At 48.1% G+C, this 71,368-nt stretch overlaps 2 protein-coding genes across 2 annotated transcripts in view; both read right to left on the bottom strand.

The window, feature by feature from the left end:
* TNFSF14 (TNF superfamily member 14) overlaps positions 1–1,256 on the bottom strand; it is a 7,169-nt gene extending 5,913 nt beyond the window's left edge. Inside the window, exon 1 of the mRNA XM_074935584.1 lies at positions 973–1,256. Coding sequence (XP_074791685.1) covers positions 973–1,191 — 219 coding nt within the window. The 5' untranslated portion in view covers positions 1,192–1,256. The remainder of the gene's footprint in view (positions 1–972) is intronic.
* Positions 1,257–14,220: 12,964 nt separating this feature from the next.
* LOC141975431 (venom factor-like) lies at positions 14,221–67,004 on the bottom strand. The gene is made up of 40 exons (XM_074935797.1): positions 66,934–67,004; positions 64,399–64,591; positions 61,990–62,146; positions 60,012–60,082; positions 58,665–58,759; positions 57,327–57,409; positions 57,074–57,164; positions 56,292–56,394; positions 55,391–55,511; positions 54,976–55,091; positions 53,925–54,071; positions 52,692–52,904; positions 50,814–51,008; positions 50,221–50,382; positions 48,985–49,114; positions 48,004–48,075; positions 46,276–46,476; positions 45,788–45,899; positions 45,412–45,497; positions 45,089–45,228; positions 41,744–41,956; positions 40,404–40,464; positions 37,288–37,374; positions 36,454–36,657; positions 34,024–34,099; positions 33,130–33,289; positions 31,228–31,323; positions 30,061–30,211; positions 28,947–29,110; positions 27,397–27,555; positions 26,211–26,361; positions 23,867–23,918; positions 21,835–21,922; positions 21,238–21,327; positions 20,806–20,911; positions 19,390–19,479; positions 19,014–19,100; positions 17,324–17,407; positions 17,105–17,240; positions 14,221–14,499 (listed from the first exon to the last, which is right to left on the bottom strand). The coding sequence occupies exons 1-40, from the start codon at positions 67,002–67,004 to the stop codon at positions 14,358–14,360; spliced, it is 4,956 nt and encodes a 1,651-aa protein (XP_074791898.1). The 3' UTR covers positions 14,221–14,357.
* Between the last annotated feature and the right edge of the window lie 4,364 nt (positions 67,005–71,368).

The raw sequence follows: 71,368 nt of genomic DNA, 5'->3' as shown, positions 1-71,368 counted from the left end.
GAGTGCCACCCCAACTTCACACACACACACACACACACACAGAGTTCCAACCCCATTTATACACACAAATCCACACACACACACACAGACTCAGAACCACACGGTGCCCTGTCAAAGCACACAGACACACCCGGACTCACCCGAGCAAAGCCACACTGCCCATTCCCAGCACACACACAAACACAGAATGTTCTACACAAGCAGGTGTGCACATGCCAGTCCTGATTCAACACACACGCCAGGTTAACACAAACATACTGTCCCATACTACTGCACACAGCCCCGTCACAGCACACAGACACACAAACCAATGTCAACACATGCACGACTCTCTGCTAACACAAACCTGCGCTGTCCCTACTAGCAGACATGCGTCCATCCAAAATCACAGTCCCAACACAGCACGCGCGCACACACACACAGCCCTGTCCCAGCAAACACACAACTCCATCCTAACATACACTGTCCCATTCTGCTGCACACACAGTTCAATCCAAACTCTCTTACACACGGCCCCATTTTAACACACAGATGCAGCCCAGACTCCACACGAGTACACAAACACACACCCAGATCCCTGTCCCAGCAAATGCCTAGCTTTATCCTAACACACTCACAAACACACACACTCACACCAGTGCATTTGCAAATGACAGTGCACACATGCGTACACACACACAGAGCCTTCCCAACACACTTGCACAGTCAGCTCATTTTCACATTCCAGCACACACACACACACACATAGAGCCCGATCCCAGCACACAGCACTGCCCAGACACTGTGTCACTACACCCCCACCTCCAAGTCCACACCAGCTCATTTCCCTGTTACTGTGTACACACATACACACGCAGAGCCCCCTGCCAATGCACACTGCCCCATCCCCTCGTGCATTCCCCCCCCCGCCCCATCACTGCCCATGCATGATGCAAGACTCTCGTCTCCCGCTCCGCTTTCTTGGTCACTCACCCCAACCTGGGACGTCGTCTTCTCCAGCTCTTTCTGGAAGCGGATCAGGAAATAGCCTTCCGTGGCCACCCCGGCCAGGGCTAGGATGACCAGAGAGGCCAGGAAGCCCTGGCTGTGCCAGCACACCCGCCGCTTCCTCCTTATGGGCGGGACAAAGGGGACCCCGTGCTGCTGGCCGTCCACCACGAAGACAGAAGGATACACCACCCCATCGCCCATGATCGCTCTCGGTGGAGCAGGGGAAGGTCCACAGCAGAGCTCGGGAGATGCTTATGGACTTGACGGCAGAGCCAGAAGCAGACTTGACGCCGTCCCTAGCAAGAAGAGGACTGATCATCCCCTCTGTGGCCTGGCTTATGTATCCGAGCCTGTGACGCCCACAGCCCCGTAGAGGAAACCACACAATTACTCAACTGGCCTCTGAGTCCTTACACTTTTCTCTCGCTTGGCTGGGTGGGGCTACCCTGCCAGAAGCCACGCCCCCTTCCCCACCCCACCCACCCCCGGCTTTGCCTCCCTGCGGGAGCACGTCTTTCTGCTAGAGGCAGCCACAGGCTCTCTGTGCTTTCCAATGTGTGGTAGGAAAAAGGGACCTCCATGGGGACTTCCCAGCCCCGACTAACTCCCTCCTTCAAGAGCTTCACTAGAGATCACCCAGACTCATAATTAATCAGCTCCCTCAGTTATCAGTGGGGATCAAACCCAAGCCCCCCAGCCTGCCACACACCACCCCAGCCCACTTGACGTATAGCAGCAAGGCCTGTTGTTCTAGGTTAACCCCCAGTCCTGGAGGAGGATCCCGTTTTGCTACGTGCTGTACAGACACAGAACAAGTCTGTCCCCTGCTTCACAACCCCAAACTCCTACCACTGAACCCACCGCTTGCCGTCTGAATCTCACTTAGTTACAATCTGGCTTTTCAAGCTCTTTTTTCCCTCCGAGAGAAATGCTTCTCCGGCCTCCAAAAGAACAGGAGGACCTGGGGCACCTTAGAAACTAGCAAATTTATTTTGAGCATCAGCTTTCGTGAGCTGCAGCTAGCTCACGAAAGCTGATGCTCCAATAAATGTGTTAGTCTCCAAGGTGCCGCAAGTCCTCCTGTTCTTTTTGCGGATACGGACTAACCCGGCCGCGCCTCTGGCCTCGCGCAGCTTCAACTGGTTGGGCTGAATAAAATGGGGTTCGTTGTATCAATACCAGGCACCTCTCAGGGGTCTGCCCTCCAGCGATCTCAGCATTTGCTTTGCAAAATGGCCATGAAACTAAAATAAAGCAACAATTCTCCACTTCGCCCCTTCCCCTGCGCTTGCTACCTGCCTGTTTGACTGATGCCTGCGGTTACACAGTGAGCTTGTAAGAGAGCAGGGAGTGGAACCCAGGAAACCCGGCTCCGAGACGACCCCTCTAATGCATTCCCCCTGCCGGAGCTAAGAGTAAGGGGGTGTCTATGCTGCAGTTAGACACTCGTGGCTGGCCCAGGGCAGCTGACTCAGGCTCAGGGGCTGTTTCTGACCGGAAAAGGACCCTGGCGGCTCCGGGCGGCACTGTTGAAATCCCATCAGCAGCGCAGCGGGGGCCCAGGGCTAATGCAGGCTCCCTGCCTGCCCTGGCTCCGTGCGGCTCTCGGAAGCAGCTGCCAGGTCCCTATGGTCTCTATGTGCATGGGCGGCCGGGGAGGCTCCAAGCGCTGCCCCCATCCTGAGTGCCGGCTCCGCAGCTCCCATTGGCTGGGAACCACGACCAATGGCAGCTGTGGGGGCGGCTCCTGTGGGTGCGAGGACAGCGCGTGGAGCTTCCCTTGCTGCCCATGCGCCCAGAGGCCGCAGGGACCTGGCAGCGGCTTCCTGGGAGTCGCAGTAAGCGCTGCCGGGACCCCGCACCCCAACCCCATGCCCACACCCCCTCCTGCATCCCAAACCCCTCATCCCTGGCCCCACCCCAGAGCCCACACCCCCAGCCCGAGCCCTCACCCCCTGCCCCAGCCTGGAGACCTCTCCTGCACCCTGAACCCCTCATTTCTGGCTCCACCTGAAGCCTGCAACCCCAGCCCAGAGCCCATGCCCCTCCCTCCCGCACCCCAACCACTGCCCCAGCCTGCAGCCCTCTCCTGCACCCCAAAGCCCTTATCCTCAGCCTCACCCCAGAGCCCACACACCCAGCCGGAGCCCTCATCCCCCTCCTGCACCCCAGCTCAGTGAAAGTGAATGAGGGTGGGGGAGAGCGAGCGACAGAGGGAGGGGGGATGGAACAAGCAGGGCGGGGAGCCCTGGAGAAGGGGCAGGGCAGGGGCAAGGCCTCGGGGAGTGGGCAGGGCAGGGGGCGGGGCAGGGGTGTTCGGTTTTGTGCAGTTAGAAAGTTGGCAACCCTAGTTTAATTGCGGTGCAGATGTTCGGGCTTGGGCGGGAACCCGAGCTCCGGGTCCCTCCCCACTCGCCGGATCCCAGGGTTTTTCTCCAGCCTGATCCTGAACATCTACACCACAGCTAAACAGCCCCTTAGTCCGAGTCCCTTACCCCGAGCTGGCTGACCTGGGCCAGCCGTGGGTTTTCAATTGCAGTGTAGACATACCCTAAGAGTCTGGACTTCCAATGCCCCAGCTCTAACGCACAAGACCCCTCCCCTCCAAGAGCCAGGAATAGAAGCCAGGCGTCCTGACTCCGAGCATTTCCTGCCCTAGTGCACTAGACCCCTTCAAGAGCTGGGACCAGAACACAGGAATCCTGGCTCCCTGCTCTAACCCGCTAGACCCACTCCCCTTCCAGAGTGAGGAAGAGAACCCAGGAGTCCTGACTCTCAGTATCTTGCTCTGACTCACTAGAGCACAGACTTTTAAATCCTTTAATTAATTGGCCAGGTCACTTTGGATGAAGAAGTCGCCGGGTAACTCTCCATGGGAACCAAGGCCTTGGGCTCTTGCAGAACTACACAGATAACGAACGCTTCAGGGATGTGGGAAAGGAGGTGAAGAAGAAGAAAGTCCAAGTTATCTTCCTGGAGATCCTTCTGGTTCCGAAGAGAGACAGGACAAGGCTGAAAATACTGGAGGTGACCCATCGGCTCCACGACCGGCGGGAAGCTGAATGTTTTGTGGAACACTGGGCCACACTTTAGCGGGAGAAGTGGCTCTCTGAATGGGATGCCCTGCACCTCACAGGCAGGGGGCTAATCTCCATGGCTGGAGACTAGCTGGCAGAGGTGCCCACTTTCCAGTTTGCCAGGGGATGCTTGACCCCCGGCTATGCCCCCATTCCACCCCTTCCCCCAAGGCCCCACCCCCGCCACACCTCTTCCTGCCCCTGCTCCTTCCCCTTCCTCCCCAGAGCCTCCTGCACACCGGCGGGCGGGAGATGCCGGGGTCGGGGGGGAAGCTCATCGGGGGACTGCCAGTGGGTGCTCAGCACCCACCATTTTTCCCCATGGGTGCTCCAGCCCCGGAGCACCCACGGAGTCAGCGGCTCTGCTAGCTGGAGCAGCCAGGAGGGCATTAGACTAACAACACGAGGGGAGGGTGCTTAGGAGGCAAAAGTGGGACAAATTCCGTGAGCAAAGGGAGCAGATATGACGAAGAACGTGGGAATATTTTTCAGTTGCTGATGTGCTCATGCTAGAGGCGTGGGTAATCAACAAGAGGAATTGGAAACACCCATGGAGGAGATGACGTTTGATATAACGGCATCACTGAAACTCGGCGGCGGGACAATTTGCATGACTGGAATGTTAAAATCTCTGGTTCAGGAAGGATGGAGTGGGTAAAACAGGAGTGTGGGGGAGTTGGCACTCAGCATTAATTAATTGCTTGTTTTTGAGTTATTGATAACTCAGACTCACAGGATCTTGAGTGTGTATGGATCCATGTGCTCACTAACAAAGCACTGGACGGGGTGCTGGTGCGGGGCTTTTACAGCTCACCGGATCAAACCGGAGAACAGGATGAGTTATTCCTTAAACTTCAGCCTGCAATGTGTGGAAATAAAAAGTGTGTTCTCATGGGAGACGTACGCTGGAGGTCTCAGACAGCCAGGAGGAAAACATCATTAGAAATTCTAAAAGTTATAGAGGATCGTTTTCTAACACGAAAAGTATTGCCCCGATACGAGGCAACTATTTTGGACCTCATTATGTCATATAAAAGATGAATTAATCACTGGACTGGAAGACAGTGGTGCGGGACCAGTGATCATGCCCTGATCACATTCAATATGGACAAACAGAGGACAGTCCTGACCAGTAATACAGATACCTGTAGAGCCCTGTGCCGATACAAAAATTGTATCTGCATCCAATCTGTGACCTGCAAAAACGGTCTGTGGGTAGACGCACCTGCGGATATAAAGCGGATAGCTGCGCATTTGCGGGGTTTTGCACACTTGGTCCTTCAACAGGGCTGGTTTCGCAAAACTGAGGAAAATTATGAACAAAATTGATCAGGAGGGAAAAAGTTAGGCAGAAAAATGGGAATGAAAATTGGGAGTTCTTTAAGAAGAGTTTATTAGGTGGCCAAAAGCAGCAGAAAGAGGGAAGAGATACTTACATTACAGGGCTGAGAACTCCAGAGTCCACATGTAACTTTGGAGTCATTACAGATTCCCCACAAATGCGTTGATGGAACATGCGACTCCAGCTTATAGGCAAGATTGTTGAGAGACCCCGAGCTAATCCCAGGGAAATGCAACCAAATAGCAAGGGCAGCTGAACTGTTCAGGGAAAGGATCAAAACAATGACAGCCACTAGCAGAGAATAAATACGCAGGCTCAAGCCAGAGGAACCCAGGAGGCAGGAGAAAGAGAGAGAGACATGGACCGAGAATGTGAGGTATCACGGTCCAACATATGTACTGTGGAAAGCAACATGAAAGGCAGAAAGAAAACGCCCTGCCGATGGCGTAAGGACCAAACAGCACCACTGTATGTCCCAGCGCTGCATCGGTCCCAGGAATTTAAATAGCAGCAGTACGTGTAGCAACTGAGGGTGCAGAGATGATCAGCGAAGAGGAGAAGATCTGCCGTGTGACTCGAGCAGCGCCGAAGACTCAGTGTCTTCACCCTGCAGAAGGAGGCTGCCACCTATTCTACCGGGGTAGCTGCAAAGATGAGCCGTTCGGGTCCAGCAGGATTGCGGGGCCAGCTGCAATGTAAGCCCAGCAGTCCCAATAAGCAGCCCGGGCTGGTCTTTTACAATGAAACCATTCTGAGGCCAGTGGGCAAACGCAGGCTCAGACATCAATGAAAGGAGAGACGTTATCACAGGAGTACCGCCACCTACTGGGTGCTGCAATCATGGATTGGGGAAGCACACGGGATCCCTGTTGGGAGGGCAGGATTCCCTGATGTTAAGACCAGAAGGGACCATTTTGATCATCTAGTCTCACCTCCTGCATAGGACAGGCCAGGAGATTTCACCCAGTGGTGCCTGCCTCCAGCCCACATCCTGTGAAAGAAAGCAGGGTGAGAACAGCTAACACGTACCAGATGTTCTTAGAAATCTACTCCAGGCAGGAATTGAACTCCTAGCCCACGGAAGGGGGCTCAGATGACTGCTTGCTTCCTTATGGCACCAAATGACACGGCTGCTGGAAACTCAGTCTCCAGGGCAGCTGTTGGTTACTTTCATAAGCCTGGCTGGTTGAATCTGGATAGCGTGACCCTCTGTAACAACCGGTTGGTGGTTGCGCTGGAGTCATCTCTGTATGGTATCTCATCGCCTCCTCTTGCACGCCCACAGTCACTTCCTCACCAGCCCCACTATTGCTAGAACCAAGGGGCCTGTTATCTCATCAGGATCTGTGGTTCTGGTGGAAGCTGTTTATCCACTTTCTCACCAGCAGGTGCCTTCTCCTTCCCCACCATGTCAAGAGCTCTGAAGCTTCTGGTTGTACCTGACTCATACCATGGCCTGTGTTGGGTGGGCTATGACCAGAGTGAGTAGGACAGGAATTCCCCAGGCAGGGGTGTGAAGGCTGTAGATTTTTAACCAGGGCCAAAAAGAAAAACCCAAGGGCTCTTCTTCAAACTTTTGATGACTTCAGCGGGAGCTTGTGTAATAATTTGATCATCACCAGGAACTGAACTCAGGCTTCCCAGAGCAAAGAGCATAAGATGCTACAGCGTGAGAGAAGCAGTTAAGCCCACCTGCCTTCAGTTATAGCACTCAGACGGTTACGTTCAAGGCACACACACAGAGAAGTTAGATAAAAACCTAAAATATTCTTGTTGGAAGGTTGCAACATAAAACCACTTTATGTTTTAGAATCCAGAACCCTAAGGCACAAGAACCAAAAGACAGAGAGACAAAGCAGGTTGCTCCTTAAGATAGAAAGACACAACTCAACCCAGTAGGCTGGCTTTCTGCAGACTGACTGCTGAAAGACCCAGATCATATGCTTCCCTACAGAGCCTCTGGACTTCCAAGGAGGACCAGGAAACCCCTCACAAATGTAAAGTGATAGCTTGTCATTTTAACACCGTTTTCACTCCACCACACACGTCCCAGGTGAACCGCTCACTAGAGGAGATTGCATAACATGTGCCGAACAATGGGTTAGATTCACCTGCCACAGATTGACCTCAAGTCTGTAACAAGATGCCTCCACACAGGATCATCCTGTGACCCCCTTCATTCATTCAGCGACAGTCCGTGTAACTGGGCTGGTTCAACCCTCCCATCTCCCAGGCCTCCGTGAAGGAGGCTATCCCGACATGCACTGCAGCACGTGGGACAATAGCTGCTGTGCTCTGCACCAGCAGCTAAGGCATTATGGGAAAGCTGCCCTTATTTCACACCCCAGATGCACACTGGTAACAAAACAGCGATCTCCCACAAAGCCACTGAGGTTTCTCAGTGCTCGCCCGTGACACTTGTTTATCCCCTGATGTGATGGAGGGTTTTGTTTTACTGTGCTTCACCACACTGACCGGATACAACCCCCCACCCCACTTCTCCCCCCCTCGCCAGCGCTAGCTCGATGCCCTTCCTGCCCACATACAGCAGAGAGCCTGCGCCGAGCGGCTGTCAATACCCAACTGCAGCTGGGCAGGCAGGGCAGAGAACGCCACACGATGGGAAGAGAGTGAGTTGAGCAGGAAGCTTATGAGAGCACCTAGCCACATCGGGGAAGAGAGGGGCGCTTATCCTGACATGTGGAAACCATCTGAGCCAGAGGCTCAGCTCTGCCCCCTCACTGAGCTACAGCTGGGTGTGGTCTCACCCCCGCTTGGGGGGAATGCTGCTGGCAGCGACTCTGGCAGGCCTGGGGGTTTTACTCTGCTCTAGATCAGGGTGTGCAGGTGACTCCATTAACAGGAGGTAAGGCTTCCCCCCACCCCAGTGGGCTGTGAGCTCCCAGCCCCAAAGATCACGCCCCGGTCCGCATCCCCCAGTTTTGCACGCTCTCAGCACCTGGTTTTACTGGAGGAAGAGATACTCAAGAGCCAGTGTGTTCAAACTGGGGCATCTACAGGACGGCACCTTTAGGCTCTGAAAACATGTGGCCTGATTATCAGAGGTGCCAGGGCATCCGCAGTTCCTGCACGAATCACTGGGAGAGCTCAGACTTCGAAAAGCGGCCGCCGCATTTCCAGAGCTTCAATGTGGATTCAGAAGCATAACCTCAGGGACCCTGCTTTGGGAGTGCTGGCCCGGGGGCAGATTTCCACAGGTATTTAGGCATCTAAAGATAAAGGTATCAAGTGGGATTTTCAAAAGCGCCCAAGCACATGAGCCGCAGGCCTGGGCACTTCTGAAAATCCCATTAGGAGCCCAAATAACTTGGAAACTCAGAGTGGTTTAAGCTTTTGAGACAAAGTTCTCCGACTTATTCACCAGAGGACAATGCTGCCTTGTGCCTAAGTAGTTCCTTGGGAGACATGTTAACTAGGGCCCTGATTCGGCAGAGTGTTTAGTCATGTACTGAAGTCCATCCCCATTCAGTCAAGCACATGTATAACTTTAAGCACATGCTTAAGTCCCATTAGGATGTGTTGAAGAGACAGGGACCCTCTTTTTGTTCCGTGTTTGTTCAGAACCTAGCACAATGGAGGCCTAATCTATGAGTGGGTGGGCCCTAGACACTACCGCATTATGAATAATCGATAAGAATATTAAGTGCTTTGCTGACAGTAGAGAGGGACTGCTTACTCAGGGCCCAGAAGAGGAGTGGTTGTTAGCTATGCAGAAAGCTTTCTGAATTTCAAACTCTCTGGCCCACCTGGATTCTCTGTTCATGCCACATTGTTTAGAAAGGAACCAAGATATACACTGTGTAACAGAATCATAGAATCCTAGGACTGGAAGAGACCTCGAGAGGTCTTCTAGTCCAGTCCCCTGCACTCATGGCAGGACTCAGTATTATCTAGACCATCCCTGACAGGTGTTTGTCTAACCTGATCTTAAAAATCTCCAACAATGGAGATTCCACAACCTCCCGAGGCAATTTATTCCAGTGCTTAACCACCCTGACTGGAAGTTTTTCCTAATGTCCAAGCTCAGCTGCCCTTGCTGCAATTTAAGCCCATTTCTTCTTGTCCTCTCCTCAGAGGTTAATAACAATTTTCTCCCTCCTCCTTGTAACAACCTTATATGTACTTGAAAACTTATGTCCCCTCTCAGTCTTCTCTTCTCCAGACTAAACAAACCCAATATTTCCAGTCTTCCCTCATAAGTCATGTTTTCTAGACCTTTAATCATTTTTGTTGCTCTTCTCTGGACTTCCTCCAATTTCATAGAATCATGGAATGACAGAAGATTAGGGTTGGAAGAGACCTCAGGAGGGTCTAGTCCAACCCCCTGCTCAAAGGGGGACCAACCCCAACTAAATCATCCCAGCCAGGGCTTTGTAAAGCTGGACCTTAAAAACCTCTACGGATAGAGATTCTCCTGCGCCCCCCCCCTCACCCCCCGCACCAGGTAACACAGTCCAGTGCTTCACCACCCTCCAAGTGAAACAGTTTTTCCTAATATCCACATTTGTCCACATCTGTCCTGAAACATGGTGCCCAGAACTGGGCCCAATACTCCAGTTGAGGTCTAATCAGTGCGAAGTAGAGCAGAAGAATTACTTCTTGTGTCTTGCTTACAACACTCCTGCTAATACATTGCAGAATGGTGCTTGCTTTTTTTGCAAGACTGTTACACTGTTGACTCATATTTAGCTTGTTAAATGCTAAGCGGTACTATACTGTTCAGACACTAGGTGGAGCCATATGTAATGTACTTTAGTTAAGGTCAGAACATTTCCTGGCGGTGTATTAAAGGATTTTATAGGGCACACATCTGGTGTATCTCTCTGGGAAGGACAACAGTCTGTCCTGCAACCTACCGTATACAACCACGACATGACATGGTGTCAGGGATTGGTCCTGCTTTGAGCAGGGGGTTGGACTCGATGACCTCCTGAGGTCCCTTCCAACCCTGATCTTCTATGATAAGAAGTAAAGGTAACCGAACTGGTGCCACAGGAGAGCAGAAATGGAAGGGAAACAGCAATGAAGGTTGCAAACAGAAGGAACAAAGCACCAAAGGTTTCAAGTTCTTCAGTGCCCCCAAGAACTTCAGCTTTGATAGACCTTTGGAATGGACAGACTGGAAGCAACATTTTGCAAGATTTCACATTGCTACAAAATTTCATGAGGAAAGTGAAGATATCCAGTTATCTTTCATTGATGCTATGGGGAAGCAGGCAGACCATATCTTTAAATCTTTTACCTTTACTGAAGACAGTCACAAGATGACTATGAAAGGGTTTTGGGTATGTTTGATGCATTATTTATACCTCAAAGAAATGTGTTTTATGAAAGAACATGGTTTCACTAGAGAATTCAGGAACTAAGAGAGGATGCTGAAGCTTTTATAAGAGCTTCACATGCATCGGTTGAAAACTGATTTTGGAATGGCAAAACCTGAAAACATCAAAGACAGGCTGGTTATTGGGTTAACAGAAAAGAACCTTTCACAGCATCTACCATTAAAGACAGACAAATCTACCCTCAGCTATACAGATAGCAAAGCAGTCTGAACTAGTCAAACAGCAGAATAAAAGGCAGGAGCAAACTGAAACACCTGAAACTAGCTTAGATGCTGTAAACACACAACACCACAAAAAGCCCTGAGGCTAACTACAAAGCATTTCAGAGAAAATGAACAAGATGTGAAAAATTTCATAGCTCAAGACGTGTGTAGCTAGACGTGTCATAGCTAACAGTAACATATGTAATAAATGCACAAAATATGGACATTTTGCAGATGTTTGCTGTACTAGGGCAGTCAGGGAGCTGACTACGTTTATAGACAATCAAGAGCCATTGTTTCTGGGATCTATCATGTGTGATGAAACAGGGCCAGCCTGGACAGTGAAACTGAATATTCATGGAAAGCTATTGATTTTAAAATAGATTCAGGAGCAGATGTGACCGTCGTCTCAGAAGGGCCTTTCAATCATCTTCAACCACTCCCAGAGCTGAAATCACCTAACACACCCCTGAAGGTGTATTTAGAATGGCATGGACCAGATCCCCACAAAAACAACTTACAAAGACAAAACGCTGATATTCAGAGTGCATGTGCTCAAAAGATCAAAACCCAACAACCTTCTCAGCTGCAGCACTATAGCCATGATGGGCCGAGTGAGAAAGGTGCAAGAACTCGACAGAGAATTTGGTGATATTGAGATTTTGAAAGGAGCTTCTGTTCAAATAACCTCAAGAGACACTGCTGAACCATCTCGTGTCCAAACATCTCCACCACACAGACCCTGGAAGAGACCAGCTGCAGATTTATGCAAATTCAGAGGACATCAGTACCTGGTCTTCGTTGGCTATTTTCCCAGACATATCAAAGTAATGTACTCGAAAGACATAACACATGGCAGTGTTATCGAGAAACTGAAGAGCCCTTTTGCTCATTTTGGTATTCTAGGACCACTAGTGATGGACAATAGATCACAATTCACCACAGTAGTATTGAAATCATTCCAAATGAAATAGGATTTTGATCATATTACCAGCAGCCCACATTATCCACAAGCAAATGGAGAGGCTGAGAGAGCTGTACAGACAGCCGAGAAAATCTTACAGCAGGGAAAATCCATTCCTTGTTCTTCTGAGCTGTAGATCAGCTACCAGATATAGTCCAATACAATTCCTGAGGGGACGACAACTCAGAACTACAGTTCTGGCTCTGGAAAATAATCAGTCTTCAAAGTGGCCCGACATGAAGAGTAGCCAAATCAGATAAAAAGGCAACAAGAGCTTACAAACACCTTTATAACAGATGCCACTAAGTTAGAGACCTGCCGGGTCTACAACCCGGTGAGTGTCTTTTTGTGTCAAACTGGCTGGAGAAAAAAGGATAGAGAACTCCAGCTACCATGAAGAAAAAGAAGTCATCACCCAGATCATATGTGGTCGAGACCAGTAGTGCAGAAGTGCAACAGAAACCTTTGACATCTAAAGAAAAATCAACAGAGCCAACTCTATAGAGGGTGGATGCAGATCAAGAAGACGACACCTCACAGATTCCAAACCAACCAGAGACAGTGGGACAGCCAGATGACCAAGTTGTGACATGTTTGGGTCATGTAATTAGAAGACCAGTGTGATTCAGAGACACTCAAGGGACTGAGCCATACTGAACTTTAAAGATAGCGTGAACGGATGGGCAGCGGGTGAAGCTTCCCCTTAGGGAGGCTAGCCCACTGCCCTACTTCTTTCAACCAAGGCCACGCCCCTGCTTGCTGCTCTCTGCCGCCCCCATGGTTCCAGGTGGGGTGGGGAGGGGTGCTAAGAGACCAGCCCCTCCCCCCGATAGCCTGTGCCTGCCAGCCCTGATGTCATGGCGGGGGGAGATTTTTCCGGGGGCCCCATATTTGCCACTGCCGCCCCCCCCCCCGGCAGTGCAAGGTTTGGGGAGGCTTAGCCTCCCACAGCCTCCATTACGAGCCACCCATGCGTGATCCTGTAAATGGTAGGAATGTAAAACCAAGGGGGAGAAGTAATCGAATGTTAAACGGGATTATACTGTTCAGCCACTATGTGGCGCCATGCGCAACATACATTACTTAAGCTCCTAACAGCTGTTCCTGGCAGTGCATTAAAGGACGGTATAAGTGAACACATCTGGAGTCCCGCTCTGAGAAAGAAGCTCTTCCGTCAGTCCATATCTGGCACAGAAGCCTGACCTATTAGTAACAGTCCTACAACCTACCGTGTACAAGGTGTAGGTGACAAATGGCACACATCAAATTCCTCACTACTTTACTCTGGACTTTTACTCTACCCTCGAACCTGATTCACAGAGTTTTAGGTCAACGGGGACCATTAGATCATCTAGTCTCACCTCCTGCATAACACCGGCTGGAGAATTTCACCCACTTACCCCTGTATTGAGCCCAAGAACCTGTGCTGGACTAAAGTATATCCAGTCTTGATTTGAAGACATGAAGAGGCGGCCAATCCACCGCTTCCCTTGGGAGTTTGTTCTAGTGGTTAATCGTCCTCACTGTTAAAAACTGGTTCCTTATTTCTAATTTGAATTTATCTGGCTTTAACTTCCAGCCTTTGGTTCTTGTTATACCTTTTGCTGCTAGGTTTTTCCACCCAACCTAACCCCTCTCATTCATTAGAGAGTGGTCACTGTTCGCCTCCGATCAGCCCATGGTGCCAGCGCCCCCGCCAAATATCTGCAAAGCTGCCTCATTCTCCCCCTTCAAATCCCTCCTCAAAAAAAACTCGACAACTGTTAGGCTGCTAGTGTGCAGAGACCACCACCCACAATGCTGAGCAATACTTGTTTCCTTGCACTCCCCCATCTGTCGATATCCGTCTGTTCTCTCTTGTCTTATGCTTTGAGTGTAAGGCCCCCAGGGGGCGGGGAGAGTGGTTTTGCTCTGTTAAATTACAGCACCTGGCAAAATGGGGTCCTGGTCTCTGATGAGGCCCCCTGGGCAATACAGTAATCATCACCAGCTTCTTTTCCCAACCCCAAGGTTGGGTAGGGCCAAGCTATGGTAATACAAATAAAATAAAGTAAAATAAAATAAAATAAAATATAAGAAGATTAACGAGACTTTTAGTACTTGGCGTTTCCTCCCCATGAAGGTATTTATACATTAACTTAATCTAATGCACCCATGGCCCTCATAATTAGCCACATGAGCTGTATTGTAGCATTAGATTATGTGATATTTGTAAAAATCCACACAAGATCGGTGTAAGAAGTCAGGCATTTTATATCTATAGAATAATTGGTAAGGGGGCAGGAGAGGAAGCACAAGCAGGGTAGGGGATATTACAGCATAGGAATGTCAGAATGAAGATGTCTCAGCCTTGCGTGACGCTGCAGCTGAGCTCAAATCCTCCCATCTGGACTCTCGCCGTGAGTGCTGGTGCCGCGTTTAAGTCGGGCAGCCGGCCATGGTCATGGCTTGGGAGAACTCGTCGAAGTCCTGGCACAGGATCTGGAAATCCTCCTCCTGGCAGTCTTCCTCATTTGGCCACTTCTCGATCCAGGTGTCCTTGCTAATGATGTAGGTGATGCTGGAATGGAGAAGAAGGTTTGTACCTTTGATCTCGGGATTTACTGAGTAATCTACCTGCGTGGCCTCAAGGCTGGCCAGGCTTTGCCCTGTTGGCATAGCTCACACCCACAATGGAGCAGGCTGGGCCACATCCAGAGGTTGATGAGTCTGTTACAGCCTTGGCTGACGGAGATGGGTCTTTTAGTTCAGGCAGTAGAGGCTCCTGCTTTAAGTTCCAGAGGTCCCAGATTCAACCCATGCCATCGTCAGCTCATCCAGGATCCTGATGCAGCATTGGCTGGAGTCTGAGGACCACATCTGACTTGCGTAAGAATTGAGCTGACTGCATCCACGTTTATCTTTAATATGGAGGTGGAGTCTAGCCAGAGACTACAATTCCCAGCATGCAAAGCTCTGCATTCAGCCACACATACATTAGGATGGAAGTCTCTGAAGAGGCAACACCCTCCTTGTTAAAGAGGAAGGTGCCATTTTGGAACTCCCTGGTTATGGGCTTGGAGGACCCTGGGCTACCCTGGGGTAACAACTCAATAAGGAAGCTCAGTTGAAGATATTGGATAAACTAGACAAAGAGCAACTGTTTCAGGTCACACATACTAAAGAGGCCCTCTCCTCTGGTCACTTTCTATCATCAGGGGGTGTCCCTGGCTATTATCCCATCACGTCAGATCCTAACAAGTCCCCCCAAAAATCTGACCCAACATTGCTAATAGGCAGGACCCTACCAAATTCACAACCGTGAAAAATGAGTCACGGACCGTGAAATCTGGTCTTCATCATGAAATCTGGCTCGTGCGTGTGTATGGGGCGGGTCGCAGTATTGCCACCCTTAGTTCTGCACCGCCTTCAGAGCTGGGGTCTCGGCCAGCAGCTGTCACTCTCCGGCCACCCAGATCTGAAGGCAGGGCAGAAGTAAGGGTAGCAATACAGTGACCCCCTCCCACACAATAGTCTTGCAACCCCCTTTTGGGTCGGGATCCCCAGTTTGAGAAACACTGACTTAAGGGCTTTACATGTTGATATTTTTAAATACATATTCATGATTTGTGACAACACTGTGAAATTTAAGATTTAAATATCTGTAATTGTGAAATTCAAAAATGTCTAAAATGCTATGACTGTGAAATTGACCAAAATGGATCGTGAATTTGGTAGGGCCCTATTAATAGGGCTGGTTGAAAATTTTCCATGGAAACAATTTTATCAGTGGAAAACTGGGGATTTGACTAAATGCAATATTTTGTGAAGTGTCAGCTTTCAGGAGAAAAATATACATTTTCCATTCAAAAAACAAATGCTTGAAAACTGAAATATTTCAATTCAGCAGTCCTGCCATGGTGCCTCATGGGAGATGTAGTTGGGTTTACTCATGTTTCATTCTTCTCTATGGGCCAAAATCCCCAACCAGACTACATATCTCATGGTGCATTGCACCGGGAGACTCCTATGATGGAATGTCCTCCCCTCACCAAGAGGTAAGAAAGTATTGCATCATGGGATATTTAGTCTGAAAAAGGAGCCCAGCCTTTAGAGCATGAGGCATCCAAACTACAAATTCCACGAGGCACCACGGCGGCATTTCCAAACCAAAATATTTTGGTTTTTCACCAAAAAGTAGAAATTTTCCATGGAAAAAAGCCTATTTTCCAGCCAGCTCTAATTGTAAGGCTCAGATTTTGTCAGGGATATTTTTAGTAAAAAACTCACAGACAGGTCATGGGTAAAAAACAAAAATTCATGGAAGCCCGTGACCTGTCTGTGAGTTTTACTAAAAATATCCCTGACAAAATGGGGAGGAAGGAAAATCCAGCACCCACAGCTGCTAGGGATGCTGGGATCCTGTCGCCTCCTGCTACAGCTGGGCAACTTCGGGAACCCCACCATCCACGCTCTCAGCGGCTGGGAGCTCGGGGTTCCCCTGTTGCGCGGTGGCTAGGAGCTGCTGGGGACCCACCTCCAGCAGCGGCTGAGAGCTGCGGGGCTACCAGCTGACAGCTCCAGCCCTGGGCCAGAAAAGTCACGGAGGTCTCTGGAATTCACAGATTCCCTGACCTCTGTGACACAATCAGGGTCTTAGCCAGAGATCATAAAGAGGCCTCTTGAGAATTTACTGCCTTGGGGTTTGTTTGGGTCTCTCTATAGCTACAGAAATCTGGATAACAACAATACTTTGTCTCATGGGAGCAACTAGGAGCCCGAGTCACATATCAGAGCCCCCTTGTGCTAGATGCTGTAAAAACTCGGACCAAAAACACAGGCCGTGCACCAGTCTAAGTCTCTTTGACATGTTTTTATCGACAATACATATTTTGCAATGTAGAAACACTTAAATATTAATTTTCTATCATGGCACAGAGATGATAATTGCACAGTAAATTAATATTTCCCCACCCTTTCCAGCAGGTAATTCACCCCAATTCAGCCCCAAAGGACTATGGACGGATAAACCCCACAACTACTTGGACACGCTGACAGCACTGCAGCTGGGCTTAGTGCTAGTGAAATACAGGGGTGGCCGCTAGCACTAGCTAAGGCGAAACTGCACCTGCAATCTCCAGCCCTACAGCGCAGACCCGAAGAAGCTCGGAGGGTAGGTTCCTTACTTCGTTTTCAGGTCCCACAAGTCACTGCTGAGTCCCCAGATCAAGTAGTCCTTGTTAGGCTCCAGCCTCAGAGACTCCCTGCACTTCACGTGGCTGACAAACGGGCGGGTTTCTCCGAGCGGATTTTCATCAGTCCCTGAGGAAGAGAAGAAAGACGGTCAGTCAGATGTTCCTGGTGGGGGAGCCTGTTTATCAGTGTCCAGAAGGAGGAGCTCTTACCTGTTTTAATGACTCGCAAAATGTTCATCATGTAGGTGTCATAACTGTTTGATTCTTCAGTTCCAACAAGCCTGGTTTTATACACTGAGGGGGAAGAAAGTGACACTGGTTAAAGACTGTAGCAGTTTTCTGTAGGGAAACTGGTGTGTGATCAACCCACGGAGAGGCAGAGAGAATTAATCAAACAGCGTAGAAGATCTTGATCCATTCCATTTGTTCTAAGATTCCCCCAGGGCTTGGATTAGGAGTTTCACATCATTCTTTTGATCTGGTGCTGATAATAGTGACATAAGTGGTAGCCAGACAGTTTAGTCAAGGGACAATTTGACAGCTTGTCATAAGAACGTCCATACCGGGTCAGCCCCAAGGTCCATCTAGCCCAGTATCCTGTCTTCTGACAGTGGCCAATGCCAGGTGCCCCAGAGGGAATGAACAGAACAGGTAATCATCAAGTGATCCATGTCGTGTTGCCCATTCCCAGCTTCTGGCAAACAGAGGTTAGGGACACCATTCCTGCCCATCCTGCCTAATAGCCATCGATGGATCTATCCTCCATGAACTTATCTAGTTCTTTTTTGAACCCTGTTATAACCTTGGCCTTCACAACATCCTCTGGCAAGGAGTTCCACAGATTGAGTGTGCGTTGTGTGAAAAAATACTTCCTTTTGTTTGTTTTAAACCTGCTACCTATTAATTTCTTTTGGTGACCCCTAGTTCTTGTGTTATGAGAAGCAGTATATAACATTTCCTTATTTATTCTCCACCCCAGTCATGATTTTATAGACCTCTGTCATATCCCCTCTTAGTCATCTCTTTTCCAAGCTGAAAAGTCCCAGTCTTATTAATCTCTCCTCATATGGAAGCCGTTCCAGAGGCCTAATAGTTTGTGTTGCCCTTTTCTGACCTTTTTCCAATTCCAATACATCTTTTTTGAGATGGGGCAACCACATCTGCACGCAGTATTCAAGACGTGGGCATACCATGGATTTATACAGTTAAATATCTGTAATCGTGATATGGCAACAGGATATTTTCTGTCTTATTATCTATCCCTTTCTTAATGATTCCCAACATTCTGTTAGCTTCTTTGACCGCCACTGCACATTGAGTGGATGTTTTCAGAGAACTCTCCACAATGACTCCAAGATTCCTTTCTTGAGTGGGAACAGCTAAATTAGACCCCATCATTTTATATGTATAGTTGGGATTATGTTTTCCAATGTGCATTACTTTGCATCTATAACTTCAAGAGCTGCACCTAAACTGGGGTTCACAGAGTGAGTGGCCAGAGAGGCCAATGGAGACTCCAGATTGATACTGTAAACCTTCTATTTGGGTCAAAATGGAGAATTGCAGGCCCTGGGACAAAGCAAGAGCATCAGATCTCAATCTGAATATTTCTGTGCAAGAGGTTGGATTTGAATTCTTAGACCCTCTGGTTTTGGCTCTGGGTTGGGTTCCAAATCAGAAGAGGTCCATTTTCCAGATCTTGTTGGTAAAGCAGGTGAGATCTCATGAAAACAGCTGATTTTGTGAGATTTCTGCCATTTTGGGGACCCAAAATCTCACGAGTCTCTTGTACAGGTAAATCCAAAACCTACCCTTATTTCAACCTCAGATCCAGCTCTAAGTCTGGACCATGTCTCTACTCCCACGTGTAAGACTCTGCAGATCCAAAGAGCAGTTTTACCATAATCAACTCCAGATTCACATGACATCTCAATTCGTCTGTTCAGGGTGATGGGACCCCTCATCTTGTGCTGCAGGAAGCAGTTTTCTGGGGGGAGGAGAAAGAAGGGAGTCACCAGGGAAGACATTCAAGTAGACCGGGGTGAAATTTTTCAACCACAATTCATTCGGCACAAAAGGCAGAATCAGCGACACTGAAACATTTTGCGAATTCATGTCAAATTCACCAGATTGTTTGGTTTTGAACTCCGCCTCCCCAAATTCTGAAATATCTAAACATTAAAGGCACTATAGGAGAGCTAGGGTGTGTTATTAAATACTCCAAGAACTTGTATCCTAGCCTGCCCTGATGTAAGCAGAAACAGGACCCTCCTTACCCTCCGCGCACCGACAAACGTCCCCATGACAGATCTTATTGAGAAATCCGCTCTCTTTAGGCAGCCGGTAGAACATGGTGCATCGGTCCACTACAGAGCAAGCAGAGAATCACAGGTTAGTAGATTTTAAGGAGTCAAGGCACAATTGGGATCTCACCTGACCCCCTGCCTCACACAGACTGTAAAATTTCACCCGCCGTACCCGCATCAAGCCCATAACTTGTGACTGAGCCAGGCTCTGTTGTTTAGAAAGACATCCAGAGATGGGAAGCAGGGGCGCCGGAACTGGAGAGGTCAGGAGGGCTGTGGCCCCATCACTTTTTACCGGCCATAAGGGCGAACAACAGGGAGGAGGGGAGGAAAGAAGGGAGTGGGGGACAGGGTGTTTGGGGGAAGAGGTGGTGCGGGAGCAGGGCTCAGGGAGAAGGGGTGCTGTCAGGGCGGGGGCTTGGCAATGCGAGGGCAGGGCGTCGGGGGAATGGCGGCCTGAGGGTGGGGGGCTCAGGGAGAAGATGCAGCGTGGGGGCGGGGCCTCGGGGGAAAGGGGCGGCGTAGGGGGGCAGGGCCACAGTTCAGGCACCGGTGGTCAGCCCACTTTTGGGAAGCTTCCACCACTCCTTAGGGGACAACCCTGAAGCCCTTACTCAAGCCAAAGTCTCACTGAGGTCATTGCCAGAGTATTGACTGAGCAGTGAGAGAGATTTTAATGTTTTGAGTCTCTTGGGGAGACCTAGGCGGTGCTGTGCCCTAGAAGAGACCAACTGGCCATTTAATCTAGAGATTATCCTGAATCAAATCCTTGTATCTTCATTTCATAGATTGAGAGATTTTAAAGCCAGACTAAATGCTAAACTACTTATGCTAACCAATCTGTTCCACTTTGCCTTTAACTGTGACGCTCGGAGTCCCTTTCCCAGACCTGAAGAAGAGCTCTGTGTGTCTCAAAAGCTTGTCTCTCTCACCAGCAGAAGTTGGTCCAATAAAATACATTACCTCCCCCACCATGTCTTTTTGATTTCATGACAACATCGAGAGATTTCCCGTGGTAGCACGTTCCAATGATTTATTGCTCTCAACTTCTGAGCAGCCCAAGCTTTGTGGAAGTTTGGATCTGGATATGAATTTCCTGACTCACCTTTCTACCAGATACTACACAGGAAGGCATGAAATGCACCTTACTGGGCCACATGGCTTGTCCGTTCTTTCCTCCTCCCGACTGGTGATCAGCTCATGCTTTGAAGCATGAAGAATGAGAACTCTTGTCACTACTGGTGCTTTTCTTATTCATGCACCTGATCAATTTCTGTATTCCCATAAGATGTTTGCTGCCATGATAACAGAAAACTCTGAGTGTCTGGGGAAAGGGACATATTGGGCGTGACCCCAGTGATGAGAAAAGATACAGCTCACTGTTACCTAAAGAGTAATACTCATAGACTTTGACAGACCCCGGCTGAATGAGACCAACTTCGAAAAATTGATGAGCTTTAAACTGCAGGCATTCCTCCTCCATATGTGAAACCTGGGTGGGGAAAGAACAGAAAAGGAATGCTTAGGTCTTTGGAAAGGAAGAAATGGCAGAGGAGACAAAAAGGCATGAAAGAGAGAAAGGTTGAAGGAGAAAGGGTGATACATGGGGGATCAGATTCAGCTGTTGGTGTTAGCTGGTACATCTCCCATTAAAGACCACAGGACCTGTGCACAATTTATCCTGCGGGCGATTCTGCCATCAGTTATACCTGGGCGTCTCTGGGGACACCTGGGAGTGCAATTTGGCTAAAGCAGGAGCCTGCAGCAGTAGTTCCTGAATTTAACACAAGATCAGAGAACGCCCTTGTAAAGTCTTACCTTGTCCAGATAGATGATGAGGGTGCTTCTGTCCGAAGGAGAGTGGTCAATTTCATACTTGGAAATGTATCTGTCAACCCCTCTGGAAAGCTAAACACAATGAAGGAAAAGCAAGAAGCATCACGGTAAGGCAGGGACGCAAAATCCGGAAGCCGCACCAAAATGAGTCAAGCCCCACTTCTAAACCATATAATATGGATGAGATCATATGTCCCTCTAGTGGCAGGCCTGCATAATGCCCGACCCTACTTCGAGCTGAAAGGGTTATTGCTTTAGGTCAAGTGCAAGAGGGTCGGGCTAAAGGTCCCAGGTACAGTCCTCACTGACGATCATGATTTCTATATGCAGGGGGGCCTATTTCACATACAACACAATACTGCCTGATGGTAACGAGTTTCCATTGCTGACCAGAGGAGACCTGCTGTCCTACAACTGAAAGGCTCCATGGCCCGATGCCTTGAGCCATCCAGCTGCTAACCTCCTCGTGTAGCTTCCACGTCTCAGACGGTGGGAAGAACCTCCCCCAGCTGGAGCTTTAAGCTCTGCTTAGCCTGGGCCTTCCTGTTCTACTGAATAGCTCGGATGATGCCAACGTACTCTGGTCAGATCATCCAAATCTGGCGAGAAGCCCGTGAGCATGGAGACATCGAGGATCGACATTGTGGCATCAACCACTCCGAGGTACCTAGCGGGGAAAAGCAAATGCCCTTGCACCAAAATTTAACACTGAGAAACCCATTTTGAAATTGACTTGCCAGTTCTTAATATTTCTTCCGCTGTCCTCTAGGAAAATCTATAGCCTGTGAGCACCCATCCCCATATACACCCATCTATCTCTCTCTCTCCCCCCACATACACCCCTCTATCTCTCCCCACAGTATCCATACATTTCTGAAGCTCCCACCAACACAGTATGGTATTAAGCGGTAAAGCCCATCTGTCTGAGGCATCTAGGGCCAGATTTACGACGAGTAAAACTAACCTAAAGAGTTTTACCAAAGCAGATCAGCAGGTTAGGTGCCTAACTCCCACTGAAAGTCAATGAGAGTGAGACACTTAACTCCCCATGAGGCACCTATCTGCATTATTTGGCCACTTAAATACTTCTGTAGATCTGGGTCTTTTCCTTGCTTAGATGCTCCAGTTGCAATTAGGGACAGGGAAAAATTAAAAACCTCAAAACCGAATATTCTTTGCAATTTGATTCAAATTTTCAAAATTAAAAAAAAAACAACCCAAGTCGATTTGCATGGGAAAGAAAACAAAGCAACATGTAGTATTTTTACACTCCAATGCAGGCCTGCCTTCCCTATTTGAGTGGGAAATGAGTCCGTTTCAAACATGTCGTGGCTGCAAATCCACAGGCTCTGGAAAAAAATGTTCTACTTTGCTTGTGGAACTGGCCATTTGGACAGAAATTCAACAAGAAACGAAAGATCTCATTTGTTGAAATGCCTGGAATAGAGTGTGAACTAGTTGCTTGGAAGTTTCTAGCCAGAACGGTTGCATGACAATGCTGGGAATTAGCTATAAAGTCTATTTATCTGCCTCTCGCTCTCTAGGTATTATTGATCTTATTAATTATTGTAGAGCCTAGGACCCCAGTCATTGTGCTGGGCACTGTAAAAACATAGACCCAAAAGATGTTCCCTGCCCCAAAGATCTTACAGTTCAAGGACAGGGCCAGATATAACAGGTAGAGATCGACTGATGGGAAAGCCCAAGAAAACAATGAGACAATATTGGCCAGCATGATGGGCCCTGGCCTCAGCTCACCCGCTGCCTAACTGTTGTCAAATTTTTTGTGTGGGCATCAGAGCAAAGGAGAGTTTAAAGACAAGATGAGAGGGACAGTGAGGTACCTTTTTGGATACTTACATGAGGTATTTATATGGCTCTCATCACAGCAGGGCCTAGCCCCTTCTCTATTCCTGACCGGGAATTTAAAGCATGACAACCAGAGACTTTCCTTGAGGAAGCCATTGCAGGATTTATACAAGACCAGTGCATGCTGGGCCAGGATCCTTCCATGTAGACCAGCAACAAACCCAGCTGTGCTGCTGTGTGGTCTAGTGCATAGAGCACTGGACTGGAACTCAGGAGACCTAGCTTCTATTCCCAGCTCTGCCCCAAACCTCCTGAGTGAGGTTAGGCAAGTCACAGCATTGCTCTGTGCCTCAGTTTCCCCACCTGTAAAATCAGGGTAATGATACTGTTTTCCTTTATAAAGCACTTTGAGATCTCCTAATGACAAGGGCTAGATAACAGCTGGGGCTCATAATAGTTATTCAGTAATACTGATCCTTATTCTATGGAAGTGTGTCCTGTGTAACAATATTCATAGATTCTAAGGCCAGAAGGAACGATTGTCATTGTCTGTTCTGACCTCCTATAACACGGGCCACAGAACTGCCCCAGAATAATTCCTGTTTGAGCTAGCACGCATCTTCCAGAATACCACCCCCCAGTTTTGATTTAAAAATTGCCTGTGATGGAGAATCTGCCACACTCTTTGGTAAAGCGTTCCAATGGTTAGTTATCCTGGCTATTAAAAATTTACACCTTATTTGTAAATTTGAATTTGTCTAGCTTCAACTTCAACATTATCATTAAAGGTCAGTGTTCTCACCTGGTGCAGATTCTGATGAAGACTGAACGCAGGGCTCCTTCCGGCTTCTTAGCTACAAATGTTTCAAAAGAGGAAAAAATATTTTTTGGTGTAAGTTTCATTTTTGTTTTGTAAAAAGCCCCCAAACTTGGAAACTCAGCACTTTAATCGAATAGATCCTAGAATTGGGGTGAAAAAAATCCCAAAGGAACCAGCCACTCTGAAGGATACCTGACACACAAGCTAAAAAGCAGCATTGCCAACTCTTGTGGTAAGTCTTACGATTTTTGATGGGTTTCTTTAAGCCCCAGCTCCTGGAAACAAAAGATGGCATGAGAATCTCAGCTTTCACTTAGCATATAAATCCGTTTCTAGACCTTGAGGTTGTGGAGAAAAGCTTAAAATGTGAAGTGGGAGCAACTGAAAGACTCAGAAACCAGAAGGCAAAGAAAACAAACCCCAAATGTATTATTTTAAAAATCTCACGATTTTAAGCGGATGTCATTGTTTTTTGGGGACACGACTATGAATGCGTGAGTTTGGCAGTTGTGAAAAGCCACTCCCACAGAAATGTGCTTGTGTGTTATCAGAGGAGAGAGGCCTGAATCAGAAGCTCGGATCTGAACTCCCGCGTAGTTTGGAAAGTTCAGAACTTGATCCAAAACTCCTGGCTGGCCCTGATCTCTCCCAGAGGCCAAGACAAAATCCTGGCTCTGGCATAGGCTACATCTACACTACGCACTAGGAGTGTGATTCCCTGGCTCATGTATGTGTACTCATGCTCGCTCTCATCAAGGGTATAAATAGTGGTGGGGCTGCAATCAGTACTCAGCGCGGCTAGCCGTGCCTCGGTCGCTTACCCATGGCCCCGCAGCGACATCACTATTTATACTCATGCTAGCGTGCGTATGTGAGCACCCCTAACCTGTAGTGGGCACATAGCCCAGGGGGTCTCAAACTGGGGGTCGGGACCCCTCGGGGCGGGGGGGGGGTCATAATTTTATTACATGGGGAGTCGCAAGCTGCCAGCCTCCACCCCAAACCCTGCTTTGCATCCAGCTTTTATAATGGTGTTAAATATATAAAAACATGTTTTTACTTTATAAGAGGGGGGGTCGCACTCAAAGGCTTGCTATGGGAAAGGGGTCGGCCGGTACAAAAGTTTCAGAACCGCTGACATAGCCTAAGTGTGTGTGCTCATGTCTCCCCCTAGGGGCTCAAATCAAGAACAGCAGCCCAGTCATTAGCTAAAGAGTCAGCCAAGTTATTAGCTAAAGAAGCAACAGGTCACATTTTCAGTGCCGATGGCTGTAAGGCCGAGCCCACTGACAAGTGTGATGACTCGACCTCCAAGGCAACATGAGCGCTCCCAAACTTTTGACCCTTATCTCTATAGCAAGCCGAACCGAGCCCTAGATCTGAGCACCCAACCCCTGGGAGAAGTGTGGACTCAGTTCTAAACTTCTTGGTTCAGACTCATCTCCCGTTTAGAGGGAGCAAATCCCAGAGTCCCATGCCCGACTTTTCATCCATATGGTATTGTGGGATGACGAAATGTTCTAACCCTGCTGGTCAGAGGCGGCATGATGCCAGCACGCTGTCCCGCAGCTGGACTGACCCTGTGTCGGAACACGTAGTGCCGAGCGATAACAGTAATATTAGCAAAAGAAAAAAGATGTAATCATAATAACTAGTGCTATGGTATTTTCCATTTTCATTTTACAGTGTCATTATCCCCATTTTACAGCTGGGGAGACTGAGATACAGGAAGGCGAAGTAAGCTGTCCAAGGTCACCCAGCAGGCCAGTGGCAAAAAGGGAACAGAACCTGGATGTCCTGAGTACCGGGCCAGTGCTCTGTCCACTAGGAAACATTGCTGCATTTGCTACCCTACCCGCCTTGACCTCACTATTACTTTATGCCCCACCCAACTCTGCACTGGTCTGGGGGTTAACACAGCTCCTGGTTTTGATCCAAACTCCATGGGAAAGTAACTGAAATGCTCTGTTCCCCCTGTGTAAAGGGAATAAGACTCCTCCCTTTGGCTGGTTAGATTGGAAGCTCTTTGGGGCAGGGACTGTCTCTTACCATTTGTATGTACAACGCCTGGCACAATATGTCCTTGATCTTGGTTGAAGCCTTTAGGTCCTGCTCTAATACTAATATTTCTCTTCTGCTCCTTTCACTCTGTGCATCCTGTTCTCCTGGTCTTAAGTTAGGCCACAATTCGGGAAACATTTATGCACATCTTTGATTTTACGCTCATTTGACTTCAATGGGACTTCTCGTGTGTAAAGTTAACTACTTGTGTAGGTGTTTGGGTAGCGACAGCAAACTTAATTTAACCAGTCAGAAGGTAACTTACCATTCTGGGCTTCCCTGACAGACACCCTCAAGTCAAAGTTTTTACACTGAGATGTATCCTCCGGTATCTTTGCATTGTAAACAGTTACCACGGTCAAGGTTCCTTGCCCAGTGCCTCTCGCTCTCACAACAAAGTCTTTATTCAGCCTAGTCTGTAAAGAATCCGCAGTCAGATTGGGTGACTCTTAAATTTCTTAATTTTAAATAGGCCAGTGCTGATGAAACTTGCCAGACTGATAGCTTGCAAGATTTCTGATGTTCTCTATGCCAAACAGGTGCAGGGTGAGCTTCATACACACCTACTGTCCCCTTAATGGGGTTACATTTGTTCTTATAAAGCAGTATATAAATGCTAAGTCTTATTACAGAAGGGAGTTCACTCTCATTCACTCCTTCAGCCATTAGTTTCTCTGCTGAGCCTGTCAACAAGAGCGATGGGGATTCGCCATCAATGAGTGGAGACCTCCCAACTCATCTCATGCAGGACAGTAAACAACCATCTGATGGTAATGCCTAGAGCTGGGCAAGTAACTATGGAGCTGGGTGAATAACTGATCTTTCGGTTTGCTGGCAGGTCCAAAAAAATTGGCAAAAAACCATTAGGTTCAACCCGAACCAAATCTGAAAATTACAAAAATTGTTGGCAAATAAATAAATAAATAAATAAATAAATCCATTTTGGGTGGAAAGAAGCCTTTGTTAAGGGGTAGATTCACAGAAAGGCAGCAGGAAAAGGTAGTGCTCTGCTTGCGACTTTTAGCTCAGTGGTCAGGGACTCACCTGGGATATCAAAGACCCTTGTTCAATTCCCCTCTGCCTGTGGAGAAGGGTTTTGCACTGGGGTCTCCCATATTGCACACGGGTGTCCTAGCCACTGGGCTATAGGACATTCTCATAAGGGCTTTCTCAAGCTCTCCAATTCGAGCTGTTCCACTTTTCAGAAATAATTACTCTCACTGGAGCAAATGTAAATGGAGCGGGGGGGGGGGGGGGCGGAGCACCGACTGGGAAAAAGAAAAAGGTCAGTGTCTGTGGTGCCTAAGGACCCTGAGATTGGGCACCCTGGGGATCCAGGAAGCACCCTGGGGATCCAGAGCACAGACGCTTGGATTTCCCTCACAGCCGTCCTAGCGCATGGCCAGGAAGGAGCCTTCAGTAGGATCTGTGGCAGCAGGAAAAAACAGTACCTCCACCGTTCTGAGCACCATAGCAGTCTCATACTCAATCCTGTACATGAGGGGATTAGCACGGCCAGGCAGAAGAACAGAAACATCCAAATTCAGCTCCTGGTGTAGTGGGATGTCTATCTGGTACTGCGCAAGAGCCTGGAACACCATGATGATAGCCTGGAAGACCAGGAAAAAGACAAGAGGGTTACACCTTATTGTCCTATTGTCATGAACCAAGGGCCTGCATCCCTTTGGCTCCCAAATTACCCCAGTGGTCCGTGAATGAGATCAGAACCCAACCCTAACTGTTTAATGAACAGGAACTGAAAATACAACAACAGTTAACTCTCAGTGTTAGATGTTACACAGGATAGCAGGAGATATATTTTTGTGTGGTGATTAACATATAGTCATTAACACAGACATGAGCCAGCCCAATAGCAGAGGCTCATGGGGAAATGGTTATCCACCTGCTATAAGCCACTATAGGCCTTATGTTTAGGTTAGACATTAGGAAAACTTTTTAACTGTAAGGATAGTTAAGTACTGGAACAAATTACCTAGGGAGGTTGTGGAAACTCTGTCATTGGTGTTTCTTAAGAACAGGTGAGACAAACACCTGTCATGGATGATCTAGGTAATACTCTGTCCTACCTCAGTGCAGGGGACTGGACTAGATCAGTGGTTCTCAACCAGGGGTATACGCTACCCTGGGGGTACACAGCAGTCTTTCAGGGATTACATCAACCCATCTGGATATTTGCCTAGTTTTACCACAGGCGACATAAAAAGCACTAGCGAAGTCAGGACAAACTAAAATTTCATACAATGACCTATTTACACAGCTCTATATATGATACACAGGAATGTAAGTACAATATTTATATTCCAATCGATTTATTTCATAATTATATGGTAAAAATGAGAAAGTCAGCAATTTTTCAGTGATAATGTCTGTGACATTTGTATTTTTATGTCTGATTTTGTAGGCAAGTAGTTTTAAAGTGAGGTGTAACTTGGGGTTACACAAGACAAATCAGACTCCTGAAAGGGGTACAGTAGTCTGGAAAGGTTGAGAGTCACTGGACTAGATGACCTAGCAAGGGCCCATTCTGCCCTATATTTTTTATAATTCTAGCATAACAAATGAGTGGCAATTTAATACACATAAAAAGTTACACGTGAAGTATGTGTAACAGCGAGGATCGTTAACCGTTGGGACAATTTTTACGAAGAGTCATGATGGATTCTCCACCATGGGCAATTTTTAAAATCAAGATTGAATGTTCTTCTATAAACTCTGCTCGAGTTCAAAAAGGAATTACACCGGGGAAGCTCTATGGCCTGTGTTATACATGAGGTCAGAACGGATGCTCACAGCAGTCCCTTCTGACCTTGGAAACTATGAATTTATATTAGGTTATCATGTCGACCTCCTGGACTAACACACGATTGTTCCCTATGGTGGAGTCTCCCTCTCAGTAGATCAAGTGATGGGGTTTCCATTCCTTCTATTGGGAGACCTTCCCACAAAACATATGGTTATGTCTGCCAAAGATTATACTCACTTGGGTAGATCCATACCCCCCTTCATAGAATTTCTGCTCTGTCAGCCACCTGACTATGGGTCTGACCAATTCGTACTTCTTCATGTGCAGCAAGGCCAGCAAAGCGTACGAGGTGGCCTCAATGCTGAAGGTGTGGGTGTTCGTGTCTTCCCAGCGATTTCCCTCTAAACGCCATAAAAGAACGAGAACTAGAATAATCTTCACCAGGACACAGAACGGCACATTCTGAGCAGCTCCAAATGGAAAATACCACCTCTTGAACCATACCCATGTGAAGACTGGTCAGTGTGACTCAAATCCATAGCTACATTGATATTCCCACAGAAAATATCTAAGTGCTACAGAAAGGACGACTGGTCTTGCAGTTAAGACGCTGGCTTAGGACTCGGATCCGGGCTCAGTTCCCAGCTCAGTTCCCTAAAACAAGCTATTTTGGACAAGTTGCATAGGGCACATGTATACTGCGATAAAAGACCCATGGCACAGCTGCAGCTGGCCCGGGTCAGCTAACTTGAGCTCATGGGGATCAGGCTGCGGGACAATAAAATTGCAGTATACATTTGAGCTTGGGCTGAAGCCCCCACTCTGGGAAGTCCCAGCAGGGTCTCAGAGCCCAAGCCTGAGTGACCATGCTGCAGTTTTATAGCTCCATGGCCCCAGCCTTGCAAGCCCAAATCAGCTGACCCAGGCCAGCTGCGGGTCTTCTACAGCAGTGTAGACATTCTCTCTGGGTCTTAGTTTCCCCATCAGTCTGCCTTGTCTACATAAACTATGATTTTCAAAGGAGCCTGAAAGAAGTAAGCAACCCACTCTCATTGGGCCTAATGAATTTGATTAGATGCCTTTGAACTAGACTGTAAGCAGTGTGGGATAGGGGCTGTCTCTTGCCATGTGCCTAGCAAAAGGGGGCCCTGATCTGGGTAGGGTGTCACTGTAGTACAGAGTAGAATAATATCAGGCCAACTAACCAATACTCACTGTTAAACAAAACCACACCAAACTCTCAGCTGTTGTAGATCTCGCTAGCCCTTTGATCACTTTCCCCCTCTCTCCTGTGAGCTCCCTCCCAACTTGGCCACATCTTTCTGGTACTGAGAACCCGCCAATAATCTACCTGTTGAAGTGCTCATAAGCACTTTCTCGCTGTCCAGTTCCCCCATCAGGGCTAAGGCATAGGACGTGAGAGCCACCGTGTAAGGTCTTCTCAGAGATGGATACCTTCTGGCCAAGTATTCCCCAGCTTTGTTAATGCTGTTCTTCAGACTCTGGGCGGTCAAAAAAACAAAACAAAACAAACACATCAAGAAACCAAGCCCACAGATCAGGCTGAAATTCTATTAACTTTTATATTTAAAAAAACAATTCATGGAATTGTATTGGGTGTGAATTTCATTCTCCCCGCACACAACCTTCACAACACCCTCTGGCAAGGAGTTCCAGAGGTTAACAGTGCGTTGCGTGAAAACGTACTTTCTTGTGTTTGTTTTAAACCTGCTGCCTATTAATTTCATTTGGTGGCCCCTTGTTCTTGTAGTATGAGAAGGAGTCAATAACACTTCCTTAGTTACTTTCTCTACACCACTCATGATTTTATAGCCCTCTATCATCTCCCCCCTTAGTCGCCTCTTTTCCAAGCTGAAAAGTCCCAGTCTTATTAATCTCTCCTTATACGGAAGCCGTTCTATACCCCTAAACATCTTTGTTGCCCTTTTCTGAACCTTTTCCAATTCCAATATATCTTTTTTGAGATGGGGCGACCACACCGGCATGCAGTATTCAAGGTGTGGGCGTACCATGGATTTATATTGAGGCAATATGATATTTTCTGTCTTCTGTTAGCTTCTTTGACTGCCACTGCACATTGAGTGGATGATTTCAGAGAACTCTCCACAATGACTCCAAGATCTCTTTCTTGAGTGGTAACAGCTAATTTAGACCCCAATGGCTAATTTAGACCCCAGTTGTCTCTTCATGCCTCTTTCCCCCATCAGTAAAAGGGGGATAATAATATGTCCTTGCTCTGTCCTGTTTATTTAGATTGTAAAAATCTTTGGAGCAGGGATTTGCCTTTATTACAATATAAATCTAAGTTCCTGGAGGATTGTGCTGAGCTCTCTGGAGGATGTGGAATCTGGCCCCAGAGCAAAGTTTGACGTGTGAACTCAAATCTGGCAACTCCATTCATTACTTTAGGCCAAATTCTTTCCATCAGGTGTTCACGCACCACATCTGGAAAGGAAAATAATGCGAATAAGTGAAGATACATGATAGACGTACTCACCGAGACCTGAGTGTTACAAATGTCTTTGGACTCCAGCAGTGCGACAAGAACAAAAGCCGTCAGAGATGCCTCAGGCTCAGCATCCTGGTACCCTCCCTAAGGGGGAAACAAAGAACAAACCTCAAGGACAGAATTCATGATGTTATCTATCTACCTCTCTACTCTACTGAATCGACTGATGAGATTTATCTCTGCATTTTTAACACCCTCATCGCTACCGTACCTGGGCACCAGTTACAGCAGTGTCACAGTGCACTGGCACCAACCAGAAATGGCCTATCTACCTATCCCCCCATAAACACTACCCATCCATCCCCGTACACATCCTCTGTTTATTTGTCTATCTGCTTCCTACATCCTCCACGGCCCAGCTTGCAGGGATGCAGACAGCCACATGATGTCGGCCGCTCTCTCCATGGCAGTGGCAAATGTTAGTACTCCTGGGGGAATTCTGTGCCACTGCAGATGCACAGAATTAATGTATCCCGCAGAATTTTTCTTTTCCGGCGGGAAATACATTTCCGCCCCAGAAGCGCTGCAGTTCTGCCTTTTGCTCACCAAAGGTCGCTAGGGCACCAGAACAGCCAGCAGCAGGAGTGCCGTTGGTTGTTCGGGTGCTGCAGCAGCCTCTGGCGGGCAAAAGGCAGAACTGCAGCGCTTCTGGGGCAGAATGTATTTTCTGTGGGGAGAAAAATTCTTTGTGTGCCCAATGGCGCAGAATTCCTCCAGGAGTAGAAGTTAATCACCGCACCCTGCCTGTGGAGCCAGGTTAGGACAGAGTGGGGCATACAGGGCTGCTGGGGGGTCCACAGGCTGGGGTTCAGAATGGCTAGTGGGAGACAGACTGGGGCACGGGATCAGGAGCTAGTGGGCTGACAGTGTTGAGCCTGGGGATAGGGGAAGGGAGCTGCAGGGACACATGGGGATGGGGGAGGAGGCTGCAGAGACCCATGGGGATGGGAGGTGTGGGGACAGGGGCAGATGTGCCTGACTGAATGGGAGAGGGCTTGGGGTCAGCCAGGGTCTGCATGGGGGAGGCTCCCCAACTCTTTAGCAATCCTGCCCCCCCAAAAAACCTGTTCCATACTTCTCCTACCCATACCCAACAACCCTCCAGCCAGGTTCACTCTAGGCTCCTTCCCTCTCCCCCAGCTCCTCCATTACCTCTGACTTCCCCAAGCCTTTGCACCGCTTCTGACAGGTGCAGGGAATATAGTTCTGTATTGTCCTTTAAATTAATTACTCAAAGTTCTGTATTAATATGCCTAGAAAGGAATCTATTTGTCAAAAAAAATTGCCAGAATCTTTATTTGGTCTATATTGCTGACAGATATTTTGAAATAAATTACCAAAATAATTTAAACTGGCATGATTATATTGTGTTATTCTGACAAATAAAATATGCAGAATTTTAAAATATTGTGTGCAGAATTTTTAATTTTTTGGCACAGAATTCACCCAAAAGTATGTTATGTCCCTATTTAAGCAGGCTCAGAAATGCCAGAGGTAGCTACAAATATAACCCATGATTACTCAGGGGGATGCTCTGTCCCTCTCTAGTAGTGGCTGGGCCACAGATAGGTGTTGATAAGTCTGCTACAGCCTTGGCTGACAGAGCTGGGGCTTCCACTAGAAACAGAGCGTGTGCCCCACTGTGTCAGAGCAATTACACAGACACTGGTCCAAACCAAATATTTACTCAGCTTTTACTGACTTCTGCTTCAGATAAAATTTTCATTGACTTCAACGGAGGTTTTGCCTGGGTAAGGACCCAGTGAGAAAGAGTAAAGACTTTGGGATCTGGCTTAGTGAGGCAAACTGTTGATTTCGGAAGTGTCAAGCTGCTAGGCTGAATAGAATGGGGACAGTCTGGGGTACTGTGGGAACTAAGGTTAAACTTACCATCATACTTTTAGACATCACTGGAGCATTTTCATGGAAGATGCCATCGGGTTTCTGCTTTTCTAGGATCAGCCATTTCACAGCCCCGCAGATAACTTGAGAGTCTATGGCCACTAGCTTGCTAGCCAGGGAAAAGACCTTTGCTACATACGCTGTCAGCCTGAGGGGTTAACATGCAGAATCAATCAGGTCAGAAGATCACTCCTGCCTTCCTGAAATTCTCCTCCACACAGATGTTTGAGCCAAAGTGTTACCATCTGTGCTGATGGATGAGTTAAACGTGTATGAAAACTTCATCAATAATTGGTGTCAGGACAGATTTTGTTTGGATCATTCTAGTAAATCAGTTGCAGTAACTTGATTACCGCGCCCACAAATAAGCGAGCGAGTGAGATGTGAATGTTTAGAAATCCTTGGGTGTACGGCACAGAACTTCCTGCAGTAACTGGGCTTTCACTGGCATTCCACCATCCAAGTCTTACTTTGCTTAGCGTGAAATGTGATGGGATCATGACTAGGAGAGCTGTGATTATAGAATTTGTGTGCGCTGTGGACACCTTCCCACTGGGAACTGGACTAAAACCCACCAAATTCATTTCACACAAGCCATCAGGTTCTAATGAACACGTGTCAGACCTTTACTGATCTAGGCCACACTAGTGTCAGCAACCATTCAAGGAACTGCGTTCCATTACCAATCTCTGATGCCATCAAGTCCCCTCTGTTTTTAATCCCCTGGTGTACCTTTCTGAAGATCCAGTTCTACACATTAACTTTGCCCTTTCAGTATAGCCAGGGGAATAGATTGCTCTGGCTCATGTCTTCCAGAGGAATGGTATACAAAGGAGAAACTCTACACGACTCAGCAGAGCTCTATAGAAAAGCTGCCTTTACCATGTGCTTGAGGGTGAACTTAAATAGGCTGCATAGGAGTGGTTCGGTTTCTTATATGCCAGTTGCTGTGTGTAACCTGAAAAGGAGAAAGAAAGATCTTTGAAATGTGTTGTGCGCCTCTCCCGCCTTACCCCTCCCATCTGTCATCCCTCTCCCCTTTCTCCTTCTCTCGCTCCTCTTTGCAAAACACGATCTCTACCCTCAGCTACCTGCTTGCCATCCATTCTGTGTTTGTTAGCAGCAGCCAGTGGGACTGGGAATCCATCCCATTGAAGCAACTAAACTGAGCACTCCAGAGACCAGGATCCAAGTCACTTTCATGCTGGCTCAGGCTAATGCACTCATCACATCTAAACTCTGGTCCTAGTGCACACAGAGCCGTGAGCCGAGCATGGCACAGATATCAGATAGGAGGAATCTCCATGACACATTCATGTCTTGGCTGCTTTATAGAGACTGCCGCAAGATGTCCTGGGTCAGATGAGCGAGGATTTTGGCAGAAGGGGATTAAGAATTGTTGGGGCCCTGGACACAAAGAACCTTTGGGCCTGCCACACCCTGTGGGCCCAGGGGTGCCAGAACTGGGGGTGGTGGTGAACTAGGGAGGCCATGCCCCCCCCAACTTTTAAAAGTGCGAGGGCCATGCCCGCCCAGGTTTTAACATAGGCGGAGTAGCCTCGGTCAGGTGTGGAGCAGTGGTGGCATGGGCGTAGTTTGGGAGAACAGGGGAGGCGTTGCCCCCTCGAACTGCAAGCCTCGGGCCAGAGGCGACAGGAGGAGTGGTGCCATGGGAGGTGGGTGAGCCACCGGCTCGGGGAGGCTAGCCTCTGGCCCACCTCTTCTACCTGAGGCCCCGCCCCTGGAGGGGGTGGGAGGCTAGACTGGAGCCCCTGCCCCTGATCCCACCGGCAGTGGTGTGCCCCAGGTGGTGGGGACATGGGCCAGCAGCTGTTCTCGGGCACCTTGGCCCTCTCCCCAGGGCAGGTGGGGGATCCGGGGCTTCCCACAGCAGCTCGGGCTCCCTGGGCAGCTCTTACCATTGCCTGGCTCTGGCTTCTGGCCTGGCCAGGAGGCGGGGCCCCAAGGGGAAGAGGAGGAGCAGGGGGCAGCGACACAGTTCTGGTGCCGGTGCCCCCCACACTTCTAACCAGGTTCTGGCACTCCTTCTGGGGCCCCCAGATTGGATTTTGGTAACACCGACGTGTCCTGCTAGGAACTGACCTGAGATCATCAGTTTAACACACAAAGACCCCCAAACGTCAGTCCCAAAGTAAGTTTTTTGCTGTTATCAAGATGGAACAGATTTTAACCATCAACTATGTACATCTGTCCCACTAGGAAGTGGGCTGAGACTCACCAGTCCAGAAAATAACAATTTAATTGTTGAGGTGAGACAGATCTGAGCCGGAAGCATATGGGAAAATGGTTCTACTATAATCCTGGGGAAATTCTGTGCCACTGCGCACGGGCAGAATTCATGTCCCTTGCAGAATTTTTTTTGCCTGCAGAAAATACATTCAGCCAGAGAGGTGCTGCAGTTAAGCCTTTCACCCACCAAGGGCTGCAGTGGCACCAGAACAGAGGGTAGCTGCTGCCAGGTGGAGGGAAGAGAGGCTGTGTTACTCACAGTGCTCTGCCCATGGGGCCAGGTCAGGAGGCACGGGATATGGGGGGACGGACAGCATGGGGCACATGGGGCTGCTGGGGATGTGTGTCAAAGACGGGTTCAGCAGGGACACATGGGAACTGGGGGTACAGGGACACATGGGGATGGGGCAGATGTGCCTGACTGAATGAGAGAGGCTAGGGGTCAGCCAGGGTCTGCATGGGGTAGGCTCCCTAACAATCTCTCCCCCCCGCCCAAAAAAACCCACATACCATACTTCTCCTACCCACACCTAACAACCCTCCAAGTTCACACCCAGGCTCCTTCCCAGCCATTACTTCCCTCTCCTGCAGCTCCAACTCACCCCCGGCTCCCCCAAGCCTTTGCACTGCTTCTGAGGGGTGTGGGAAATACATTTCTGTATTGTAGTTTAAATGAATTACTTAGAGTTCTGAAGGAATATGCCTAGTAAGGAATCTATTTGTCAAAAAATATTTCCTGAATCTTTTTTGTTGTCTGTACTGTTACAGACAAACTTGCTGACAGGTATTTTGAAATAAACTACCAAAATAATTGAAACTGGTGTGATTATATTGTGTTATTTTGACAAATAAAATATGTAGAATTTTGCAGAATTCTAAAATATTGTGTGCAGAATTTTTAATTTTTGGCACAGAATTCCCCCAGGAGTATTCTATAGGGTTGACACCACTCACTTTAGCGATCCTAGCCCCCACCCAATAGCCATATGCAGGAATAACCAACCCCTAGTAATGAACAGGAGTCTGGAGAAGGACCTGCTGTCACCCAGGAAAGCCTCTTACCTCTCTTGATCAGGTTGATGGCTTCAGCCCGGCGATCCACACCCATCTTCTCCCACTGGTGGGTGCTGTCCAAGAAGTGGGTGGAAATGACCGTTGGGGTCAAACGGATCATGTTCTGTTCCCCACAGCCAGAAGGCACCACGATAAGATGCCCCAGCTTGGCCCCGTCAATGGAGTTTTCTACAATCTGAGCCACGGGGTTTCCTGGCCAAGAGAAGAACCTGGTGTGAATTCAAGCATGGGAGTGGCGGCTTGTAGGAATGGGGAGAAAGTGATCCCTCAATGGGTTCTGTAGACTTACACTCTGAACCTGAAATGTGCCTCAATGCCTCCTGAAGTCTGGGGCACCCACTGCCCTGTAGGACTGGGTCCTAAGACTGGATCAGTTGATCCAAACCCCAGCTGGGACCTTGCAGGTTGGAAGAGAAGTCAGTGATGTGGAGTCTGGGTATATTTTCAGTGCAGCTTGTTTCATTTACACTATGCACACCAGTCCTGGAGCAGAGGGAGTTGCAAACAGCATGCAGGTCAGACCCCTCTCTCCGGGATCTTGGTCTCTAACACTAAGTCTCAGTTCCCAGGGAACAACTCTAATAACAGAGATGAAAGCAAACACTCCTGCTGCTTTCCACAGCTCCCGCAAAGAAAATTCACAAAAAGAACACCACCACCGTATTTCTTCCTCGATTAAAAACTCACTCATGAGGAAAAAAAACTTGTAAGACTGTGTAACATTCGGTCCATTTGTTGACCTCTGGCCTAACAGTCTTACGAACTTCTGAGTTTCACTCAGTCCGATTTCTAAGCACTACACAATCACAGGCTCTTACTTACCATTGATGCTGACTTTGGTTTCTGGTTCAGTATTTGGAACGATATCATTTATATCTGGAGCTTTCACCTTCGTTACCTGTTCCCCACCTGTGAAAAGGAGAAAAGAACCCGCCATGAAAATAATGAGCGTCCCATGGGCTTTGCTGCTGCTATTTCTCCTGGGTCACAGGCTCCCTGCCTTCATACAGAGCCTGAAATGACGCCCTGTGGAGGGAGATGGAGGAAGGTACCAAGATGAGAGCGGGGTGGTGACATTGCAGTCCAAACTGATTGTCCCAGGATTCATACTGCTGACTTCCTAAGAAGCCAAACCAGCTGTGTGATCACAGGCATGAATTCGGCTGATTTAAAGTGATGGTAAAGACTTTAATATTAGTGGCTTGATTCTCCACTACTTTTCACCTTATTATTAATTATGATTATTTGTACCGCAGTAGTGCCCAGAGGCACCAGTCCGGGGTTGGGCCTCTGTTCTTCCTCCGTTGCCTCCAGTGATGGAGAATCATCTCTAGTTTTGGACTCAAACATTTTCTAAAATGTTCTCCTCTTCTACCCTTGAGAGCTACTTCTTGCATCAGCCAATAGAAAAATCTGTGTCACACTTTATATTCAAAAGTTTATATACATAGTTTATAAAAGGATTGACAACTTCTTAATATATGTTTTAATAAATGGCTAATCAATAGTTAGAGATTGTTAGAGTCCAGCAGATCGACAGGTTGCTTATAACCGTCTACATCACCTTCTATTGATATCTGCAACACATACTGCTTATGTCTGCACCCTGCTTATAACATATAATAGTATTTTAAACCCTTTATTAACTGCTTACAAATGTACTCAACATTGTGTGACCAAAATCTGCTTTGATTTGTGTCTGACTCCTTTGAGAGGAACATTAGTCCACTGGTTAAGACATTATCCTTGGACTGAGAACCTGGACTCATTCCTTACTCTGGTGCAGACTCCTTGTATGCCTTTGGGCTAGTAGTTAATAGTTTGGTGCCTCAGTTTCCCCAGCTGTAAAATGGGGATAAAAATATTTCCCTATCTCAGAAGTGCATTGTGAGGATAAGTACATTAAAGATCATGAGGTGCTCAGTGTGACACGGCTCCCCATATTCTGCACAGAAATATGGTTATGATACGAATATGGCACAACTACGTTTTAGGCAATATCAGTCACGTGAGGTATCACTGGAAAGGTTATGATCCACTGAAAGCGTTTATCCAATGTGTATGCATGTATCATTTCTGTATCTGAGGTTAGGAATATTGACTAGGTAACAGTTACAACTGTGTGTGTATTCGGGGGAACGTCCACCAGACAGCAGCCAATCAGCCTCAGTGGGCCATTGGGAAGAACAATAAGACTTGGAAGATACTAATCTCCCGCCTTCCTGAGAAGCTCCTGGGGTTGCTGCTTTGACACTGCAGGGTCAAGTGGTCGGCTCACCTGGTACTAGACCCCTATCTTGGGCTTTCAGTGTTTTTCCATTAAGAGGAGAGGGGGTCAGACTGGGAAACAAAAGATTCCTGCCTTATGTATATTCAATTTAAGGCAATCAGATTTTTCTCCATTGCCTCCTGTCCAAGAAGGAAATTGCTAAAACATCTGAAGGAAAAGGAACTAAGCAAGGGCTGAGTCCAGGCTGAGAACTGGGGTCTAGCCTGTAAAGAAACATAACTGGAACTCTGAGCTGCAGAAACTCGGCAACCTGCCTAAAACAACATTTAGGGTGAGAAATTACGATGCGTAACCTGTTTCTTTAGTATATTAAGGTTAGTTTGTATGTTTTGTTTTATTTGCTCAGTAATTAAAACTGTTTAAAAATTTAAAAAAATGTTTTGTTTTATTTGCTCCTGAGGTCCCTTCCAGCCCTCACATTCTATGATAATGTGTTTTGTTCTGTTTGCTATCCCTTATAATCATCACTTATAATTTGACTTTTATAGTTAATAAAATAGTTTTTAGTTTATTCCAAAACCCAGTTTGTGCAATTCGGGGGTGGGGTGGGGGGAGGGAGGGGCAAAAAGCTGTGCGTATCTCCCTCCACATTGAGGAAGGGGGCGATTTTTATGAGCTTGCGCTGTGCAGATCTCTCTATACAGCGCAAGACAATATTATTTTGGGTTTACACCCCAAAGAAGGTGTGCATGTGAGCGCTGGGTAAATCCCCGAGCTGAATCTTCCCACACGGAGCTGATTCAGTCTGTGTCTGCCGCTGGGTGCGGCCTTACCTGTGTCTGTGCCAGAGAAGGCTTGAAGGCCTGGCACAGCAAGGCCAGGGTGAGGAAGCCCAGGCTGGTGGAACGGGCGGACGCAGTGGGACCCCAGCATATCAGGTGGCACCCCGGACAGGGGGGTCCAACCTGTCACACTCAGTTACTACGGGATGTGTAAGTACCTCAGATGGATATATGCAGTGGTGTTACATGACTGTGTGAGGCAGACAGAGGGACCAAAGAAATGTCCATATTTCATCCAAATTTTAAACAAGTGTGGGGTATTCCATGGAACTGAGGCAAGTCTTCCATTGACAGCTTGACACTGGCAGCCTCACATCTCACCAAAAACTGAAGCAATCCATTTGAAAATCCCCGGGCATGATCGTATGGCAGGCGCAGAATTTTTCTGGTGAGTCTGAGGCAAATTGGGCAAAGCGTTTGAAACAAACGAGTGCTCCAAAAATGAGACACCCTCACTTATCTATACCTTGTGTGCTCACTGGGCTCTTGCAGAATGAAAGGTGCTATATAAAGACAAATCATAGATTCATAGATACTAAGGTCAGAAGGGACCATTATGATCATCTAGTCCGACCTCCTGCGCAACGCACGCCACAGAATCTCACCCACCCACTCCTGCAAAAAACCTCTCACCTATGTCTGAGTTATTGAAGTCCTCAAATCGTGGTTTAGAGACTTCAAGGAGCAGAGAATCCTCCAGCAAGTGACCAGTGCCCCATGCTACAGAGGAAGGCAAAAAACCCCCAGGGCCTCTGCCAATCTGCCCTGGAGAAAAATTCCTTCCCAACCCAAATATGGTGATCAGCTAAATCCTGAGCATGTGGGCAAGATTCACCAGCCAGATACCAATCACTGTGGTTACTCACCTGCTGCAGCTGGATCCAGCACAGTGGATATAACAGTTTGTGTTATTCTCATCCCTTCAGGCTAGGAGGGAAGAACAACACATGATCAAAGTGTAACAAAAGTTATTTGCAGTGTTGTTGTAGCCGGGTTCGTCCCAGGACAGGGGTGACAGCATAGGCACTGACTCCGTGGGTCCTCTGGGGCTGGAGCACCCACGGGGAAAAAATGGCAGCCCCCCATCAGCTCTCCCCCTGCCCCCCCAGCGTTTGCTGCCCAGTGGCGGGCCTCGCGGATCAGCACCTCCCCCTCCTTCCCCGTGCCTCCCGCCCACCGCAGACAGCTGTTTCGTGGCGTGCAGAAGGAATGTTTCCTTCTGGTCAGGCTGCACCTTTGAAGGAAAAAGGGGAAAGCCCAATTCACAGCCCCAAATGCCGCCCTGGTGTGTAACTACTGACTTCAGTGGAGCTCTACCAGGAACGAGTTAATCCCCTAGAACCAAGCGGGTGAGGAATCGGTGTTCTCCCGGCTATATGTTGTTGCAGTTCTCAGTGAAGAATCCCTCATCCCCAAGTGAAGTCTCCCATTAAGAGGCCAAATGGCACTGATTTTCCATGGGCAAGCTGGAAGAGTCAGTTCTGGCACTTCTGGACCCACCTCGCTCTCAAATATAACTGACTCATGTCCTCCAATATCAGACCACTATTCACAGGGCCAGACTAAGGATGTTTGGGAGGGTCTGTCTTGGCCCTCATCACTGTAGTATCTGAGTGCTTCACAATCTTGCATGGATCTATCCCCACAACCCCCCCGGGACGTAGGGCAGCTCTAACATCCCCATTTTACAGATGGATAATTGAAGAGCAGAGAGACTAAGTGACTTGCCAAGGGTCACACAGGGAGTCTGTGGCACAGCAGGGAATCAAACCCAAGTCTTCTACATCCTAGGTCAATACTTTAACTACTGGACCATCTTTCCTGTGCAGCGAGAGCTCATGAGATGATTCCTTGAGATACACCAGCAACATTTCCCATGAAGTGTGTGTGAATACCTTTAAAACGTTCTCCCATAATTTTACTGCAGAAATGGAGCCCGCTGAGGGTGCTGGTCCAAGGAGCAAGATGCTAGGGGGCTTAGCAGCTGAGCTCGGGTCTCTCATGGGACACCTTGCAGAGTTATGTGTAGCAACTAGGCCATTAACAAGGCTGCTGTGGTAACTGCAGTGGAGGGAAGGAAGTGGGCCGAGGACGTAGGTGCTAACTTCTGAGGTAAGGTAAAGCCCAGATTCCAAAGACAACCTAGCCAGGCCACCGGCTGCTTGTCCTGTGACCAGACGGGATGGGCCTGTGACCCAGTACATACCACGACCTTCAGCTTCTTCTTCACACCGTCGGACGCGTACGAGTCCCAGACAGCGGCTTTCACCTCAACGTCGTGCAACCCTAGCTCCAGCGGGATGATCACGAGTGGCACCGCCCGGGAAGACATGGGCTCGATTTCCAGGATCTGCCGGTATTTCGCTTTGGAAGAGGACGCGCTGCAGAAAGCTGGATTGTGTATCAGCTCCATCCGCACCTGGGAAGAGAACATGGGGGCAGCTTTTACCCAGAGGAGTATGGTAACCAGAGGGGAGCTGTTCTCTCTGTTACAGACGACTGCTTTGCTAGCTGGGGTCTGAGGGTCCAATCCTGCCAGGTGCCAAATGCATTTTGCAGCGTCTCTCCAAGAACAAGTCCTATAAATAGGCTAAAAAGCACTGGTTGATGTGCAATGAAGCCGAAGGATCCAGACTGGCATCCCCTAGAAACGTAAGTACCACATTTGCCCACAGATCGGGGACAGCACAAACAGTAGCAGGGCAAGCTCTGCCTATTCATCTCTGCCTATTGCCTATTCATTCTTTAGACTGACAGCTGAGATGGACAGGAAGGGCGGCCAATGAAAGTCACCTGGGGCTGTGGCTTTGCGATGAGGAGGCGGGGTGAGGATGTCGGCAAGCATGTGGACACGAGTGATCCAGAAGATATAGTGTACTTGGACTTTCAGAAGAGCTTTGACAAGATCACAAACCAAAGGCTCTCGAACAAAGTAAGCAGTCATGGGATAAGAGGAAAGGTCCTCTCCTGGATCAGTAACTGGTTAAAAGTTTCAGAGTAGCAGCCATGTTAGTCTGTATCCGCAAAAAGAACAGGAGGGCTTGTGGCACCTCAGAGACTAACAAATTTATTAGAGCATAAGCTTTCGGGGCTACAGCCTACTTTATCGGATGCACCATTTGGTTAAAAGTTAGGAAACAAAGGGTAGCAATAAATGATCAGGTTTTCACAGCCGGAAGTAAATAGTGGGGTTCCCCAAGGATCTGTATTGTTCTTTTCAGCATAGTCATAAATGATCTGCAAAAGGGGATAAACAATGAGGTGACAAAGTTTGCAGACAATACAAATTTACTCAAGATAGTTAAGTCCAAAGCAGACTGCGAAGAGTTACTAAGGGATCTTGCAAACCTGTATGACAGGGCAAGAAAATGGCAGATGAAATTTAATGTTGATAACTGCAAAGTAAGGCACATTGGAAAACATAATGCTAACTATACGCATAAAATGATGGGTCTAAATTAGTTGTTTCCAGTCAAGATAGAGATCTTGGAGTCATTGTGGAGAGTTCTCTGAAGATATCTGATCAATGTGCAGCAGCCGTCAAAAAAGCGAGCAGAATGTGAGGAACTATTAGGAATCAGATGGACAAGAAGACAGAAAATATATAATGCCACTATATAAATCCATGGTATGTCCACACCTTGAATACTGGTTGCAGTTCTGGTCACCCCATCTGAAAAAACATATACTAGAATTGGAAAAACTACAGAGAGGGGAAACAAACATGATTAAAGGGATGGAACAGCTTCCTTATGAGGGGAAATTAAGACTAGGACTGTTAATCTTAGAAAAGAGATGACTGTAGGGAGGATATAATAGAGATTTATAAAATTATGAATGGTGTGAGAAAAATGAATTGGGAAGTGTCATTTACCCCTTCACATAACACAGGAACCAGGGGTCCTCCAATATAGTTAATAGGAAGCAGATTTAAAACAAATGTAAGGAAAAGTATTTCTTCACGCACTGTACAGTCAACCTGTGGAACTCCTTGCCAGGGGACGTTGCAAAATCCAAAAGTATAATTGGGTTCAGAAAAGAATTAGCTAAGTTTATGGAGGACAGGTCCATCTATGGAATTACCCAAGATGGTCAGGTGCAAACCCATGCTCTGGGTGTCCCTAAAACTCTGACAGCCAGAAGCCGGGACTGGATGACAGGGGAGGGGGGTCACTCGATAATTGCCCTGTTCTGTTCATTCCCTCTGAATCACCTGTTGGAAGACCACTGGTCTGACCCAGCATGGCCATATATTCAGAACTACCACTAGAGGACGTTCAAGCCCACATTACAGACATATGTCCCATTCAGAAGTGAAACTGCGAACCCAGTTTAGTCAGACGGTGACCACCAAGCAGCCCTCATTTTGGGAACGACCTTCTGTAAATACACACCGTGAATAGGCTCTGTTTCACCTGATCATTTTAATGTGTCTCTTTCAGGACAGAACCAGCTTGGCACTGGCGATGCGTGACGCTGGCTTTGGGGAAGGCGGGGGCCTGAGTGCTGGAAGATCCCTAGAAGTGGTGGGGACCACCAGCCCCTGGACAGTGGCCCCGCCCCCTGCTCCCCCTGAGGGCTCCACCCATGCTCCACCCCCACTCTGCCCCAGGCCCCACTCCCCCGAGGGCCCCCCCCACTGCTCACGCCTCTCTCTGCTTTCTCCTCCACCCACAACCTGCCACCCTCGCCTCTGCCTCTTCAGGAGGAGAGGTGCAAGTGGTGGGTGGGGGAGGGGGTGAAGAGGCACGAAAGGCAGGCGGAGGCCTCGGGGCAGGGGGCGGAGGGGCGTGAGAGGCGGGCAGGGAGGTCACGGGGGAGAAGCACGAGAGGTGGGGGGGCGGGGAAAAGGGCGGAGAAGTGCAAGTGGCGGGCGGGGGAGGGGGTGAAGAGGACGAGAGGCGGGGGCGGCCTCAGGGGAGGGGACGGAGAGGCGTGAGAGGAGGTCACGGGGGAAGTGAGGGAGCAGCACCAGAAGTGGGCGGGGGGCCTCGGGGGAGGGGGCGGAGAGGCGTGAGAGGCGGGCGGGGAGGTGGGGGAGCAGCACGAGAGGTGGGGGGGCGGGGAAAAGGGCGGAGAAGTGCAAGTGGCGGGCGGGGGAGGGGTGAAGAGGACGAGAGGCGGGGGAGGCCTCAGGGGAGGGGATGGAGAGGCGTGAGAGGAGGTCACGGGGGAAGTGAGGGAGCAGCACCAGAAGTGGGCGGGGGGCCTCGGGGGAGGGGGTGGAGAGGCGTGAGAGGCGGGCGGGGAGGTGGGGGAGCAGCACGAGAGGGGGGCAGGGCGGCCTCGGGGTAAGAGGCGGACCAGAGGCAGGAAGAGGAACAGTGTGGGCAAGGCCAAGGGCAAGAGCGGGGCCTCGGGGCAGAGCGTGGGTGGGCCACATCGTGTTTTGTGCTTAGCCTCTCCTGGCCTGTTATACCCACTGCCCATGCAGCTTGGGGCTGCAGTTTTCTGTGTGGCGGGGAGATCTCGAGTTGAGCACTCCTGGATCTAATGGCCTGTCTGAAGTGTAACTAGCAATGCAATACCTAGGTGCTAGATTTGAGTTTACCTTGATTTTGTCATCCTGATAGTTGTAGAGAATAGCCCGGATCTCCACCTGCTCATTCCTCACGACCGAGTAGGGCAGCCGGAGATCGATGAAAAAGTCCTTCATCACTGTGATCTCATAGGGGTCAGCCACACAGATCCCTGCGGTGGGAAAGGACCTTGGGTGAGGATCAACGGGGTTTACGTTTTAATATCAAAACCCGTTTGCTATCGCCTGGATTGTTCCATCTCACTGTGATGTTTCCAGGTCTATTGCTGCTTGGAGCCCCTTTTCCCCATTCGAATTTCTATTGGCTCACTTCAGCAAGCTGGCGATGCCCTCACCTTTGGTTTCGGAGAGGCTCACAGCCAGCACTTCCCAGGTGGTGATGGAATCCTTCAGAAAAACGTTCATGGTCTTGGACGAAATTCTACAAGGAGAGGGGGGGCGGAGGTTTAATTTACAGAAGGAAGAAGCTGGGCCTCATGGGGCAGTCTCAATCCAAGGGTCTAAATCCCAAATCCACCCATCCTTAAATGAGATCGGACACTGAGATCCTAACCAGCTATAGACACGGACTTCAGCAGCAGTTGGACCCACTTATGCCCTGCCTTTGGTTTGGGGGCAAAATATATCACGGAACAATGGGCCAGGTCAGTAGAGATTTACTGATTTACACCTGCTGTGGATCTGGTCCTGTGAGAACCACAGAGCTCTTACCCATCTTTGTTTGGTGGCTGGGTCAGCTGTTCCACTTGCCATAACCAACTCTCTGGAAAGTGGCTCCTCGAGGTAATATCTTCATCTTGTAAGAACCCTTCATCAATGTGACCTGGGATGTTAAATCAGAGGTAGTTAGCCAAGCTGTGAAATCCTCAATGCCCTGCACCGAGACTCAATAGGATGGCAGTGATGTCGTGGCATAAACGGTTATGTTTTGATGCCACCATGTTCTGGGGTTGGAGTATAGGTGGGTGGCTAGATGGGGGAAGGGGCCAGCCACCCACATTTGGTTGCCTATCTCCCCCACAACATCCCAGAGTGATGTGCTCTTCTTCTTTGGCTGCTTCCGCATATGGTGAGCCTCTTCTAGCTGCCTATGCTCTGGGACACGGATCTCACTCAGTGAACGTGAGCAGCACTGGCTTGTGTGGCCGAATATTCTTCCACTGTCCTCCTCTGAGTGATATTAAAACCCTGGCACTTGCTTCGTGACAGTTCCAGGTGGAGCTCCCGTTGCCGCTCGTCCCGTATGGTCTTGATATAGTTGCAGCAGTCGAGGAAGGCCTTCTTGCACTCGGCCGTATCCAGGATGTACCCCGCCCGCTTCTCGCAGCTGTGCCCCATGGGGTTCTCGTACATCCCGTCTTCGCAGCATTTCTTCACTGCCTGGTCCTGGTAATCCGCCGCTGAAATGTACAAACCACAAGGTCTCTCCTACTGAGCGTCGGCTGAGCCTGTTGTCTCTCGCAAGGCCTCAGTCCTCTTTACTCTCTAGTAGAGACGGGCAAAAGGCAGAGGAGAGTCAAAGCTGGTGAAACTTGCACCTTCTCCCAGCCCGCAGAGTGTACGTTACCCCAACATAGACACCCTTACGCTCACACTCACCTACCGGTGCGTCTCACTTACCCCCCTTGCGCATCACACACGAATTAGGTCCCCTGAAACTGGAGTCTAGATTTTCCCCTGCATCTGAACGCTGCTCAGAGCAAGGGAATGCTGAGAGGGTCATCGGGGACTCAGTTACAGTGCCCTTATCCTATAGGTGGATCTTTCCCAGTGATACATGGGCTCCTAGCATTAGGTCTTTGTTCCTACGGGCCTTACCCCTGAAGAGGGCTGGCAAAGCAGAACACCCCTTTCCAGTCTCTCCCGGCCTTGTTGTCCTTCCCACCCCCTGAGCAGCTGCCTACACTGGAGATGGAGTGGGGGGTTGACACAAAACGTGACTTTGCTGATTTAATGGGGAATTCCCATCCACCAGGGGAGTTTTCCACTGTGGACATGACATCGACTGAATGGTTCATGCAAATGAGCATCTGGCCCAGAGTCGAAGCCGGTGGAATCCGCACCGTGAAGGGGCAGAAGAGAGACGTGCAGCACGAAAAGCAACAAAAGAAGGGTGCTAGAGTACGCATGGGAAAGTTCCTTCCTCATTTTCACGGAAACCTTCTTCCAGCTCCTTGGAGTGCACATTAGACCAGCCTAGATCCCCCTGCACCTGCCAGTCCTGTGCATCATGCAGCCTGGTGCATCTGAACACAGGTAAAACTGAGCTTCTCCTCTCCCCTCTTAATCCAACTCCACTTTCCCTGTTCTCGATTACGGAGAGCACCATGCTCCTCTGAGTCACCCAGGCATTATCCTGATCTCTCCGGTACAACAATACACGAGGGCAGTCGTTCTCAAACGTTAACAACCTGAGGACCCCCATTTTGATTTAAAATTTTTTGCGGACCCCCAAACCCCTTGCTCAGCCCCAGGCCCTGCCCCCACTCCACCTCTTCCCCCAAGGCCCCACCCCACCTCTTCTTGCCCCTGCTCCACCCCTGCCCTTCCTTTTCCCCGGTTCTTTCCGCCCCCTCCCCCGAGCACACCCTATCCCCACTCCTCCCCCTCCCTCCCAGTGCCTCCTGCACGCTGCTGAACAGCTGTCCCCCAGCGTGCAGGAGGCACTGAGAGGGAGGGGGAGGAGTTGAGAAACGGAGAGGGAGGAGTTGATCAGTGGGGCTCACGGACCCCCTGGAGTTCCCTCACGGACCCCAGTTTCAGAAATGCTGCACTAGGGGGTCAGATACATTGGCATGGGTGGGAATTTTGCCTTCCTCTAAAGCATCGGATGTTGGTCACTCTTGGGAAGCAGGATATACACCTTGCTGGACAGATGGTTTGACCAGGGATGACAAATCCTTTTCCCCAGTCTCACTGGTACCTACTTTTGTTTGCCTTGTACTCAATTAGCTGAACAGAGCGACGCTGGCGCTTTGCTGGCTGGGGACACTCCGGATCTGCAGAAAGAGTAGAGAAAGAGAAATGAAGCCCTGGACAGAGGGAAGCTCAGTCTCTGTGACCCAACCAGTCCTTTGCCTCCCTGCTGAGACTCAGCTGGCTGTTGTGGTGATGGCTTTTGTGATGTAACAATCACACACGGCCCATCTATGCCCCTTTCATCCAAGAACCTCAAAACACTTTACAAAGGCAAATATCATTAATCCCAATTGGTAGATAGCAAAGCTGAGACACACAGAGGTGAAATTTTTTAGTCTCTACGGTGCCACAAGTCCTCCTTTTCTTTTTTAGAGGTGAAATGTCGTCTCCAAAATCACGCAAATGGCAAAGTCAGAAATGGAATCTAGGCTTCCTGAATCCTGCATCCTACTGCAACCCATCTAACCTATCCCACTATCTCCAAGAGCTAGGAACAGAACCCAGGAGTCCTGATTCCCTGTCCCCCTCTAAACTCTAGGCCAGGGGTAGTCAATTATTTTTGTCAAGGTCCAAATTTCTGGGTCAAGGTGTAGTCAAGGTCCAGACTGCAGAGAAAATAATAATAAAAAACCAATAATGATGATGATGATGATGATGATAAGTAAATAAAAAGATTTCAGGGTCCATTCAAAAGCATCTGGCAGTCCAGATTTGGCCTGTGGTCGGCCTATTACTACCTCTGTTCTAGGTCAAGCCACCTTCTCTGGATGCTTGTCCACTGGGAGGCAGATTGAAACCATCACAGCACAGACCACCAAGAGGCTGACTTTCAATTGCTAGTGTCCTGGGGCAGGTGAACAAAGACTTGGAGGTGGACAGTTTTGAAACCCTGTTACTGATACCCCGAGCCACTCAGAGATCAGCCAGTCTGTGAAGCTAGTTGCTGAATGGGGAGGTAAGCAAGGAGTTTCAGATCCATGCAGTGATACCTGATCTCAGGGGTGTTGAAATCTTAATGCTGGTCTCCAGGCTCAGTCCAGCATCTGCAAACACACCCTTATTGTCCTTGCCACTGCCAGGTGTGCACCCAATGTCGCTCTTCTCCACGGTGTCCCAGATCTGTGAAGAGTGGGCATAAATGATGGGAAATCATTATGAATAATGGTATTTTGTACACATATAGGCCTGGACTTCCACCAAGGTTCTAATCCCCCTTGGTCCCTTCGGACTCCCAGCCGGAAGGGTCTCAAAGCACTTTACCGGCTGAAGACTAGATTTCGCTCTTTGAATGCTATGAATTAAAAATGCTCTGTCTACGCCGTGTTTTGGAGCGAGCCTCCTGGTGCAGGTCGACAGACTTGAGCTAGCAGGGCTTGTGTCAGCACTCTGAAAACAGCTGCATGGACAGGTGCCACGAAGCGGTGGCTTAGGCTGGAGCTCCGGCTCTGAAGCACGCCCCCTTCCTTGGCGCTGTCTACATATTTAGAGGGCTAGCATGAGCCCCATTAATCCACATGTGTCGACTAGCGCTGGGAAGCTTGCTCCCGCTTGCTCCAAAATGCTGTGCAGACATACCGTGTAAGGTCACAGCCACCTCGAGCATTGTGTTGGAATGAGAACTGACTCAGAGGGAGGAAGGAAGTGATGCTGGAACACTTTTCGGAGTGAGGGAGCTGAGCTGCACACCCCTCCCCCCGTCCATGCCCCCTGCCGCCCCCTAGAACTGGGGCCGGGAGCAGGGCCATGGTGCTGGGGGGTGGGGGGACGGATGGGGGAAGGGGGCCAAAGCTGGGGCCGCAGCTGGGGACAGATGCGGAGCCTTGGGTGCAGGGCTGGCAGCCGGGACACTTGGCACAGGGCCAGGAGCAGGGGGCTGGGCACGGAGCTGGCAGCCGGGACCCTGGGCATGGAGCCCCACCCCATACAAAATCTGGAGGTGCTGCAGCACCCCCCACATGCCTAGTTCCCGCGCCTATGGAGGAAGGCCTCCTTCTGAATCACCAAAACTACTTCTTGTAGCTCCCTGGGTTTCCTTTAAAGTCTCCCATTCAAGGACTGAACTGGCCCACCCCTGCTTTGCTTGAGTCTGAAAAAGAGCCCATCCCAAGGAGTATGCCAGCAAGCAAAAAATTCTTGCTATTACCAAACAGAATCTCAGCTCAGTGCCTTCCACCCCGTAAAACACCACCAGTCACAGCCAACGTCCCGATGTTTACATGGCCCACCTTTGTTTGCGAAATCTTGTGTTTCTTGTTCAGAACGTAGACTCCCTTGTCCACAGCCACCAGCCCGACACGCGCTCCAGCGTCTCCTTCCACTTTGATTTTCATTGAGGACCCTGGCTTGTGGATTCTATTGTCCGCCTCGGTGGCTCCTTTCACCACCAGCTATTTGGAAAAGGGTGAAGCAAGGGGGTTATTTTATGGCAGAGGAAGCCATTTACTTCCTTTCTTAGCATAAGAAAGTAGAGTAAATCTGAAGCTGATTTTAGATTCCAAAGGAATCTATTTATAGACCTTAATTTCTACCTATCTTTCTATTGCATCTCTAAGGAATCTCTTAATTGCACTATTGACCCAGGAGACGCTGAGAGCTGAATCAGTCCCATTATCCCTAAAAATGACTTTCTGTGTGTTTCTTCTCTCCAGACATGATTGAATGGTGCCTTAGTCTCCATTGTGCTAAAGGAGGAACAAAAAGAAGTCTGAATCTTGAAGCGAGAAGAAAATCGTGGATAATAGTGATGGCTTTATGACAACAAGTGTCAATTTGTATGAACAGGCCTAGATCCAGAGGACCAGAGAGAAAACCAACCCACCGTTCCCATGCAGGTGTCCTGGACATCCACCCAGACCGAGTCTGCTACAATCTCCGAATTTCCTACACGGTAGTAAGCCAAGATGCGGAATGAAGGGATGAGGTCTGGAGTGATGGGCAGGGACATGGTCACCAGAATTTGTGAAGCCTGCTTGGCCTGTCTTCCAGCACGGATGATCTTCCCTTTATTCAGGATCTAACAGGGAAACATGAGACATGGGTTGTGAAGGACAATGAACCTCATCATCCACCTGGACAAGACCAAGAGACTTAGAATGTTTCAGATATGCATTAAGATCTAGAGTTGATGGAACTGGTTGAGGACTGCAGGTCCTGGCCTCAGGTGCGGAAGCTCTGACATTCAGATACTCTTCAGACTCCCAGATCCAAGCCTCATCCAATTTAGGACCATCCCTCATGACTGGAATGGCTTAGATGAGGAACTGGTTGGAGCAAAGGCCTGGGAGTCTGGACCCCTGGATTCTACTTCTGGTTCTGCGTGGGAGTGCGATCTAGTGGTTAGAGCAAAGGACTGTGAGTCAGTGGTGGATTTAGAGTTAGTGGGGCCCTGTGAGCGGCTTCATTTTCACGCCCCCCAACCCCCTTCAGGACCCAGCTAAGAAAAAGAACATTCTCTTATCTCTCCCCTGTTTTTCATTCTTTTATTCTTCATCCTCCTCCTATATTATAAAGTAATGGAAAGTAAATCAAAATAAAGTGAGGTACCTTGACTGGGGCAGAGGGTTGGGGTGTGGGAGGAGGGGTGAGGGGTGCAGGCTCTGGGAGGAAGTTTGGGTGCTGGGTGCAGGCTCTGGACTGGGGCAGGGGGTTGGGGTGCGGGAGGTGGATAGGGGGACGGCGCGGCTCCCACAGCGACCAGCACACACACACACACCCCACCAGCAGCAGCTCCTAGGTGGGGGGGAGAGAGGGGATGTCCAAGGTGTCTCGGTGCGCCGCTGCCCTCAGGCGCCACCCCCGCAGCTCCCATTGGCCGCAGTTCCTGGGCAATGGGAGCTGCGGAATTGGTGCGGAGACATCCCCCCGCCCCCACTAGGGGCTGCAGGGACATGCCGGCCGCTTCCGGGAGTGAAGCAGTGCAGAGGGAGGCAAAGCGGGCAGAGAGTCACTTCTGCCCTGCTGCTGGCACGTCTCTGCGCGCCCCTTAGGGGGAGGGGGACAGCGGGTCTCCATGCGCTGCCCGGGGCAGAGGCAGCATGCAGAGCGGCCTCCCCCCTGGCCAGGGGCGCACAGAGACGTGCCAGCAGCTGGCTGCTTCCGGGAGCGGGTGGGGCCACCGGCCATGGCACGCAGGCAGCCTGCCTGAGCCTACTGCTCAGGGGGCAGGTTGTCAGATATTTGTCCTGCACTTTGGAGGCGCCTCTGTCGTTGGGGGCTCTGTGCCACCACACAGTTTGTTTCTTGGTAAATCCGCTCCTGGTGGGTGCATCCTTCTATGTGCATCTGCCTTACCCCCAAATTCAGACTTTGATTGCAACGCAATAACGTTTGGGGAGTCTCCTCCAATTTTCCAATCGGGACTTTGGAGCAACTAAAGCAAACTTCTGTCCCCAGATAATCCATCCTTGGTTTATGTTCAGCCTTGAGAAGTTGACATTGGGAGTTTAGTCAGTGCTGGGTGGCTACTCTAGGCCATGTAGACATGAGTAATAAAGCTTCTATGCAGGGTTTAAATTCAGCCGGAGCTCTCCGGTAAATATTTTCAACCTCCCTTGAGTTTTTATAGCATGTTGGGGTGAGGTGTGGGGGACTCCGGGAAATACTCTGTAAGAATTTAGGCCCTGCTTCGATGTCACTATGGAGTCTTCAGTGCCTGGATGTAAAAGGAGAACCTACTACCTTGGAGCACAACACTCACCAGGTAGGTGAAGTACATGTTCTTGTTCACAATACTTTGGCTACTAGTTTGCAGGTGGAAGTTCACAAGTAAGTTGTCTCCAGGTCTGATCTCGGTAGTGGTGACTGCCAGATGGAGATAGTTTTTAGATCCTCCTTGGGTCTGATAGGCTTCAGCCACCATGGAATTATGGGCCTGGCGGTTCTCCGGGAGGTCCCTATGGTCAGTTTTTACCTGGAAGGATCAGGGGAAAAAACCAGTGTCAGTTAAAATAAATTTGAGCCTAAAAACAGAGTCTTTAACACATCCGTCTGGGCCAGATTCTGTTCTCAGTTACACTGGCGTAAATTCAGAGCTGCTTCAGATTTACGTCATTTTCATGAAAAGCAAAGTCTGGACCCTAAATCTAGCCAAGAAAAATTAATGACCTCCTGTCCTTATTCTAATAGCAGCATCTAGTGCTTTTCATGCCTGGCTCTCAGAGAGCTCTACAAAGGAGGTCCCTTTGTGGAAACTGTGGAAACTGAGGCACAGGGAGGGGAAGTGAGGTGCTGGAGAGTGCACGGCAAACCAGTGGCAAAGCCAGAATTTGAACCCAGGCTACCTGAGCCCAAGGCACAAAGCCGCATTGTCTTCCTTCAGGCATTCTTAGTGGTTCAGAAGCTTCCATTCAGTTTCTTTATATAGTTTAGTGCTTTGAAAGGCCCAGAAGACTGAAGCCTTTCTAGCCACAGGACAACCGCAGCATGGACTCTGGGCAGGGGAAGCTTCCCCACACGACCCCCCCACATCATATCTCAGCCCAGCCCCCTCTCGTATTAAGAAGGGAGTTTAGTCTCTATGGCCCAGTCAATCATTGGCTTCTCTGGTGCCCTCTTCCAAGCCCCAACCAGCCAGCCCTCCATGTTGTTGCATTTTCATTAACCATTCAGTCAATTCCTTCCACTCTTTGCCAGATATCTGTGCGTTTCCCACAAGACTCTGCCCCTTGTGAAATCCAAGTCACAGGCCGCTGGAAATGACTAGATCTCACCCAGCATAGGGAGAATGAAGTTCAGATGTTATGTGCCAGCCTGGAGATGGAAACAGTGGTCGTATTGAAGCTGCACTGGCGCCCACTGCCTGCAGGGTGAACGATTATCTTCAGTTTCCCATGACTGATTTAGGGCTGTGTACAGGGCGTCGCCTGGAAGGGGCTGCCCAATGGGTGCACGCACCGTGCCCAGCCTCCCGTGACAACGGAAGGTTACTCACAGTGATGTCTAACTGTGATTTCTCCCCAGGCGTGTTGATAACCAGCTTCGCCGTCCCGTCTCCCTGAGTCAGCTGAGAATCTTGGGAGCCATCCACCTTAACGGGAACGCGGGCTGCTGGCGAGCCATCGGGGTTTGTAACGTAGACCTGAGATCAAGGGGAGACAAAGGGATTACTGCCCAGCGTCATGTTGGACTAGGTTGGAGATTCTGTGTGTGCACTAAGCAACAGAGACAGACAGGAGAGAATGATCCCCCGGCTGCCCCACCCTACAATTTCACTGCCCTCTGCCATTCCGCACTAGCGCCCCTCTACCCCGGTGCAAATTCCTACCACTCCCCAGGACTGTTGCTTCCCAATTCTCCCCTTCCTCCACCATTCATCTATTCCCCACCTCTCAACCCTGACCTCTCCCAAACCTTTCTTTTTACTGCATTTGAACCTCAGGCTGCAACGCAGGAGTTATTATGTGTCCAACTGCATCCGGAGGGTATATCGACCCTGCAATCAAAGGGGTGACCACAGCATGTGTAGACATCCCCAAGCTAGCTTTGATCTAGCTCCCCAGAATAACAAGAGCAGTGAAGCTGCTTGAGTTCACATCCAGGGTCGGTTGTACAGCCTGCCGTGGCTTCACTGGTATCGTTCTTTGAGCCAGCTAGATCAAAGCTGGCTCGGGTCGGTCCACATGTACTGCAGTCACACCTCTGATTGTAGGGTAGACATGTAACCTGAGCCAAATGGCCCCGGAGCGCTAGGCCCAGCATAGAGCCTCATTATGAGCGTGGAGGAGTCTAGAATCCCTAAAGCCCCTGGTACTGGTACAAGGCCCAGGAAGCAGCATACTAAGGTGTATGAGTGACCTCATGCCATATTTTGTATCCACCGCCACCACACTGCTTCCTAGATAGACTGTCAGCTTTGAGCCAGATTCTGATCTCAGTCATGAATTGATGTCAATGGAGATACTCTGGCTTGAGATAAGAACCTGGCCCTTTGTCTCCTGTTAATACCCCCCAAAAGGCCTAGATCTAGGCAGAAGAGATATTACCATGAGTTCAAAGGGCAGCCCTGGCTTAAAGTACTTGGCTGTTTTTGTGAAGTGGATCTGATACGGAGATGTCACAATGTTAATTCCGGTTCTCTCCGCTTCCACCATGTCGCTGCCTGCACAGAGAAGCCACAGGATGGGTTAAGGAAAGCGGTTTCAGGACAGATTCTGATCTCATCTTCCCCACTGTCAGTCAGAAATAAATCTACCAGGGTCACTCTATTTTTATGCCACTGTAATTAACAGCAGGATCTGGCCTGGTGTTTCCAAGGTACAAGGGACCTAAGCCATGAAGGACTCCATAGATCAAAAGCTATGCCTTGAATTGCACCCAGAGAAAGCAGGTAGTCAGTGTCACATCCTTCCTGAACTGAGGGCTTATTTTTGCACCTCTCCAAAGTAAACCGTTGCTCACCAGACTGCGTCAAAACCGTCACAGTAACATAGATTGAGTGGCCGATGAGCTCCCTAAGGTTGACGAAACGGGCCTGCAGCATTGCTCTGGTTAGCTCTGCTTCCCCATTCCCATCAAGTATCTAGAAAGAGGGAAAGGGTTTCTTAATGTCACATGCACACATGTACGTGTGCAGCTGTCGGCTCCCAAACTTCCGTGGGTTCAGAGCAGAGGGCAACTTTCTCCAAATGCCCCAGGTTGGTCTTCTACCTGGAGCCAGAGGATTGCACCCGGAATGGCACAGATTGTAGCCCACTTTGTTATTAGTGTCTGGGGGAGGCCCACGGTGTCCATAGGTCCCAGCATATAGTCTCTGCTGCTGCCCCTCTGTATTTGAGTGGTGGGGTGACACATCGCAGAGCTCCTCAGGTACATAAAGTTCACCGGCAGCACTTTGGCCACCCCGACATAGTGAGCAACGGTGCAGTCCCTAAGCCGTCCCTTTAACTCCTCTTCTGCGGTGGCTGCAGAGGGAGCTGCATGAAGCAGGCATGGCCGTGAGGGTAATGGCAGCAGAGAAGCTTGGGCTGATGGACTACTCCCCGAACCCACAGCCCTGTACGGGCGAGTAGCCCGCTGGTGGGAGAGAAGGTGGGCAGCTTTTAAAGGAGCCACCTACCACTTTATACGTAAGAGCAAGTTGGGAGTTTGCGGGGGATTATAGGGCGAATCTAGTCAGGTCACACAACTTGGCTCTGCTCCATCTCATGTCCCCACCCCACACGGACCTTGACTACAGCCCTTGGTGGCGCTGAAGGTAAGCACCTGATTAAGGTGATGTGCAGTTGGGGAGGTTCTTTACTACTTTATCTGTGAGGGCGCATCACTTCCCCAGCATTTCTCCTCCAAGAACGGGCATTACCTCAATTCTCTTGAGTGACTGCGGGATGCTCTTCTTCTCATCACCTATCTTCACCCCAAAGAGGACAAAGGCAGTGCCGTCTAAGTCTTTCCCATAGAGGAACCTGAAAGAGGAGAGGATGGGTAAGAAAAGCCCCATGGAAACCTCCTGAGAACCTGTGGTGCTGGCTTGTGGGTTATACCAAAGACATTTCCATCGCGGTCTCTTGAAAGATACCATGTGCCCTTGGTTAAAGGTGGCCCAGTCACAGATCAAACTAAAATGACTCATTTGTTTTCAATTAACCTCTTTCTGCTGTGGTAGCTGGAGGAAGTGGCAGAAATAGTAGATGAAGGAACTGAGCTGAAGCCACAGAGTTTGCTTATGGGTCCGGCCAGGTTTCAGTTCCTCACCAGAAGAAACTTTACTTTGGGAGTATAGCTTGCTGAAAATTTCCCCTCTAAAAACTCTTTTTCAATGGCAAATTGGGTTATTTACCAAACAAAATTTTCTGTAAGAACTCTCTGCTTTCCTTAGGGGGAAAAAGAAATCTATTTTTAATTGAAAATCGGAATGCCTGAAAACCCAAAATATTTAAATTTGGAAATGCTGCCATAATGCCGCAGGGGAGTTGTAGTTCTGTTGTCTCATGTGCCCATTCTCCTCAATGGGCCCGGGCTGCCCAGCCAGACAGCATCTCCCATGATGCACCATGGCCAGGGACTCCCATGATGCACCATGGCCAGGGACTCCCATGATGCACCGCCTCTCCTTCCACTCTACCAGCTCACAGAGACACCCACCTCGCGTTGATATGAATTTTGAGGTCCTCGTTGCCATCTATGTAAAAAAACTTCTCAGATGGCTCCAACGTGACTTCGAAACTCGGTAACACTGGAGAAACGAGAGGAGAAGGAGAGAACGTTGAGTTTATAGGATTGTACAGCTGGTCAATAAAGCCAAACTGAATAAAAAGTCTCCTCCATGATTGGGTCAGGAGATTAGAGAGAGGAGAGCTCTCTGGGACAGATGAAGAACAACAGGGGGGATCCTTACCATACTCTTTAATGTCAAACTGTGCACTGAAGCTCTGCTGTGGGGAGTCTTGATACCTAGCCACAATATTCCAGGTTCCCAAACTACAGGGGGAAAATCAGAAGATGAATGAATGCACCTAGCACATATTTTGCTATGTCTGACTGGCCCTCTTCTTTCTCCAGGGAATTTAATTGGCCTGTAATGCTAACCCTAAGCCATGCATTGATCCCAAGATGTCTTCAGGTCAATAAAGATGACTGGTGGCTATCTTAACTTCTGGCAATCTAAAATACAGTTGCATATTTTGAGGGGTATGGGGAGCCCGACAAAATCTGCACTCCTTGGGGTGGGGTGGAACATATTGGGTAGGAGGACAAATTCGGATGGGTTCTCCAATCAAAAAGGGTTTGGACATTTATATGGCTCCTAAGAATAAGAACAGTTAATGCTAACAACAATTCTGGAAGGGTTCTTAAACCTCAGGCTTCAGGGCTTAAGCCAGTCTCTAAATATCAGGATGACACTGTCATGGGGATATTATCCCACATCTGCCTACTGCAGAGGCTCTTACGCTGTCCTCTGCACCATCTGGTGGTACCACTTTTGGCCACAGAATACTGGACTAGATGGATCTTGAGTCTGATCCACTCTGGCAATTCCTATGTCACAATCACTGTGCTATTGGGGATAGATCGCTCTCAATAGGAAAATAACCACGATGAGTCCACATCTGCTTTAAACACTGCTTAGGAGGTTATTATCTCCAGGAAATGCCTGTAGGTGAAACAGCTAATGAATCATACACATAAATCTTCTGTTTCACTGCCTGATCTCTGTAGGTCTTTATTACTAGGGCCCTATTAAATTCATGGTCCATTCTGGTCAATTACTCAGCCATAGGATTTGAAACTTAGTCAATTTCATGTTTTCAGATGTTTACATCTGAAATTTCACAGTGCTGTAAGGATGGGGTTCCCGACCCAAAAGGCAGCTGGTGGGGGGGGGGGGGAAGGAGAGGGTCACACAGCTGTTGTAGGTGGGGTTGTGAGATTGCCACCCTCACTTCTATGCTGTCTTCATAGTTGGGCTTCCTGCAGCTTCATGAGGTACCCGGAGGTGGGTCTGATCTCCCGCCGAGAGTGGCTGGGCGGGAGAAGAGTAAGTCCTGTTCCTCCCCAGCTCCAGGGACTAGCAGCTGGAGCCTGAGGAGCCCCCTGCCCTACCCCTCCCTTTCCCCTCCAATAGCTAGATTTTATGGGGGAGGGCTTATTTCACGGTCCGTGGCACGTTTTTTACAGCCGTGACTTTGGTAGGGCCCTATTACATATGCACACGGTGATATTTAGGGCAACTTACTTGATAATTTCAGGTAAGTGATGGTTCATAGGGAAGATCCCGACTTTGCTGGATGAGGATACAGATTCCCTCTTCACAATAATGCCCTCAGGTGTCTGGCAAAGAAAAGCAGGTCAGAGATTAGAGGTGTCAGAAAACATTGTGAATTGTTCTGCCCAATACGATCACCTGGGTTTAATTTGTGGGCTAATAAAAAATTCCGAGGTTTATAAATCAGCATTTAACAGTCAGTTACTTTGGCTGCTTTAGTCGACGTGATGCAGAGACCCCTTGGAAAAGGAACCCCCCTGTTCTTTGCAAATAACTCTTACCTCAGACCTGACAAACGTACTAGACCAAACACACGTCTTGCAGGGTGTTTATCCGTGACAGATAACATGTATGATACCTACCAAAAGCTCGCAACTTATCAAGACTCAATCACTGCAAGATTGCTCAGCACCCACCAGCCACAGCTGTCTGGAGGTTTGGGGATGGGTTTGAGGGAGGGCATAATATGCACTTCACGGACATGTCATGAAATAATGTAAAAATAAGAGAGACATAATATATAAATAAATATAAATAAATCATTATTATAATATAATTATAAATATATTTTGAAACAAAACGTTGATGTTGTCTCAAAACTATTTTTTTCACTTCGAAAAAAAATTTTTTGTGCAGAGATGTCATCAAAATCATATCAACGTTGTGAAAAATTTTGCTCTTTCTCAAAATGGCGTCTTCCTGTAGAAAACTGTTTCACCAAAGACCAGATCTATTCGTAGCTTACGCTTCAGACCCATGCTGGCTGCACAGCTCCCTTATCAATAACCTTTCCACCCTCCCAAAGTGCTCCCAAAACCTTGCTCCAGTCCTACACCCAACAACTCCAACTGAACCATGAAACCTCCCAATCAGCACAGCTGCCCCTCCGGAACCATAGAACTTTCCTAGTCAATGACAGCAGGAAACTTTCCATGCATTAGGTTTACAAAGTGAGGCTTCAATCAGCTATTAACTCATCTCCTATCCTTACCATGTTTTTATATGTTTGCAGTGTTGTAGCCATGTTGGTCCCAGGATATGAGAGACAAGGTGGGTGAGGTCATATCTTTTATTCTGTTGATGGAAGAGACAAACTTTCCAGACACACAGACTTGAAGAAGAGCTCTGTGGAGCTCAAAGCTCGTCTCTTTCCACCAACAGAAGTTGGTCCAATAAAATATAATACCCCACCCACCTTGTCTGTCTCATGTTGTATCAGAGTGTTTACATTCAGCGATGTTAGTTAAAACAGTTTAGTTTACAAAACTCAATTCTTACAGCTAGACATTGTGATAAAGTGACGGGAAAATGTCTTACTTGAAATTCAACAATAACTGGTTTCGACACTGGTTCCAGTTGATGACCCATAGAGAAGATTCGACAATAGACTGGAAAAAAATTCAGAAGGCAAATTAATGGTTGATTGCTCTGCCAGGCCTTGGGTTGGTTTATTTCACTTTAAGCAGAGCTCAATCTGAGATATCCTGAGCATACAGGTTAAAATATAGGAAACAAAAGGGAAGGATGAAATTAATAGGCAGCGTGTTTAAAACAAACAAAAGGAAGTTCTTTGTCACACAACACAGAGTCAATTTGTGGAACTCATTGCCATGGTATGTTGTGTAAAGGCCAAAAGTATAACTGGGTTCAACAAAGAATGAGCTAATTTCATGGAAGATTGACCATCTTGGCTAATAGCCATTGGTGGATCTGCTCCAGGTGTCCCTAGACCCCCAGCTGCCAGGAGCTGGGACTTGACAACAGCAGATGGATCACTCGAAATTGCCCTGTTCTGTTCATTCCCTCTGAATCATCTGGCACTGGTCACTGTCAGAGGTAGAATACCGGCCTAGATAGATCACTGGTCTGACCCAGTTTGGCCTTTATGTTCTTACTTTGGGGATTTGTTTAGATCGTTCCCCAACTGCAGCTTCTGATGAGGGCTTTGCGACTGCATGCATATATGCCAGGAGAAGTTAGGCTGAGATCAAAAGATTCTATTTCCCACAGGCCACAGAACAGCTGTGAAATGTAATGGCTGTGTCACTACCAACCTAAAATGGAACTGAAAAATAATTTTGAAGTGATGGGTCCATATCCCATTCCCATCCAGGTCTAATCTGTGTATGGTACTTATATGGCCCTCTTTTCTGTAATATATGGACGCTTCACAATCTTTAATGTGTTTATCTTCGCAACACATCTGCAAAGCAGGACAGTGCTTTTATTCTCATTTGACAGATAGGGGAACTGAGTTACAGAGAGGCTAGGCAACTTCTCCAAGGTCACACAGAGTTTGTGGAAGAATAGGAACTTGACCACCAACCTCCCAAGACTTAGACTAGTGCCCTAACCACTTGACCATGCTTCCTCTCTTCCCCATCAATATTGAAAGCTCTGACGACTCAATGGAAAAGTCCTGAGGCATCATTCACTAATGCTTTGTACCTTGTGTCCAGAGTTGAGTGAATGATTTTGGGGGGGGGCGGGGTTCAGTGGCCAAACTGAAAAAAAAATCCCCCCAAATTTTTGTTCCAGGTCAACACGAAACGGAAGTTTGTTTGGTTTTTCTTGCCAAAACAAAATGATGAACTATTACGATAGGGCAACGCCCTTGCATGAAGTGTATTATGACTGGTAAACATTTTGTTTCGGGTCAAACAAAACGTTTTATTTTCTTGAGTTTTCTGGTGGTTTTTACTTAAAAGCAAATTTAGCTGAATTTCTAAATGGAACATCATTTCCAAACAAAACGTCAAAATGTTGTATTTCAAAAACATCAGAATTAATCATTTTGACTTAAAAAATTATTTTTTTTCCAGTCATAACTATTCTCCAAAATCAACCTGAATTCATGAACAGTTTTGGTCAATCCAAAACTGAATTTTTTGGAGCATAAACTATTTGTCTGAAAAATTTCACCCAGCTCTACTTGTGTTTCACCCAGGGCAGAGTGGAGTAAAATGCTACCTCTGGCATGAGTGGAGAGTTCTGTTCTGGGAGCGATTTAGGACTAATTTGCACAGGTGTGACTGATGATCCAAGGTGCAAGGCAGCGGATGATCAGGTGTTAAGAATGACCGTTCCCTTGCATGGAGTGTACTGCAAATGGTCAAGTACCAGTGAATGGTAACATAGTCCTGGGGATGGGGACTTAAGAAGCCACAAATGAAATACAGAAGAATTAAAACCAGAAGACGAGAGACACAATAATCTCCACAGTATGCAACCTGCAGCAGATCTAAAATGAAGTCAGTGCACCCAACACCCAAAAGGGGTCAGAAGAAGGCAGTACCTGTAGATCCAGGTGTGTAGATGGTTTTATCTGTCTGGATGAAGATGTAGCCACTGTGGAAGGTGACCAGAACCACTTTCTCCAAGTTGAATTGCGGGCTTTTGGCTTGGACAGCCACATACTGTTTGCCATCTTTCTTTATGTCTTTGGTAGGAACCTGAGTGAAGATTATTCAGTGTGGAGTTATTGGTTCAGCAGGTCAATAGTCACCATGGATAAAGTATCCATGCTGGAACAGTGAAACTTAATCATAAATCATGTTAGCAATTCTTACAAAAGTTACAAAGCTCCATGAAAAACACTATGTCATAAATTTCCCCTTGATCCATCTATCTGCTCAACATCTATTGTTAAAAGACATTCCAATCACAAGTCAATTGTATGGTATGGCCCTTACAGGGATAATAAAGCTGCTATTTGTCTCTGTAATTTGGCCACCTTGGTCCTAAAATACTAGTCAACTCTGGAACTGGCCAAAACTCGAATTTCCATTCCGTGCGAAATGCCGACATTTTGAAGGTCATTTTCGTTCAGAATCGGAACAAAACCAAAACATGTTGGTAACTTTGAGGCAATCGAAATATTCCATTTTGAGAAAATCAAAACATTTTCTTCCTTTTTTGACTTTATTTTGTATTGCTATATATAATCGAATATACAATTAAATACATTTCAAAACTCTACGTTATTTCTAAATGAAAAAAAACCCAAAACATTCTATTTCAATAAGGCCAAAACATTCCATTTAAAAAAATAAATCAAAACAGACATGTTCCCGTGGAACGTTTCAAGGTTTTCAAGCATTTTCCAATCAAGAAATGTTCAGCCAGAAAACTTTCCACTAGCTCTAGCCACCAACTGAATGGGGTTGCAGTTGACTGGAACACCCACTCATCCAAAAACTCATGGCCAGGGACTCATTTACCTATACAACATATTTAACAGGCGTTAAAATACACTCTGGGCCAGATCCTCAATGAGTATAAACCAAAGTAGTTTGGTTGACAATGCTGATTTGCACCAGCGGAGGATCTGACACTTGATTGGGACAGTCAGACCTTGATTTGGTTTTGTTAAAAGGTCACAATCAACTTTAAAAAAAAAAAAAGAGAAATCATCACACTTCTACCTGAAAATGATGACCTGTTTTTGCTACAAATGCCCCTAAATTCATCATCGTGGAAGGAGATGAGGGATGAGATCATCAGTTCTTTCACGGCCTCTTTACACCAGGTAAAAGGGCCAAAGTGGTGTAAAGGGCCCCTAAAAGCCCCATATCTCGCCAGGGAGGATACCTTCAGGCCCAAGCACTGAGCGAATAAAGCTGCCTTCTGAGGATCCCTTCATTAGTCCTGGCACAGGACGCATGCTGTTGCAGAGATGCATATCTGGACTGCAGCCCACAGGGCAGCCCTAGGAGGTTGCTCTAACTTTGTCAGGTTCCTGGGGCTGTCCAAATAAACTGGATGTCGTGGAGCAGCCCAGGATAAGGAGGGTGCAAAGGTGGTTTAAAGCTAACACCCATTTGTGCCTTTGATGATACATGAAAGGAGAGATTTTCAATTTCACTGCCCCCCCTCCCCACCCCCCGCATCTACTTAGTTGTCAGAACTTCTGTTGTCTGGGTGGAATTTTCCCATCGCATCCAGGGAGAGGTGTAGAAAAAAACAAAACAAAACGTAAAACATGATTGTAAATCACAAAAATTGGTAGGGGGGCTAGGATCCAAGGCAGGGTAGGAGCTGAAATTGCTTATAACTCATTCTTTTTATATCCACTAGACTACACTTTATTATTCTAGTGCCCAGAGGCCCTAAGCAAAGCCAAAGCTCCCATCTGTTAGGTATTGTACAAACACAGGGTAAGGCCTTCAAGTCTACGAATCAGTCCCTGTCCTGAAGATCTTACAATTCATATAGACAAGGCAAAGAAAGGACTACAGGAACAATGACTACTGGGGGATTTTAATCAACTGGCTAAGCGATTTATTTTCCCCCTCGTTGGTAGAAATTACCCAAAAACATCCGTGTTCCCAACGCTCATGATTTTACTGAGATTCTCATGATAGTCAGTATTTTTCCTCAAAGCTCCAGCTCTTGGATTCACGTGATTAGGTGCAAATCTCAGCTTTCCTGTTTTTAAACAAGGAAGTTCTTGTAGTTGCAGAGAAAAGCTTGAAAACGTGACTCAAGTGCACCCGAAAGGCTCAGAAACCAGAAGACAAACAAAATGATCATGGGGGCGGGGGGGGAGGGGGGAAGCCGTCATGATTTTTAAGCCAAACTCGTGACTTTTTGATGCCTGACTGATGGTTTTTGAATATCTGGGGTTGGCACCATTGAAACATATATTGTGATTTGGTTTAACCGTTTGTTTTGCTGAGCAATACGAGGCTGGGGTTTTACGCACCTTTATTATGGCTGTGCCCATCATCCCATTGTCAGAGTTCAGGTTGGTTTTGACTTGGTATAAAATGAGTCTCTTCAGAGGGAAGTCTTGTACGGTGATTGTCACCTCGGTTGGAGTGGTGAGACCATGGGCTTCCACCACGATCTTCTCTTCGCTGTCCACCCGCAGAACGTTAGGGGTGATCAGAGTGTATCTATGAAATGTTTATTCATTTACAGAAAGTCTTTGACAAGGTCCATCAAAGTTCTTAAGCAAAATAAGCTGTCATGGGATAAAAGGGAAGGTCCTCTCATGGACTGGTAACTGGTTAAAATATAGGAAACAAAGGGTAGGAATAAATGGTCAGTTTTCAGAATGGAGAGAGGTAAATAGTGGTGTCCCCCAAGGGTCTGTACTGGGACCAATGCTGTTCAACATATTCATAAATGATCTGGAAAAAGGGGTAACCAGTGAGTTGGCAAAATTTGCAGATGATACAAAACTACTGAAGATAGTTAAGTCCAAAGCAGACTGCGAAGAGTTACAAAAGGATCTCACAAAACTGGGTGACTGGCAAACAAAATGGCAGATGAAATTCAATATTGTAATGCACATTGGAAAACATTATCCCAACTATACATATACAATGATGGGCTCTAAATTAGCTGTTCCCACTCAAGAGAGATCTTGGAGTCATTGTGGAGAGTTCTCTGAAAACATCCACTCAATGTGCAGCGGCAGTCAAAAAAGCTAACAGAACGATGGGCGTCATTAAGAAAGGGATCAATAATAAGACAGAAAATATCATATTGCCTCTATATAAACCCATGGTACACCCACACCTTGAATACTGCGTGCAAATGTGGTCGCCCCATCCCAAAAAAGATACATAGGAATTGGAAAAGGTTCAGAAAAGGGTAACAAAAATGGTTAGGGGTCTGGAACGGCTTCCGTATGAGGAAAGATTAAGAAGACTGGGACTTTTCAGCTTGGAAAAGAGACGACTAAAGGGGGATATGACAGAGATCTATAAAATCATGACTAGTGTGGAGAAAGTAAATGAGAAAGCGTTATTTACTCCTTCTCATAACACAAGAACTAGGGGTCACCAAATGAAATTAATAGGCAGCAGGTTTAAAACAAACAAAAGGAAGTATTTTTTCACACAGTGCATGGTCAACCGGTGGAACTCCTTGCCAGAGGATGTTGTGAAGGCCAAGACAATAACAGGGTTCAAAAAAGGACTAGATAAGTTCATGGAGGGTAGGTCCATCACCAGCTTTTAGCCAGGATGGGCAGGGATGGTGTCCCTAACCTCTGTTTGCCAGAAGCTGGGAATGAGCGACGGGATGGATCACTTGATGGCTACCTGTGCTGTTTTTCCATCTGGGGCACTGGCATTGGCCACTGTCGGAAGACAGGATACTGGGCTAGATGGACCTTTGATCTGACCCACTATGGCCGTTCTTATGTTTTTATGTACTACATTTTAAAGTCCATCTGAGACACCCACTTCCCCAAGCACGCCTCCTGCCTCTTCATCACCAATGAGCGTCATACCCTCCCTGCCCACCTCCAAACCACAAAGCCCAGGAAATGCAGAGGAAAGCAACTGACCCATATAAATCACCTTCTCTCTCAGACACCCCCTCACCATTCCTCTAGCAAGTCAACAGTTGCCTACCACGGTCACAAATGTGACACTCAGACAACTGAAAATTTTCTTCTGTGAGATGACAGGGTTCCCATGGGACAACTCTATGTTTTCCAGCTTGTGGCTTTCCTTTGGGTGTTATTTGCCTGTTGGAACTTTAACTCATTTAAAGGTGTCTTTTCTTAGCTTCATAATACCAGAATTTGGGAATTATACTATGTGGCTACTAGTAAGGAGCAAAGGGTCATATTTGAAACCTCCTTTGGATACGCTTGCATAAGTTGGTGCCAAGCCATAAACACATTCACTGGAAAGAATCTCAAACTAAAACTCCAGGCTGGGACATCATTTTTTGAAGTCTAGCTCTTGCCCCCCCACAAGATTTACACAGCACGGTCAAGCAAAGTTCTCCCTTCACCGGGAGAGATGCAGCCAACCACGCCTACTGCAGACATCTCAGTAATGAGATCTGAATCCACAGGAACGTACAAATCCTCAGGCAAAATTGTTACCAAGTCTCAATCACTGATTTTCATCTCAAAGCCGTTTCAAATCAGTGCAACGCTGCTGACTTCAATGTAGTCATTCCTGATTTACACCGCTGTACGTGAGAGCAGAATTTTGCCCAATGGGAGGGTTGCCTTTATCCTCAGATTATAGAAATTTGGCACCAGAGTTCCACTTTTCAGGTTAAAAAGCTTCCAAATTCTACAATCCTGAAATAATCTGAAAATGAATGAGGTTGACAAAGATCACAGCAAATGGGAAAGAGAATTTCTGAAGCTGGCTCCCACTTGTCACGGAATTTCAGCCAAGGAAGAATAATTAAGGGTAGGCTCCACTCAGTCTAACGAACCCCAGGTTAATATCCTCATCTGCTCAGACTCACAGGAGGTACTTACAGTTGGCCGTGAGAAACGACTGGGAAACAGAACGCGAACACGGCCACTAGGTAGAGAACACGTCCCTCCATGGTGAGGAAGGCTGAAGTAGTAGCTCCTACTAGGTTATTTATATTCATAGAATCATAGAATATCAGGGTTGGAAGGGACCTCAGGAGGTCATCTAGTCCAACCCCCTGCTCAAAGCAGGGCCAATCCCCAACTAAATCATCCCAGCCAGGGCTTTCAGAGTCCAATGTAAACCAAGAGTTTATGCAAACCACTGAGCAGTTATTGAATTTTGGGAAGGAGCCAAGACAGCTTTGCATTCTTAATAGAATGACCTAGGAGGGATATTTGGACGGTTAGTTTGATGTTTGTTCTGTTATTTATTCAGGCTAGTGACAGCCAAGAATGGCCAAGCTCAAATCTAGGGATGGGGAAATTGATCAAAACAAATCATGTTCAGATCTCCACAGGGAACCAAGTACAAGGATTGGGAGTCAGGACTCCTGAGTCCCATTGCTGTCTCTGCCACTGCCTCATCATAGAACAGGGGTGAGCAAACTGCACCTCACCAGCCATTTTAAGCCGGCCCTTGAGCTCCCACTGGGCAGTGGGGTCTGGGGCTTGCCCCCCTCCGGCACCCCAGCTGGGGAGCAGGATTGGGGGCCGCTCCACGCGGCTCCCAGAAGCAGTGGCATGGCCCCACTCTGGCTCCTACGGGTGGCTTTGCACGCTGCCCCCGCCCCAAGAGCTGCCCCCGCAGCTCCTATTGGCTGGGAACTGTGGCCAATGGGAGCTGCAGGGGCAGCGCCTGTGGATGGGGCAGTGGGCAGAGCCACCTGACCACGGCTCCGCATAGGAGCTGGAGTGGGGACATGGCCACTGCTTCCGGAAGCCGCTTGAGGTAAGCACCGCCCAGAGCCTGCACCCCCAACCAGAGCCCTCACCCCCTCCCACACCCCAACCCTAATTTTGTGAGCATTCATGGCCCGCCATACAATTTCTATTTCCAAATGTGGCCCTCGGGCCAAAAAGTTAGCCCACCACTGTCACAGAATCATAGGACTGGAAGGGACTTCAAGAGGTCATCTAGTCCAGTCCCCTGCGCTCATGGCAGGACTACATATTATCTGGACCATTCCTGGCAGGTGTTTGTCTAACCTGCTCTTAAAAATCTCCAATGATGGAGATTCCACAACCTCCCAAGGCAATTTATTCTGGTGGTTAACCACCCTGACGGTTAGGAAGTTTTTCCTAATGTCCAACCTAAACCGCCCTTGCTACAATGTAAGCTTTTGCTTCTTGTCCTATCCCTAGAGGTTAAGAAGAACAATTCTCCTCCCTCCTCCTTGTAACAACCTTCTATGTACTTGAAAACTGTTATCATGTCCCCTCTCAGTCTTCTCTTCTTCAGACTAAACAAACCCAATTTTTTCAATCTTCCCTCACAGGTCATGTTTTCTAGACCTTTCATCATTTTTGTTGCTCTTCTCTGGGCTTTCTCCAATTTGTCCACATCTTTCCTGAAATGTGGCTCCCAGAACTGGACACAATATTCCCGTGGAGACCTGATCAGTGTAGAACAGAGCGGAAGAATTACTTCTCATGTCTTGCTCACAACACTCCTGCTAATACAGCCCAGAATGATGTTTGCTTTTTTTGCAACAGTGTTACACTGTTGACTCATATTTAGTTTGTGATCCACTATGACCCCCAGATCCCTTTCCGCAGTACTCCTTCTCAGGCAGTCATTTCCCATTTTGTATGTCTGCAACTAATTGTTCCTTCCTAAGTGGAGTACTTTGCATTTGTCCTTATTGAATTTCATCCTATTTACTTCAAGACCATTTCTCCAGTTTGTCCAGGTCATTTTGAATTTTAAGCAAATCGTCCAAAGCACTTGCAACCCCTCCCAGCTTGGTATCGTCTGCAAACTTTATAAGTGTACTCTCTATGCCATTATCTAAATCATTGAGGAAGATATTGAACAGAACCGGACCCAGAACCGATCTCTGCGGGACCCCACTCGTTATGCCCTTCCAGCATGACTGTGAACCATTGATAACTACTCTCTGGGAATCGTTTTCCAACCAGTTTTGCATCCACCTTATAGTAGCTCCACCTAGGTTGCATTTCCCTAGTTTGTTTATGAGAAGGTCATGCAAGAGACTATCAAAAGCTTTACTAAAGTCAAGGTATCATATGACCATGGGCAAGTTTTCAGCTGGGTGTGCCTGCGTGTAACAGAGCTGGCTGCCTCCCTAGTGCCCCTTGTGGCCGGAGGCTGCTCTGCAGCCTCCTGTCTCAGTTTCCCTCTTGGTTCCTCAAATAAACTCCAGATTACTCTCCAAAGGTAATTAAGACATTTCCTTCCTGGGGTCCAATTTATTTAGTCCTGACACACATTGGCCACCTCAGGCCCCAATCCTAGTTCAGTGTCCCTCCACGCTGTGAGAGAGCACTTCTTTCCTGAGCTGGGTCCCAATTTAAGGTCTCTCTCTCTCTCTCCCTCCCCCTTGGGTACGGAGTCCCTATCCCTCCTTCCTGGAGCTGGGTCCTTTACTCTCTGCAGGCCCCCCTAACTAGAGATCAGCTGCCTGGCTCTGACTTCCAGGATGCAACCCTTCCCCCTATCAGGGTCTCCAGCAGGAACCTCCTGCTCACTGCAATTCCTCTCTATCACAGCTTCCTCTTTCTGCTCTCCTCTGGCTCTTTATAGCAACCAGCTGCCCTCTATCTAGCCTCATTGAGAGGCTGTTAATGAGGCCCAGGTGGGCTGGACCAGTTCCCTCTTACAGGGCCCAGTTTCTTTGTCTGAAAAATGGGGCAATAAATATTAATAAATAAGACCGCGGTGCAAATGGCTGCCAGCACCTGAGCCTTGGATGCAAAGACAGTCACAGACCCCATTAAAACCCGTGGGGAAGCTCAGCACCGTTAGAGGAGTCTTTACCCAAGATCTGCCTCTAACTCTTCCAGAATGGTGCTCTTTCTTGGCAGGAAGTTTTTTTGTCCGTTTGTTGAGGCAGAAATTGGAGCTTCACAAAATGGAGCTCTGGGGCGGGTAGATCCTGAGCTAACAGGAGCACTCTGGAAAGAAGGACAACTTGTCCGGGGGAGGGAGAGGGATCAGAGACACGAGGGTCTAAAGCTGATCTCATGGATTAGTTGAGCAAAAACATTTGCAGTTGGGCTTCTTTTCCCAATAAGAGTACAAACTGTGACTCCAACACTTAACACAAGAATGGTCATACAGGGTTAGACCAATGGTCCATCTCACCCAATATCCTGTCTTCTGACAGTGGCCAATGCCAAACGATTCAGAGTGAGTGGACAAAACAGGGCAATTTACTGAGTGGTCCATCACCTGTGATCCAGTCCCAGCTTCTGGAAGTCAGAGGTTTAGAGACATCCAGAGCACAGGGTAGCATCCTTGATTATCTTGGCAAATAGCCATTGATGGACGTATCCTCCATGAACCTCTCTCATTCTTTTTTGAACCCAGTTATACTTTTGGCCTTCACAACCTCCCCTGGCAATGAGTTCCACAGGTTGACTGTGCATTGTGTGAAGAAATCCTTCCTTATCCTTCTTTTAAATTTCATTGGGTGACCCCTGGTTCTTGTGTTATGTGAAGGGGTAAATAACACTTCCTTGTTCCTTTTCTCCACACCATTCATGATTTTATAGGCCTCTACCATATCTCCCCCCCACCGACATCTCTTTTCTAAGATGAACAGCCCCAGTCTCATTAATCTTGTCTCATATGGAAGCTGTTCCATATTCCTAATAATTTCTGTTCCTCTTCTTTGTACCTCTTTCCAATTCTAATATATCTTTTTTGAGATGCGGTACCCAGAATTGCAAGCGGTATTCAAGGAATGGGTGTACCATGGATTTATATAGAGGCATTATGATATGTCATGTTGTCTTATCCCTCCTGTTCCTACTGGTTCTAACATTCTGTTCGCTTTTTTGATAGCCGTTGCACATTTAGCACGTTTTCATAGAACTATGCCCAGTGACTCCCAGGTCTCTTGCTTGGGGGGGTCACCCATCATTTTCTATGTATAATTGGGATTATGTTTTGCAATGTGCATTTCAGCGTGGATAAATGTAAAGTATTTCATCTGCCATTTTCTTGCCTTGTCACCCAGTTTGTGAGATCTGTTAGTAACTCTTCTCGGTCTGCTTTGAACTTAACTATCTTTATTGTCTACAAACTTTGTCACCTCACGGTTTACCCCTTTCTTCAGATCATTTATGAATTTGTTGAACAGCGCTGGTCCCAGCACCGATCCTTAGGGGACCAGTGTTCCCTCTAACTTTTTACATCCATGTGCAGAATGAATTCTGTTATGTGCACCAATATGGAGGTGATGTGTGGTGGGGGTGGGGCCTAGGGCTCAGGGCTGAGGCACAGGGTTGGGGTATGGGGCGGGGTGAGGAC

The sequence above is a fragment of the Natator depressus genome, chromosome 20, assembly GCF_965152275.1.
Source record: "Natator depressus isolate rNatDep1 chromosome 20, rNatDep2.hap1, whole genome shotgun sequence".
Classification (NCBI taxonomy): Eukaryota; Metazoa; Chordata; order Testudines; family Cheloniidae; genus Natator; species Natator depressus.
This window is presented reverse-complemented; position numbering and strand designations above follow the sequence as displayed.

What these genes read in the sequence shown, in the direction of transcription:
- LOC141975431 (XM_074935797.1), bottom strand. Translation starts at nt 67,004, where the DNA reads ATGGAGGGACGTGTTCTCTACCTAGTGGCCGTGTTCGCGTTCTGTTTC. An exon ending in CAGCCACCAAACAAAGATGG is followed by an intron (nt 45,498 to 45,787) that starts GTAAGAGCTCTG and finishes CTCTCCTTGTAG; the next exon opens with AATTTCGTCCAAGACCATGA. An exon ending in GAGCCTCTCCGAAACCAAAG is followed by an intron (nt 45,229 to 45,411) that starts GTGAGGGCATCG and finishes TTCCCACCGCAG; the next exon opens with GGATCTGTGTGGCTGACCCC.